We start from the raw sequence: 72,089 nt of genomic DNA, 5'->3' as shown, positions 1-72,089 counted from the left end.
CAAAAATTCTTTTGGAAGTGTTAGGAAGCTCCTGGAGCTGAAGAAGAAACACCTAGACAAAGCTGAGATAGAAGCAGCTAAAGGGGGGGATCAATTGCTGGTAAAATCTCTCCAAAAGGAAATAAATGTCCTGCTTGATAAGGAAAGCCAAATGTGGCAACAGCGCTCTCGTGCGCTTTTTTTGAAATGTGGAGACAGAAATACAGCTTACTTCCACACCAAGGCCTCCCAACGATTTCGGAGAAACCGAATTATTGGGCTAAGAAACAGTCTTAATGTCTGGTGTACTCAAGAGACTCAGATAAAAAACATTGCTCTCGAGTTTTATCAGTCCCTGTTCACATCCTCCTCCCCTACAAATTTTGATGAAGTTCTTCACAAGGTTCAGCCCTCTGTCACGGCAGATATGAATACACTACTACTCCGCCAATTCAATCGGGAAGAGATTGAAATCGCCATGAAACAAATGGCGCCCATCACAGCTCCGGGTCCAGACGGCATGCCTCCTCTCTTCTTCCAGACCTTTTGGAGTACAGTGGGAGACGACGTTTGCTCTGCTGTTCTTGACTGCTTGCAAAATTGTAAGATCCCTACTGATATAAACCGTACTTATATAGCGTTAATTCCAAAAGTTAAATCTCCGGAAAATATTTCTGAATTTCGTCCGATAAGCTTATGTAGTGTGATTTATAAAGTGCTGTCAAAAGTTTTAGCAAACAGGCTCAAAGTAATCCTCCCTTCAGTAATTTCAGAAAACCAGAGCGCGTTTCAGGCAGGTCGAGTGATTACAGACAACATTTTAATGGCTTTCGAAACACTTCACTATATGAAGCACTCGCAATCTGGCCGGTCGGGCTTCATGGCTTTGAAGCTCGACATGAGTAAAGCTTACGACCGCGTTGAATGGAAGTATTTGGAACTCGTGATGAAGCGCATGGGTTTTGCAGACAAATGGGTGGACTTAATGTTGGAATGCATTTCATCGGTAAGCTATTCGATCCTTATCAATGGTGAACCATCAGCACCCTTTTTCCAACCAGGGGCATTAGGCAAGGGGACCCTCTTTCCCCTTACCTATTCCTTTTTGTACAGAGGGCCTTCATAGTCTCCTTCAACATGCGGCGGATTCAGGCCAAATTCGCGGTGTCTCGATATGCAGAAATGGTCCTAGACTGACTCACCTCTTCTTCGCCGACGACAGCCTGCTCTTCTGCAGATCCTCCATTGCGGAGTGTCACAAAATTCAGGACCTTTTGAGCAGCTATGAAAGTGCCTCGGGACAGCAACTAAACAGGTCTAAGACCTCTCTCTTCTTTAGTAAATCAACATCAGCGGACTCCATTGATCAAATCACAACTCTCTTAGGGGTCAGGAGGTTAGGCAGTATGAAAAATACCTAGGCCTCCCTACCCTTGTGGGGAGAAACAAGAAGGCCAGCCTCATGTTCATTAAGGAAAGAGTTTGGGCAAAGTTGCAAGGTTGGAAAGAACAACTTCTTTCCCAAGCTGGGCGCGAGGTGTTGTTAAAGGCGGTAGTGCAGGCTATACCAACCTTCGCCATGAGTTGCTTCAAACTTCCCATCACTTTGTGCAATGACATTGAACAACTAATCCGGAAATTCTGGTGGGGTCATAGAGGGGAGCAAAGGAAAATTCATTGGTCAAAATGGAGCACTCTTTGTCTCCCTAAGGACCTTGGGGGCTTGGGTTTTAAGGAACTCCAGAAATTTAATGACGCCATGTTAGCAAAGCAAAGTTTGCTCCTTACTCTGAGTGGTTTCAAAGGAGATTTAATAATTTTGATAGTTTCCTTGGCACGTCCTTAGAGGGTTTGGAAGATCAAGCAACTAGAATTTTTATTGGCGGTTGAAGTTGAATTAAAGCGGAGGGCTGAGGTGAACACATCATCTTGTAGCTTCAAAAGCCCAGGGATGAAAGGTTTAAGAGAGCTGAAGGGGCTGTTCAGCTCTATTAATTATGGCTCTACCTCTGCTAGCGTAGTGGTTCTAATAGGGCTCGGGTTCTCTCTGTGGCTCAATGAATTTGAAGTTTCTTTCTTGGAATGTCAGAGGGCTGAATGATGTTGTTAAGCGGCTTCAGGTTCGTAATTTGTTGCGTTCCTGGAAGGCTGATATTGTGTGTTTGCAGGAGACCAAACTAGAATGGATTACTAGAGGTACTGTCCGGAGTATTTGGAGTTGCCCTTACGTTGATTGGCTGTACTTGGGTTCTGATGGTGCTTCTGGAGGTATTTTTATTGATGTGGGACAGCCGGGTTGTGGAAAAGGTGGAGGAAGCAGTGGGGCATTTTTCGGTCTCTTGCAAGTTTAAAAATGTTGGCGACCATTTTGAGTGGGCTTTTACTGGTGTTTACGGACCAAATTTTAACAAAAGGCGTAGGTTGATGTGGGAGGAACTAACCGGGCTGATCAGTTGGTGGGATTTGCCTTGGTGCGTAGGAGGAGACTTTAATATCATCCGTTTTCCTTCTGAGCGACTGGGGGCTGCTAGCTTTTCCCGGGCTATGTTTGATTTCTCTGATTTTATCTCTCTTCATGGGCTGATGGATATCCCATGGCAGGGGGCCTTTACACCTGGTCCAATTCTTCTTCAGCTTCTCGTCTTGATCGGTTTCTTTTTTCCCCGCTTTTGGCAGACCACTTCACTCAGTTTTCACAAAAAAGGATGTCCAGAGTTCTTTCTGACCATTTTCCTATTTTGTTGGAGGGAGGGACTCGGCGTAGAGGGAGAATTCCTTTCCGTTTTGAAAATATGTGGTTGAGGGTGGATAATTTTGTCGATAAAGTGAAGACGTGGTGGGCTTCCTATTTGTTCCAAGGTACCCCTAGTTTTATTCTTGCTAAGAAGTTGGCTGCCTTGAAGTTGGATTTAAAAAAGTGGAACGAGACGGAGTTTGGCAATGTAACGTTTAAGAAGCAGGAGCTTTGGAGCAAGTTGAATGTCTTAGATGCTAGAGAGGAGTCCCATGGATTAACAGCTGAAGAGAAGTTAGTTCAAGTTAATCTTCGTACTGAGATTGAAAAGTTGACTCTTTTAGAAGAGATTAGTTGGCGTCAAAAGTCTAGAGTGCTGCATTTGAAGGAAGGGGATGCCAATACCAAATTCTTTCATAGAATGGCTAATTCTAATAGAAAAAATAATGGTATTAGAAGCCTAATGGTGAATGGTACCTTGTCTTCTAACCAGGATATGATTACTGATTACATCTCCCATTTCTTCATGAATTTGTACTCTGAGCCCCAGACTGTTCGGCCTTTGCCAGATGTGTTAAATTTTCCTATGATATCCTTTGCTAATGCGGACTGGTTAGAGAGACCCTTTGAAGAGGCTGAAATCTTTGATGTTGTTCAGAGTTTTAATGGTGATAAATCTCCTGGACCAGATGGATTCCCTATGGCTTTTTTCCAATCTTGCTGGGGGATTATCAAGCCTGATCTTTTGGCTGTTTTTCACCACTTTTTTGCTAATGGTCAGTTTGAGAAAAGCTTAAACGCTACTTTTATCACTCTCATCCCCAAAAAACATGCTGCATGTGAGATTAGGGATTTCCGGCCCATTAGTCTTGTTGGGGGGTCTATAAAATTATTGCCAAAGTCTTGGCTAACCGTCTTCGCATGGTTATGGGGGATATAATCTCAGCTTCTCAGAATGCTTTTGTGAGGAACAGACAGATTCTGGATCCTGTTCTTATTGCTAATGAATGTCTTGATAGTAGATTGAAGTCTGGGGTGCCTGGGTTGATTTGTAAATTGGATGTTGAGAAGGCTTTTGACCATGTAAATTGGAATTTCCTCTTGCATATGCTTGAAAGAAGTGGGTTTTCAGCCAAGTGGAGAAAATGGATTTTCTTTTGCCTATCTACTGTCCGCTTCTCTATCTTGATTAATGGCTCTCCTTGTGGGTTTTTTGGTAGCTCTAGAGGTTTAAGACAAGGTGACCCGTTGTCGCCTTTGTTGTTTGTGTTGGTGATGGAAGCTTTGGGAAGAATGTTGGATAAAGCTGTTCTTGAAGGCCGCTTGTCAGGTTTCTGTGTGGATAACTCAGAGGGTAGATCCTTGGCAGTGTCTCATCTCCTTTTTGCGGATGACACTCTCATTTTTTGTGATGCTGATCTAGATCAGATTTTGATTCTTCGTATGATTCTTATTTGGTTTGAGGCGGTGTCGGGGCTTAAGATTAATTTGGGCAAGTCCGAATTGGTTCCGGTTGGAGTAGTGCCTATTATTGATTTGTTGCTAAATGTCCTTAGCTGCAAACTGGGCTCTCTGCCATTGAAATATCTGGGTCTTCCTTTGGGTGCTAAATTCAAGGATAAGACTATCTGGAATCCGATTCTAGAGAAAATGGAAAGGAAATTGGCGGGTTGGAAACGCTTGTATCTATCCAAGGGTGGTAGAGTCACTCTTATCAAAAGCACCCTTTCTAATTTACCCACTTATTTCCTTTCTCTTTTTCCTATACCTGCTAGTGTGGCTTACCGTATTGAGAAGCTTCAACGGAATTTTTTTGGGGCGGTTTAGGTGATGAACCTAAATTGCATTTGGTTAAATGGGCTACGGTATGCACTCCTATTTCTTCAGGTGGTTTAGGCATAAGGAAGATAAGACTTTTCAATATAGCTCTTCTTGGGAAGTGGTTTTGGAGATTTGGGTCTGAGAAGGATGCCCTTTGGAGGCAAGTGATAGAGTTGAAGTATGGATGTCTTTGGGGGGTTGGTGCACCAGACCTGTTAAGGGTCCCTTCGGAGTTGGGTTATGGAAGTGTATCAGTCAGGGTTGGCCTTCTTTCTCTCGCCATATTCGTATGATATTGGTGATGGGTCTAGGGTGAAGTTTTGGCTTGACCATTGGTGTGGAGAGCATCCTCTTGCTGTTAGCTACCCTGGCCTATTCAGATTTTGCAGGAATAAGGAGGCTAGTGTGGCTGAGCTCATGAAATCCCTCAATGGTGTCCTTTTTTGGGATGTGAGTTTCTTTAGGGGTGTGCATGTTCGAGAATTAGAGGCTTTATCAAGCTTCATGGAAACCATTTATGGTTCTTCTATTAGGGGGTTTGGTGAGGACAAGATGTGTTGGATTCCTAACAAAGCTAAGGGGTTCTTGGTGAAAGACTACTATAGAATTCTTGCTGGTCCTACTATCTTCGGTTTCTCTTAGAGAAGTATTTGGAAGCAGAAGATTCCCTCTAGAGTAGCTTTCTTTGTTTGGTCTGCTGCATTAGGGAAATGCTTGACGATTGATAATTTGCGAAAAAGGAAGGTGTGGATTTTGGATTGGTGCTACATGTGCAAGAGTAATGCTGAATCGGTTGACCATCTGTTCCTCCATTGCCCCGTTGCTATGGATCTCTGGTCTATGGTCTTGGGTTTATTTGGAGTATCTTGGGTTATGCCCCTTACTGTTTTGGGGCTGTTAGGGTGCTGGCAAGGCAGCTTTGGTCGTCATTGAAATGGTTATATATGGTCCATCATTCCTCATGGCTTAATGTGGTGTCTTTGGAGGGAGAGGAATAGTCGTTGTTTCGAAGATTCTGAGAGATCTATTCCAGACCTTAAGCTTTTCTTTTTTAGAACTTTGTTGGATTGGTTGTTTGCTTTGCAAAACAAATCTTTCCCTTCTCTGTTTGTTTTCCTAGATTCTTGCAATTTTTGTGTTTGATCTGTTTGGCTCCTTGTTCACTCCCTGTGTACTAGGGTTTTTCCCTTTTGATATCAATATATCTTATTACTTATCAAAAAAAAAATGTAGCAACCATTCAGGATGTAATTCTCTTTTAAATATATTTTTTGACCTTTTACTTTGATTCTTCAGTCCCCATAAGTTATATCTGTACCATAGCAAAACCTTGTTTTTGAGACCAAAAAAAAAAAAAAAAAAAAAAGAAACAAAAGAAAAGGAAGCAAAACCTTGTTAAAGCACTTTATCATCCTGCTTAATAAGATATGAGGTGGACTCCAATTGTTTATACTTTATAATCACTTTGTTAATTTTCTTTCTTTTCTTTTGGGGATGAGGAGTTGGAGCAAAATTTCTTATTTAGACTCATATAACTGAATTTTAAGAAAAGTACAATAATCTAAGTCTCCAATATGGATGTGATGGAATTTAAACGATTTAATGGTTTTAAGCTAGCAATAAAAAAAATGGTTTGTCAAAATATGTAAAAAAAAGAGAAGAAAAAGAGAAGGGTTTGTAATGTAATCTGGGGATATTATCACATTCACCAAATAACATGGAAATCATTTGACTTTTTAAAATTACTGAAATGTAAGAAGCTATATCAAATACTATGTTAGATAAAATCCAGTCATTTTTTTTATGAGATATATTATAGTCCTTTAGTTTATTAATATTCTTAATGCTTGAAGTATGATAGATATAAATCAGTGTGACATTTGAAAGTTATCTCAGTTGTTTATTGCTCTAGACTCGGAGAGGTAACACAATTTTTTTGCATGTGATTATTGTCAGTAACACTATCTTCAACTCTAAATTAGTGTTTTTCTCCTGAACATTCTAGCGTTTTGTTTTAGTTCTCTTATGAACTTAACATAGCTTGTATAACTTTTTTCAGGCACATGTGTACCATGTAGATATTGACATTGAAGGCCTGAACTTAACTCAGTATAGAAGTGAAAGTAGGTGCTCTGCATTTCTTGCAAACATTGATGAACGTAAAGCAGCTGCTGTAACATTCCTTGGTCAAACATATTATTTACCTCCGTGGTCAGTCAGTATATTACCAGACTGCAGGAACAGTGTGTTCAATACTGCCAAGGTTTGGATTTATTGTAGGACGTTGTATTGAGCAGTGACTGAGGCATTAATACTTGTTGGCCTTACACTCATCTTCTTGTTACCTAAGAAGCACGAATGCTTCATTTGGGGTGTTGTACCCGTGTTGTACCAGTGTCATAAAAACCGTGTCATGTTATAATTTTTCAAAAATTGCTCATGTCACCGTTTTGTACCCATACCTGTACTTGTGTCTGTGCTTCCTAGCTTGTGACCCTACCCTTTAGACTCTCATAAACCATACATTTTTTCTCTCTTTCTTTTTTCCTCTTTGATCATGGAGTATGCTATGGAAGTAATCCTTTATTTGTTGTCTGATTATTTATGATCCATCTACAGATAATTAATTGTTTAAAATTATAGGGTCAGTGTCTTTTGACTTCAGACGAGGATATAACCCTTCAAGGTTCTTCCATGTGCTCTTGCATAATGCACTCATTATGAAACATGCTCTATAAAAGCAAAGTTGTCAATTACGTAACATACAGCTGGTATTATTGTATTGGCTTTACAGTACAAATATCCTTTGAAATGTACCGGATAAAATGCTGGCAATATTGGGGTTTTTTCCAGGTGTTGAAGCTAATATTGACATTTTGGCTGCTACAAGAAGATAAAAGGAAGGAAAGGAGAAACAATTAAAAGGGGTAGTAAAACATGTTATTTGGGCTTATAAAATATGTTGATTTTAAGTTATATATATAGCGGTAACTCCAGAATGATAAACTAGTATTAACCAATACCAAATATTTCATTCCCCTAGCTAAAATGAAACAGTCTATGGTAGATTATTGACAATTTTGCATAAAACACATAAAGGATGACTTTATACAGCCTTTTTCTGTCTTCTCCTGGGAGCTGCAATGTCTGATAACTGTGGTAAAGTTGTTTATGCAGGACAAAGTGGTTGGGGAAATAGGAATAAGGGAAATGAAAAGAAAACAAGACAAATTCTAAGCTTCACCACCTAGAATTTGCCTGAAATACTAGGCTTCACCACCTAACGGTGTTTGGAATCACTGCCAATTTTAGAAAACCATCTCTAACCTGAAATTCTTTATTCAAATTGCAATACTTAAACAATTCCTGGAGCCTCTTTTTAATAGGCTTTAGGGATACATTAAACACACAATTTCATCTGAAGGAATCCTCAATCATAAAAAAATTCAAATTCAAAATTCAAAAATAAAATCTAATATCTCAAAAAAGTCAGAAATACTTTTGGTTGTGCTCCTTGCATCAGTTCTTATTTTATTATAATGTATTATAATGGAATTGTGATACACTTAGTGGTACATATATGAGTCACTTTTTTTACCATTACCTTTGCTAATTAGGTTGTAATAAATATATTAGTCTGCTTTTTTTACCATTGCCTTTGCTTTCTGATGCTCTTTCTTCTGCTTGTTGGATATCATGAAAATGTATGAGATTTAGTATTACAGTGGATGTCTGAGGTCAATTACATGTTCATGCAGGTAGGGGCACAAACTTCAGTTAAAATGGTAGATTTTGATTTGCCTCTTTTCACACATTTTTCTGCACAAAAACAATCCATGATTCATAATGGAGTCCCCTATATCTCAAAATCCTGGATGACTGTAAAAGAGCCAATTGGTGTTTGGAGTGAGAACATTTTTACTGTCCAAGGTATATTGGAGCATTTGAATGTGACAAAGGACCATTCTGATTATCTATGGTATATAACCAGGTAATTACCTAGTCTTGAAGATGGCAATGGTGGGATCAAAAAGTGAGTAGGAGAGCTATTTATGTGGCATGACTATGTTTTAACTTGTACCCAGTATGCTATTATTTTGGCAAGATCCTTGTAGCTTTAATGCCATTGCATGACCTTCTTTATGAAGAGAACCAATGTTTGAATACTCTACCCACTTTTTTTAATAACTGACTTATTAAAAATAATGACACAACCCAAGCCCAAAATTTGTATTTCAACCATGACCAACATGTTAATACCAAGCCTAACTTGATATTAGCACGAATCAACTAACTCTATAAACAAAAATTTTCTATTTTACACTTAAAATTCAGAGATCTAACCCTTTTCTCCAAAGGAATAACAAATTCATCAAATTCTCCAATTACATAAAAGATTACAACGCTCAACAATAAATTCTTAAATACGATATCACTACAAAGTTAAATCGCAAAAAAGTACGAAAATTGAAAGCAACAACTAAAAATAAGTTCCTCCAAAACTGATGCAGGAGATGTGATGGCCTGTTTGTGTATGGTCTAGAAACAATGAAAGGGTTGAGTTACTTAGAACAAATTGATAGGTGGATAAGCATCTCTGCAAGAACACTTAGTTTCAAATAGCACACAAAGGCTAACAATTTATTCATTTACGAAAAACTAATTTACAAAGAGCTTACATTCTCCTACTTATACTAGTTGTTTGGCATTGGCAACCTCTAAATGGTTGACAAGTGTCTAAATCTTATAGGCTAATGCTTAAGAAATCTTCTAACTAACTAATTATTTACAAGTGGATTAGGATATAGGCATATAGTTGCTTGAAATGCCCTGCATCAGGACTCTTTCTCTTAAGAAGCACTTGACCTCAAGTGCTCTCGGTTGCCACAAGATTTGTATGAAGTTATAGGATGATACAGTTGCCTTGTATGATGAGTTTGCTGCTGTTGCAGCACACCAAAGGCTGCTGCTTATGCACAGCCAAGTCCCACACAAATGAAACACCAATGTAGATGCATTTGCATTAAGAGGACTCCCTTTCTTGAAAGAAAACTTGTCCTCAAGTTTGGTTGACTTTTCAATTGTAAAACATGTACACCAAATTGAACATTAAGTTTTTTTCCTTGCTAATGATCAATCATGCATATTTTGACACTACTAGGCTTTATTCTTCACTGGTTAATCAACCTTCTTCTTCATCTTGACCATTGGCTTGGGGCTTGCCTTCCCTTTGGTTGCAAGGAGTGTGGATGCAATAGCTTGTACATGCTGTGTGTGTTGCACCTTCTGCCCACAATAGCTTCATATGATTTTTCACATCTATGTAAAAGATGGAACCCATTCATGGCTACCTCCTCACAAAGAACATAACTTTTATGTTGTCTATCATCCTCCACTTCTTGTTTTATTATGCATTCAGTCAATTCTTGTCCTCCCTCACCAATCTATTCTTCAATGTAGCTATTAAAAACAAGATGTCCAATGTCTTGGTCTTCTAACTCTTTAACTAGAAAGTCTTGATCTTCTATCTCTTCAACAACCAAGGTTTCACCCTTTGACGAAACAGGTTGGTTCTTGGCTGGTACCTTAGAAGCCTTACTTGATTTAGCAACATTTGATCCATTTTCAACCTTCTTGGTGAAGTTGGATGGTGCATCACGACTTCGAGCACTGATTGTGCCCCCTTGACTTGATGATTCTCAATCAGCACTGCCCTATTGAAAGCTTCTGAAACAGTCCAGCCGTTTTGGAGGAAATGGGCATCTTGGATTTGCACTTTGCTTTAAAGGGTGTGGCTGTAGTTGTAAGCCAAGAATTGCTCTCTAAGCTTCTGTTTCATCTTCTCCCAAGTATGAATCTTGGTTTTTCCTTTCCTCAATCTTTGAATCTTCAACTGCTCCCACCAAGATCTTGCCTTGCCTCTCAAATTAGTTGCCGCCAATTTAACTTTCTTGGATTCTAGAATATCATAACAAGCAAAGATCACTTCAACTTGGCTAAGCCAATCCACAAACTCCTCATGATCCAAGCTGCCATCAAATTCAAGGAACGCAATCTCAAATCTTGATTCCCAATTCTGGTTTGGCATCTTTGATTGAACCCTCACAGGATTGTGGCCATACCTCTCGTCTCCTCCTAGGAATATGAACAAAGGTTGTACATAATCCTCATATAAAGCTACACTTCCAGCAGTATCATGCTGGTAGTATTGCTGTTGCATCTTCCTATCTCTTCTCAATTGTTCAGTCAAGGCTTCTAGTTGCCTCCTCAATAATTCCACTTTAGCTTCTAAGCCATTTTGAACCCTTCTACACCTTGGTCCATTGGCTGCAATATCATCTTCCTCTACTGCAAGAACAACTTGCTTCTTGCCTTCATCCTTCCTTGTCTTCTCAAAAACCATGGCTTCTTGCTACTCAAACTAATTGCTAACACATATGAAGGCTTTGGTTTGGTAAGAGAGGTATTTTAGGCTAGGAAAAGCAATCAAGACTGAATCTTGATAGGTTCTTGGACAGAAAATTAAGAAACAAATTGCAAACGAACTTGAATCCTAAGGATCTCAAGCTCTGATACCAATTTGATGCAGGGCATGTGATGGGCTATTTGTGTATGGTTTAGAAACAACGAAAGGGCTGAGTTACTTAGAACAAATTGATACGTGGATAAGTACCTCTGCAAGAACACTTAGTTCCAAATAGCACACAAAGGCTAACAATTTATTCAATTACAAAAAACTAATTTACAAAGAGCTTACATTCTCCTACTTATACTAGTTGTTTGGCATTGGCCTAGAGGCTGCCAAGTGTCTAAATCCTATAGGCTAATGCTTAAGAAATCTTCTAACTAACTAACTAACTAACTAATTAGTTACAAGTGGATTAGGATATAGGCATATAGTTGCTTGAAATGCCCTGCATCAAAAACTCATTAAGGTTCTCGCTTCCACTGCTGTAGATGAAAAAATCTATTGACATGAAGAAATAAGGGTGAGGTACATAGTAAAGTAAGGGTTAGGTTATACAAGAATTTAGTAAGAATGTATGTAACCAAAACATTTCATCATATGAATATGTAGAAAGGAAAACATCTTTCATAAATAATCTTTATGCTACTCTTAAATATAGCTCGTGCAGTTTTCAAAAGGAAAATAAATCATTTTCTTTTCATGAAAGAACAACAAAACATTTCATTCTAAATTTCTTTCATGAGAATTTAATTGTTCCATTCAAAGTATAAATCCATATTTTAATGTAGCCATTTCTCTTATGGTCACAAAAACATAAATCTGATAAATTTGTCTCTTAAGTATAAAGTTCAAGGAGAGATCGATTTGGAATCCTATTCTTGAGAAGATGGAGAGATTGGCATGCTGGAAGAGGATGTATTTGTCAACGGGAGGTAAACTTACTCTAATTAAGAGTACTCTCTCAAATTTGACCACATATTTTCTATCCCTCTTCCCTATCCTAGTGAAGGTGGCTAAACACATTGAAAAATTACAAAGATATTTTTTAAAGGAGTGGTATTGGTGAGGAACACAAGCTTCATCTAGTGAAATGGTACAAGGTATGTCTCCCTTTGCAGCACGGAGGACTGGGGGGTTAGAAATTTGAGAACCTTCAATCAAGCTTTACTAGGAAAATGGTTGTGGAGATATGGGAATGAGAGAGAGATGTATTGGAGGAGGATCATTGAGATTAAGTATGGAAGCAATTTGGGGGGGGGCTGGTGCTCAAAATCTGTCTCCTGCCCCTATGCTCTATGCCTGATTCACTCATTTTGAGGTGGGTGACGACTATAAAGTAATTTGGTTGACTTGTGGTGTGGGGATTCCCCGCTAAAGGAGTTCCCAAAGTTATTTTTGATCAGTCGGGATAGAGATTCTTCCATTGCAGATATACTGCAATTCAACAATGGGGTGAAGCATTGGGATCTTTATTTTTCCAGGTCAGTACAAGACTGGGAGCTGGATTCCTTGGATAGGTTTATGGATTTAATTTATTCATCTTCTGTGTCTGGAAGGGAAGAGGGAAGATGACAAGATGTGTTAGAAACCTAACAGAAGTAGGGGTTTTGAGGTAGGAGGATATTACTGGCTTCTACGTCCCTCTAAATTAGTCCATTTTCCATGGAACTTTATTTGGAGATCTAAGATCCCTCCTAGGCTTGCATTCTTCTCTTGGAGTGTTATGTTGGTGAGGATTTTGACTACGGATAATTTATGGAAGAGTGGTATCAGCATGATTTATTAGCATGTCATGTGTAAACAGAATGGGGAAAATGTGGATCATTTGCAAACATTGTCCTATAGCTCTGAGATGAGGTCCCTGGTTGTTTGTTTGTTTGGGATCCATTGGGTTATGACACTGAGGGTTATGGATCTGCTATCCTCATGGCAAGGAAGTTTTGGTTGGCACCGTAATGCTGCAATTTGGAAGATTGTGCCACATTGTCTAATATGGTGCATTAGGTGGGAGAGGAATGATAGAAGTTTTGAGGGTTGTGAGCAGTCTATCATTGAGCTTAAATATTTTTTCCTTTTACCTTTGCTGGATTGGGTTAAAGCTCTTCAAGCTCTCTCTTGTAATTCTTTCTCAGATTTGTTAGAGCTATGTTTGTTGAGATGTTGATTTTGGTTTTTCTTTGTATAATCCCTGTATACCTGGAAGTTTTGCTGATTTTTTAAAAGAACACAAAAAGGTAAATCTTATAAATTTCCCTGATAAATTTGTCTCTTACTTGGTGAATTGTTGAGCTAACTGATTGTTAGTTAGGAAGTTACATTCGAGCAGCCTAGTTAAACAAGGCTAACTCTTGTTTTGCTAGAATACAAGTTATAAGAAGTTTCTTAAGCTTCTAATTCCTTCTCGTCCCCTATCTCTTTCTCTCTCCTACCTGGAGGATAGGTTCCCTTGAAGAAACCAGCTTACATTTCATTTCCAAATTTCTCTCCAACACCATTATTCTTCTATTACAGTTAAGGTCAAACAGGACCTTAACATTTCTCTTTACCGATTCCAGAAAAATAAAACTTAGTACATAGATCAACATTAAGGACAAGAATACCATTAGTGTGACCAAAATTAGAATGAAGAGCATAGATAAAATGATGCATGCCATAGTTAGCTATTAGAGTTATAGGTATGAGATACCACTACCTATCCAAAAAAAAAGGGTATGAGATACCACCCAAAAAAAAAAGAAAAAGAAAGTATTGATCCAACCTCTTTCAATTCAATCTGGTCAACGTTAAAAAAACCAAATTTATGATGAATAATCAAATGCCTTGTCTTTCATCTTTTATATTATAAAAGAATTGTAAAATGAGAGTTCATGTTATAATATGCGTCTACCTGTGATCCAGTCACTGTTTGAAAGTGAAGAAGAGGATATATTAGTATCAAATTGTGGACTTTCATTATTTTATATATTTTTCTTCAATTTCAAGCATACCAATGAAGTTTTCTTTGTTTAATTATTGAATGTACTTTTACCAATCAAATTACTTATTCTTTGCTGAGAAATTAGATATTTTGATTAGTCATTTTCTAATTTTTATCCATTCTTTCTTAAATGTAGAATATACGTTTCTGATGATGACATTGCATTCTGGGAGGAAAAGGAAGTTAGACCAACACTGACAATTGATAGCATGCGTGATGTGTTGCGTGTTTTCATTAATGGCAAGCTTATAGGTAATTAGGCATTTTCTCACAATATTACTTCCTCTTATCTCAGTCCCCTTTTCTCCGTTGAATTCTTCCTCACCATTCATTTGCACATTGGGTTATATTTTTGTGCTACTTTTTTTTTATATATCTCTGACTTAATTGAGTATTGAGAAATGATGAAATTAATATGTTTGTTGAATGTTGACAATGTCATAATTAGCCAAATGCAGAATTAGTACCCAAGAAGAACAAAAGACTCAAACTACTTAGGTTATATATCAAAACTACTCTCTCTCTCTCTCTCTCTCTTGTCACCTATTTCTAATCTTCCACACTTTACAACTCAACTCCAACTTGGTATCAAAGACTTCCAATCCAAACCTAGAAGCCGTTAAAGAAACCTAGTAGTCATTTGAGTCAAGGTGTGTAGTAGGAGGGAGATAGACAAGAAAATAGGGTTGGGCTTAAGTTATTGAAAAATGCTAGCACCACAAAAACTTACACAACTTTTGCCACAACTCACCATGTGACGAGTTGTGAGTGGTGAGGAAAAAGTGGTGGGTCCATGTGAGTCAACACCTCCATCACTCACAAATCGCCACATGGCGAGTTGTGACAAAAGATGTGTAAGTTTTGTGGTCCTAGCATTGGTTTAATTCATTTCCAGTCTGAATAGAAATCTTGTCAATTACTATTAACTGATTCTGGACTTTATATGTTTTGTATGTGTCACTTCAATAGGCTTTGCTAACTTATACAGTATTTGGTCTTTTGAAAATGAAGGCAGTGTGATTGGTCATTGGGTCAAGGTGGTCCATCCTGTTCAGTTTATCAAAGGATACAATGATTTGTTGTTGTTATCTGAGACAGTGGGTTTGCAGGTAAAATTTAGTTTATTTCAAGCCAATGATTGGATAGACTTCTTATAACTTTTCATTTCTAGAGTTATACTTATCTGCCCTGCCTTCTAGATATAATGGTTAACAGAGGAAAAGGGAGGGGCCAAACAGGTGAGAGATATTCACCATGTGGGCATCTGATTGAAAAAAAAAAAAAAAAAATCTAAGATTCTATCATCTTTAAATTTTATTATTTCTTGGGTCAGTTTGATTCTCTCTCTGTCTCTTTGGATTCTCCTGCCATTTTTATTTTTTGGTGTACACATTCCATTTTTATAAAATATTTTTGATGGACTGATTAGTTTTTGGCCTTCCTTGAACCCCTTTCATATATCTTAGTTTAAGAACTTAAGAAGAAACTTGAATCTGTTAATACAGTTGTGTAGAGTTTCTAAAGCATAAGTGCATGACTGTTGTGATAATTAAGAGTTTTTTAATACACTGTATGACTGTAATATTCAGTTCAAGCAAAACGTACTTTGAGTCATCGATTTCTCTTCCTGCATTCTTTCTTTCAAATTGCATACATCTCTCAACCCTTCCAATCATTAAGATTCTGAAATCTTAATAATCTTATACTTAGTATTGTGACAGGAAGTCTACCATATTGCTATTCTAGCCTTTTTTATTTTTTTAAAAAAAAGGCCTCTCATTGGGCCTGTTTTGTTTGTCTAGCTTGATATTGTTGTCTTGTTGACTTCCCTTCCTTTATGATTACTGATTGTACATGGATGATATAAATTCTTCCTGCATTCTTTAATCTTTCTTCCAAATTTGATAGAACACATCTCTTGACACTTCTAAAATTTATCTGTAAGATTCTGAAATCTTAATATTTTTATTCTTAGTATATGTGGCAGGAATTGTACAATATTGTTATTCTATCCTCACCCCCCCCCCCCCCATGTATGAGAGTGTAAGTCACTTTTTGGTCATCCCTTTGTTACCAATCGAGAGACCACACATCTTGGGCGTTAGTGGAATTGGAGTGAAGATTAAAAGTAGTCCCAAGTGCTTCAATCTTCAGTTTTGAAATTCATCGCTTCAAGGTACACTCTCTTGTTCTCTAATTCTGAAATTTACTTTGTGCATGTTATCAATATTGAATTAAGTAGATCCGTTTTAAAACTTATTTTCCGCTGCATTTATCTTTATATCCATCATTATGTAGCTTAAACTTCTTTCGGTGTGCCCATGGTTAAAATTGGAGTGAGATTTTTCTTTTACATGTTGTTCTAATTTCTCCTTGTAACCCCAAAATTTTAACCAAATTGACCATAACGCTTCCAAGAAGTAAGAAATTGATGAGTGTGTTAAAAATGAATGAACAAGAGGTATGAGTGGCCTAAAATTCATATTTTGAAATTAAAATCTCTATATTTACAATGCTTCTATTCAAATAAATAAAAACATAAAAAAAAACTACTTATTTTTATATTTATGTTTATTTGTCGATTATCCAAATAAAAAAAGTTATAAGGAACTCGAGTTTACCAAACTCGAGTTCCATATTACAAAGAACTTAAGCTTGGTGAGCTCGAGTACCATAGAAAAAAAATAAAGAGCATTTTATTTATAAAGAACTCGAGCGTGGTATGCTCAAGTATTGTGTTGCATGGAACTCAAGTTTACCAAGCCTGAGTACCACATTATTTTTTTAATTGCACAAATTCCAAGTCAGAAGTGCCACGGTGGCAAAACTTCTAGGAACTCGATTTCATAAACTCGAGTACCATTTAGAACTCGAATTTCATAAACTCGAGTACCATTTAGAACTCGAGTTTGTCAAACTCAAGTACTAGAAAAGTGGTAGATCCCCAATAAGTTCCAAAACAGTGCTTTTTTGCTACAAATTTTGTAAAATGGTGGTATTTGGCCATTTTCATCTTCATTTGCTACTCATTTTTTTGTCAAGAAGGAGATAATTACACTAGTACCAAGCTAAAATGGAGATTTGATGTGTGTGTGTCGTATATTTTATACGTAAATGGTTTAGGGATGGAACCAAGATTTGGAGTTAAGAAGAATGGCTCTGATATTGCCTATGTGCAATAGTTTCAACTTTCGGCTCTGCTTAGTCAGCAAAGTTTTCTTTTATTATAATTATTTTTATGTGTGTGTAGTCTTTTGTTGCAGTAAAGACAATTATTTTGTTTAAAGTTTTTTAAAGGGTCAAGTTGTTTTATTTTTGTAAAATTGGTTTATTAGTCTCAATTTTATTTTATTTTTTTATTTTTTTTATTTTTTTTGCTTTTCTATTGGTAATTTTTGTTGTTGGGCTAATATTTTGGGCTTGTATGTTTTGTTTTATATTTTAGATTTATAAATTTTTTTTATAGCCTTTTAAAGGAGGAAAATAGTATATTTACAAACTTTTTTACTAATTGTTGTTATGATGAGTGGTTATTACTATTAACTAGTCACGGATCCATGCGATGCATGAGAATATATGATTATTTTAAGATGTGGTATAATATATAATTTACTCTTTAACTTAATTGTATATAATTTGTTCTTCGAAAATATTAACAATTTCTAAAAATAATTTCTAGCCATCTCTCTATTTTTACAAATATAAAAATTTATCATTTTTGGTGTTTTTGTTTGATATTATCCTTTTGATTGAAGTGATCTATTTTTCTCTAAATATTTTTTGTTTTGAATTATATTTTTCTTAATTCTTTTAGTACAACCAAAATTTTTCAATTAAAAATTTATTATTTAAATTTTTCATTCTCTCAAAGATATTATCATGATAATAAAAAATTATCACATAATTACAATTGACATTATTCAAATAATTGATAGTCACATTTAAATTCATGATAATCATGTAGATTATGTTTTGATATAAACTAAAATTCTCACTTCCAAACTAACTAAGGATTAACTCAAATAAATATCAACCCAAAACTATAAGAGGGATTAAAAAGACTTGAGATGCGATCTCAAAAAACACAACACCAAAACGTATCAAGAGTTGCAAGAAAGAATTATATATATATATATATATATATAGAGAGAGAGAGAGAGAGAGAGAGAGAGAGAGAGAGAGAGAGAGAGAGAGAGAATATCACATTTTTTTGGGGAGAGAATAACAAATATAGAATAAAAGTTAATGATAAGAATATTCAAAATAAAAGATATACTTGTAAAAACCAAATTATTAAACCATGCTATGTATTAGAAAAACATAATATTATTATATAATATATTTACAATAAAATAGGACCACATCTAACAGTCAAAGAAAAAAAAGAAACAACTAAAAAACACAACCAAATTAGATAACTAAAGTAGAGTGTAAGATTGAATTAAAATACACCAAAAGAATATACACACACGCATACAACATAACATAAAGAGAGAGAGAGAGAGAGAGAGAGAGAGAGAGAGAGAGAGAGAGAGAGAGAGAGAGAGAGAGAGTTATCATATTCTGGTGAGCATGTCCCTCTATTTGCTTCAGATTGTAACATCTAGGAGTTATGGAGTAATGGTATTAGGCCATTACACTACCCCACTAAGTCCACTATCCCACTCAATATTAATGGAGTGGTGTGTATATAAACACCAAGAATGGTACCCATTGGACAGGGGATGAATTCTGCATTTCTCATAGTGTTTATAAGTGTTGTGAGGCTCTTAGGTTATGAGTTATGTTTGCATCACTTTAGTAGTGTGCAACACCATCGGAGAAACGTTTTTAGTTTGTGGGTTACACAAACTGGAATTCAAAATGTGTTTGGATAGCTGGTCTGCGTGGAGGCTAGCTCTGGACAGCGTAAAACATCCTCAAAGTTCCTGGGTGATCATCGGTTTAGGCCAAGAGAGGTATGCCGGAAAAAACCAATTATTTAAATTCCGCTGCAAAGTCTCTTTCTCACATTGGTATCAGAGCTTTTATAGGTTGTTCTCGATGCCATAGGCATATATGATTAACTCTTAATGTGTTTTATGCTGTTGTGATATGCTATGAATTCTTTGCACCTCACATGGCCTTCAATGGCAAGTTTTGATTCTGTGTATTTCATGCCTTGAAATTAATATATGTTGTTTATATTACATGTATTAATATCTACCTTAAGTTTCGTAGAAAATCTCTAAGTATGCCATGAGAAAAGGGCAACCTGCACATCACATGGCCTAGAGAGATAGCAAATTTAAAAAAAAAAAAAAAAAAAAAAAAAAAAAAAAAAAAAAAAAAAAAAAAGGTCCCACAATATTTTACTACCTAAATTAAATTGTATTTGCTCAGATACTTTATAGGCCACGTTGATGCCTATAAAGCCTGTTTCACCGTTATTATAAGTAATATATACATTTATATATATATATATATATATGAAAGAAGAAGAAGATGGTGGGACCATAAATTTTCTTGTGGCTTAAAAGGTTTTTGTTGTTTGTTCTGAATTACTCTTATACCTGTAGCATGACACGTGAATAGTATTTTTAGTTTAAATATCATGACAATTCATTATTCTTAAATTTAAAGGTTGTTGCAATTTACTAACAATGGTGCTGCTCTTTATTGGTTGTGTATATATTTTTAAGAAATATTTAATGATATGGAATTAACTAATTATTTAAAAATTTTAATCCGTTATTATTTCTTAGTGAANGTTGCAATATTAAATTCTACGTTTCAGCATTTAGATATATATAGATATAGATTAACTCAATATATTTTTAAAATCCAGATGCCTCTCTTAACACTAAGATTTTTTTTTTTTTTTTTTTAATTTGTCTTGTTTTCTTACTTCTAGGTTTTTATTTAGTTTTTATTTTTACTTATTTTTTTCCCTATAGAAATATATTGGATTTTATGGGAGCTAATACGCAGACCAAGTTTCCCTTGATAAAATTACCCCTTGCATATGGTCCTAAAACTGAAGAAATTCCGAATAATTGTTGATTATTATAACGAAAAATGTCAATAATTTTAATACAATAATTTTGAGTGGGGTGGTTAAAGTTGAAGTTCAAGATGTTAATACCACCAGTGCAAGTGCTGCTTAGGACAGGGATTAGAAACTCAGTTCTACGTTCTACATATGTTATTCTTGTAGATTTATAGTACATGATCTTTGAATTTTGTATGCCTGCTCTCTTATCGCACTTAGCTAATTATATCATCTATTGTTCATTGCTTAGATTGATCTTTGATTCTATACTCACAAATACTTTTTCCTTAATTCAATCAGACTTACTTTAATTCCCCTGATGGCACGGAGCCTGTTGCTCTTGATTTGGGAAGCATGGGAAAGGGGCAAGCATGGGTCAATGGTCACCATATAGGAAGATATTGGACTCTGGTTGCCCCAAAAGATGGATGTCAAAGAATATGTGATTATCGTGGGCCATACAACTCGGATAAGTGTACAACAAACTGTGGGAAGCCTACCCAAAGCTGGTATACTTCTCTCTCGCAATATATGAAATTATAAAGACATGGCTAAAGTTAGTCTTTCTAAATTGCAAAAACTTCAGCACATCATAAATTTGTCTCAAATTTTAAGGCTCTTTCACATTAAACCCTAAATTTCTAGTTCCATTAACATTCATCTGTAGTTTCAAAAACATATAATGTGGTCCCTCAACAAGGCTCCATTAACTAAATGTAATGAAACCTAAAGTGAAGTGCACTTGGAGACCTACATGTGAAAACTAAGTAGCATATTTGTACCCAAACTTGTTTTTCAAAACAGCTTTTCATGAAAATTTATGTTTGCACGAATTAAAGTATTTCCTTGATTTTACTTACCTGCCATAGTAATGTTTGCCCTATGGATTCTCACCATGGGGGAACTCTTATAATTTTATTTTTGGAGGAAGGAGGATCTTGCCAAAAATTTCTTTACAAAACGCTCATTGCTTGTTGCATATCCTCTTTTTCTGCATGGGGGGAGTTCGTAGCTTCTTCATTGAGTCCAAATCCTTTAAATTAGTTTTAGAGGAAGGGGGCCGTTACTTCTTGCTAAGGATCTTTGAGAGGGGCAGATTCTTTATGAGATCAGTTTTCATGGGTAAGAATGCAGCAATATGGCTGATGAATAACATTGAAGACTTTGTTGTTGGGAAGAGTTCCAAGCAGTTTTTCATTTTAGAGATGGGGACACTGCCTTTACTCCAAAGGAGCTTCAACTCTTTTGGTCAGTTCTTGCTACTGACTGAACTCAAAGTGGGTGGATGTAGGAGGTCAGTTATTATCCCTGAAGGTAAAGAGAAGTTTGGTTGGAGGGCCTTTGGCCTTGAACTAAGAAAGCTGCTGAATCCCTCCCATTATGCGTTGGCTGGTTTTGGTCCTCCAAGTTTTTTTCCTCAGGTGCAGAGGTACAACTTGGAAGCCCAAAACTCTAGAACTTTTGCTAAAGTTGTGCAAGGCTTCCATGGAAGAACAGAGGTTAGCAAGCACATTAAGCAGCTGGATGAAAAGAAGGGGGTGACTCTGAGACTTCAAGGTGCCAAAGTGGGGGTTTTTCTGGTGGGTAAGGCTGATAAGATGGAGGTGGTGAGAGGGGACAGGAGGAAGCAGAGCATTAATGTAGAGGTAGAGGTTGGTGAGCAATATCTGGCAGACAGGAGGTTACGTTTCCCAAGCTCCAGTTTAAATTCAAAAGATTGTGAAAAGATGAAGAAGAGTGATGCTAGGAGATATGGCTGGTCAGGAAGAGGTCTTATCGTGGAGGTTGATGTGATAGGGAGGAGGCGGGTTTCCTGGGACAGAAACAAAGTGGGAGAAATGAATTTCAGAGGGGAATCACGTGCACTGGCGTCGGACTGCAATATAAGAGGTACTAAGGCCCTAAAATGGGTTGCAAGGGAAACCAAACAGGCTGAACAAGTCTTGGGCCTTGCCACAGGCCCATTGCTGCCCGACCGAGGTGTGGGTTATTTTAATTGCTCTGGCCCAAGTCAGTTAGAAGAGGGAGAGAGCTCTCGGTCAGGAGAAGAGAGACCAACTCAGAGCCCGATGAAGGAGGCGAGCTCCATGGCTTGTTCCCAGTGCTCCGATCTTGAGCCGGTGGTGCTGGGCTGGGGTTCTCAGCCTCCAACGGTGGCCGGCGGCCCATCTTTTGCTGGAAACAGCTCCGATGAGCCCTCTTTTTCACCGGGTAAGTCTGAGCTGACGTTTTCGAGGTCACCGGTGGATTTTCTCTCTTCTTTTCTCTTCCTCTCTGGCTTCTTTTTGTGCTTTTCGAGGGCTGGGTTTGTGGACACACCCATGAAGGCTATGGGTGATGCCCCTGGGGAGGGAGTTTTGGTGGTGGAAGAATTGGAAAACTCAAAAATGGGTTCGGGTGTGTCTCACACGAAGGCAGTGGGTGAGGTCAGCGGGGAGGGAGCATTGGTGGTGGAAGAGTTAAACAATTATGATTTGGGTTTGGGTGTGATACCCACGAAGGCAGTGGGTGATGCCCCTGGGGAGAGTGCTTTGGTGGTGGAAGAGTTGAATAATTCAGATATGGGTTTGGGAGGAGAGGATAGCTTATCAATCCCTCTGAGGTCTATCACTCCCTTTGGGCTGCCTTTGGCAGCTGAGTTGGACTATGATTATGAGGCATTGGAATGTGTAGATACGTTAGATATTTCTAGTTGGGTGAAGAACAGACTTCCTGGTTTTAGTAAGCTGGTGGGGCTTCCTCTGAGTCGACTTGAGAAGTTATGTATTGCTCTATTACAAAAGATTGAGAAGGAGACGGAGGATGCCAAAGTGTTGAACAGGAAAGCTACAATTCCTAGAAAAGCTCTCATTAAAAAGAATAGAGGGAAGAGAGAGTTGAGGAACTTGCAATCTTCGGTTAACTATGATGGCAAGTAGAGTGTAGGTTGCTGAACTATTTCATCAGTTGGGATTTTCATGTCTTTATGAATTTAAAAATTCTTTCTTGGAATGTTAGGGGTTTGAATGATTGTCGGAAACGGTTAGTTGTGAAAAATTTATTGCGTGAGTGGAAGTGTGATGTAATTTGCCTTCAAGAGACCAAGCTATCGGGCTGGACAGACAAATGGTTGGCAGCCTGTGGAGCTGTCCCTTTGTGGATTGGGTGGCTTTAGATGCTATCCAGACGGCGGGTGGGGTTTTGTTGATGTGGGATAGGAGGGTATTGGAGAGGTTGGACTTACTTCTGGGTTCCTTTTTTGTGTTTGTTCTGTGGAAAGGGGTGGGGGATGGCTTTACCTGGGCGTGTTCTGGGGTTTATGGCCCAATTGATAATAATGCGAGGGGACTCATGTGGGACGAGTTGGTTGGTACTCACCAATATTAGAACGTTCCTTGGTGTTGCATTGGGGATTTTAATATTGTTCGTTTCCCAAGTGAACGGTCGGGTAACTCCCGTCTTACTCCGGCTATGGAACTTTTTTCGGAGTTCATTGAGGATCTTAATTTGATTGATTTGCCTTTAGAGGGAGGGAGTTTTACCTGGTCTAGCGGCTCCGATCAGCCTTCGATGTCTAGGATAGACAGAGTGTTGGTGTCTCACGATTGGGAAGAGCAATACCCAGATGTGATCCAGCGGATTTTACCTCGTCCTGTTTCAGATCATTTCCCAATTCTGGTGGAGGTAGGGGGAATGGCGAGGGGGAAAAGTCCGTTTAGGTTTAAAAATATGTGGTTAAAGACGGACGGGTTCATTGATAGAGTTCACTCTTGGTGGAATCGGCATTCTTTCTCTGGTACTCCTAGCTTTGTGTTTGCCAAAAAATTGAAGGCCTTAAAAGAAGATATCATTCAATGGAACCGGTCGGAGTTTGGTCATGTCGAACGCAAAAAGTCTCAATTATTAGAGGCTTTGAAATTGCTTGATGCCAAGGAATGGGAGTTTGGCCTCTCTGATGCAGAGTTATGCGAGAGAATTGTGATGAGATCCGAAGTAGAGAGTCTTCTCTCTTTGGAAGAAATCTCATGGAGACAGAAATCAAGAATGTTATGGATTAAAGAAGGAGATAATAATTCTAAATTCTTCCATAAGATGGCTAATTTCAGTAGAAGGTTTAACCATCTAAGAATTTTGGAGGTGGATGGGGTGGTGTATGAGGAGTCGTCTGAGGTGGCTGCTCAAGTGGTTCAATTTTATAAAAATTTGTATCAGGAGATAGAGGAGTGGAGGCCTTTTGCGGAAGGTTTGGAGTTCGATCAAATAGATGGGTCGGAGAGGTGCTGGCTTGAAAGGAGGTTTGAGAAGGAGGAGATTCTTCTAGCTGTTAATGAGTTGGCTGGGGATAAAGCCCCAGGTCCAGATGGTTTTTCCATGGCCTTCTTTCACCATTGTTGGAGAGTGGTGGAAAGAGATGTTCTAGCAGTTTTTGAGGAGTTCTATCTCCACAGTAAGTTTGAGAAATCTCTGAACGCTACTTTCATAGCCTTAATTCCTAAGAAGAATGATGCTTCCAATATCCGAGATTTCAGGCCTATTAGCTTGGTGGGGAGCTTGTACAAAATCTTGTCTAAGGTTTTGGCAAATCGCTTGAAGACGGTTTTTGACCAACTGATCTCTGAGTCCTAGAATAGTTTTGTGGGAGGTAGACAAATTTTTGACTCAGTTCTCATTGCTAATAAGTGTGTTGATAGCCGTGTTAAGAGTAAGACTCCAGGGGTTATTTGTAAGCTTGATATCGAGAAAGCTTATGATCACGTGAATTGGGAGGCTTTATTAGATCTCTTGAAGAGAATGGGCTTTGGGAAGAAGTGGTGTAGATGGATCCAGACTTGTATTTCAACTGTTCATTTCCCTATTTTGGTTAATGGAACTCCAGCTGACTTCTTTAGGAGCACGAGGGGTTTGAGACAAGGGGACCCGCTATCTCCTATGTTGTTTTTGGTTATTATGGAGGTTTTAAGCAGAATGCTGAAAAGAGTTGAAGGTGCTGGTTTGATCAGGGGTTTTAAGGCAGATGGTAGACGGGGAAGGGGAATGTGTCTCTCATCTTCTGTTTGCAGATGACACTATTCTTTTTTGTGATGCGGAAGAGGAGCAGATCCTTCACATTCGGATGCTTCTCCTTTGTTTTCAGGCTGTGACAGGTTTGAAGGTTAATGTCCTGAAAAGCGAGATGGTTCCAATAGGAGAGGTTAATAATGTGCATGCCTTGGCAGAGATTCTGGGTTGTAGGATTGGGACTTTGCCTACGACCTATCTAGGTATGCCGCTAGGGGCTCCTCATAAGTCTCCCTCTATTTGGAATCCTATTTTGGAGAAAATTAAGCTGAAGCTGGCTGGGTGGAAGAAGCTGTATTTGTCGAAAGGTGGAAGACTGACGTTATTTAAGAGTACGCTATCTAGCCTTCCTACTTATTATTTGTCTCTTTTTACCATTCCATCTCATGTGGCGAATAAGATTGAGAAGATGCAAAGGGACTTCTTGTGGGGGGATTCGAAGGCTCACTTGGTGGGGTGGGATAAGGTGTGTGCTCCTAAGGCGAACGGTGGTCTGGGTGTTAGGAAAATAACCACTTTCAACAAAGCCTTACTAGGAAAATGGTTATGGCGGTTTGGGGTTGGGGAGACTCGTCTCTGGAGGAGGGTTGTAGTTTCGAAGTTTGGGGAAGAGTGGGGGGGTTGGTCTTCTAAGCTGGGTAGGGGTGCCTATGGGTGCGGTTTATGGAGAAGTATTCGAAAAGGTTGGGAGGTGTTTAGTAAATGCATTCAGTTTGAAGTAGGGGTGGGGGATAGAGTGAAGTTTTGGACAGATAGGTGGTGTGGGGACTTACCACTCTATCGATCCTTCCCATTAGTGTATGGGATTGCTTCTAATAGAGAGGCATCGGTGGCCTTGTCTCTCGAAAGGTTGGGGATGGAGGCTCAGAGAAGCTGGAATGTTCGCTTGTTAAGGGATCCTAATGATTGGGAGATGGGTGAGGTGGATGAATTCCTCCGTACCTTGGGTTCTAATTTGCCACGTTCTGAGCTTGGAGACCGTATGAGGTGGATGTTGACAAAGAAGGGGGATTTTGACATCCGCTCTTTCTACAACAAGCTTCGTTGTCCTTTGCCTATTATCTTTCCTTGGAAAGGTATTTGGAAGGTTAAGGCTCCTCCGCGCATCTCTTTCTTTGTTTGGACTGCAACTTGGGAGAAGATTCTTACAGGAGACATTCTAAGGCGTAGAGGAGTGGCTTTTGTTGACCGGTGCATTATGTGTCATAGTAATGGGGAGACGGTGAATCATCTACTTCTTCATTGTGAAAAAGCTTATCTGCTGTGGAGCTTGGTTTTTAGAACTTTTGGGATCTCTTGGGTTCCGCCAAGATCAGTTGTAGATACGCTTTTTAGTTGGTGGAATTGGTTTGGAAAGCATTCTTCTAGCATTTGGAATTTAGCTCCTTTGTGCCTTATGTGGTGTATCTGGAGGGAGCGGAATTGGAGAACTTTTGAGGATACGGACAAATCCGATGATCAGTTGCTCGCTTTCTTTAGTTGTTCTCTTTTTTATTGGACTAGGGCTTGGGGAATCACCTCTAGTGACTCTCTCCCTTTGTTCCTTAATTCTCTGCTCTGTACTTAGTTCTTATGTTGGCTTTTGTTTGTTTTGTTGTTTTTTCTTGTTGTTTGTTTCCTTCTTTGTACTCCTTGCTCTACCTTTTGTTTTTCATGAGGTAGCTCTTTGAATATACATCTTTTTACTTATCAAAAAAATATTTGTACCCAAAAAAAAAAAAAAAAAAACCCCACAAAACTGTAGCATTTTTTTGGGACATGTAATTGTGTGTTAAGAAAGAAAAATATACTTAGGTACAAAGGCAATGTCCCATGGAACAAAAAATAACACCAGCAAAAGCTCTCAAGTTTGTATGGGAGATTAAATCAAAGAGTAGAGTCTTAGCACCAACTATAGGAAGAAGAAGAAAAAATTCTAGGCAAGTGTTGAATATATTGGGTTTATGTTAATTTTTTTTTTTTTTTTTGATAAGTAATAAGATATATTGATACCAAAAAGGAAGCACCCTCATACACAGGGAGTGAACAAGGGGATAGCAAATCAAATACAAAAATTGCAAGAATCTAGGAAGTCAATAAAAGAAGGGTATGATTGGTTTTGCAAAGCAAACAACCAATCCAATAAAGTTCTAAAAAAGAAAAGCTTAAGGTCCGGAATAGATCTCTCAATATCTTCAAAACAATGGCTATTTCTCTCCCTCCAAAGACACCACATTAAGCCATGAGGAACGATGGACAATAAAACCATTTCGATGACAACCAAAGCTGCCTTGCCAACACCCTAACAGCCCCAAAACAGTATGCGGCATAACCCAAGATACTCCAAATAAACCCAAAACCATAGACCATAGATCCGTAGCAACAGGACAGTGATGGAAGAGATGGTCAATCGATTCACCATTACTCTTGCACATGTAGCGCCAATCCAAAATCCACACCTTCATTTTTTGTAAGTTATCAATCGTCAAGCAATTCCCTAAGGCAACAGTCCATACAAAGAAAGCTACTGTAGAGGGAATCTTTTGCTTCCAAATACTTCTCCAAGGAAAACCAAAGATAGTAGGACCAACTAAAATTCTATAATAATCTTTCACCAAGCACCCCTTATATTTGCTAGGAATCCAACATATCTTATCCTCACTAAACCCCCTTATTGAAGAACCATATATGATTTCCATGAAGCTTGACAAAGCCTCTAATTCCCGAACATGCACACTCTTAAAGAAGCTCACATCCCAAAAAAGGACTCCATTGGGGATTTCATAAGCTCAGCCACGCTAGCCTCCTTATACCTACAGAATCTGAATAGGTCCGGGTAGCTAATTGCAAGAGGTGACTCTCCACACCAACGGTCTTGCCAAAACTTCACCCTAGACCCAACACCAATATCATACCGAATATGGCATGAGAAAGAAGGCCAACCTTAACTGATACTCTTCCATAAACCAACACCGTAAGGACCATTAATAGATCTGGTACACCAGCCCCCCCCCCCCCCCCACACACGTCCATATTTCATCTCTATCACTTGTCTCCAAAGGGCATCCTTCTCAATCCCAAATCTCCTTAACCACTTCCCAAGTAGAGCTATATTGAAAAAACTTATCTTCCTAATCCCTAATCCACTCAAAGAAATAGGAGCACATACAGTAGCCCATTTAACCAAATGAATTTTAGTTACATCACTGAGACTGCCCCATAAGAAATTCCGCTAAAGCTTCTCAATTCGGTTAGCCACACTAGTAGGTATTGGAAATAGAGATATAAAGTAAGTGGGTAAATTTGAAAGGGTGCTTTTGAATTCCGCCTCTCTCACCGCCAAATTGTGATGGTGATTCGAGGCTAGAGAGCTGAGAGAGGTGGAGAGACCGAGAGAGAGCTTAGGGTTTTTTTCTGAAAAAATTTCGGGTCCAAAAGAGGTATATTTATATGAACCCAAACCCGACCTGACATTGACCCCAAACCGAAAACAATCTGATCTTCAAACCCAAAACCCGACCCGAATATTCTTAGACCCTCCCAAACCCCATGGGTCGGGTTGGGTCAGTCGGGTGGGTGGGTGGGTCCCTCAGCCCTACAAGACTCTACTTTGCATAAATGGTATAATCTAAGATTAAAATAACAGCCTAACAACTATTTTTTTGCCAATCTTCAGGTACCATATACCACGGTCATGGCTACAAGCATCAGATAATTTGCTTGTCATCTTTGAAGAAACTGGAGGGAATCCATTTGATGTATCAATCAAGTTACGATCTGCCCACATCATTTGTGGTCAAGTATCAGAGTCTCACTATCCACCTCTCTGGAAGTGGTCCCAATCAGATTTTAATGCAAGTATACTAATTAATGATACAACACCAGAACTTCATTTGCGGTGTGATGATGAGCATGTAATTGCCTCAATAAAATTTGCTAGCTATGGAACTCCTCAAGGTAGCTGTCAAAAGTTTTCTAAAGGAAATTGCCATGCTCCCAGTTCATTCTCTGTAGTCTCTGAGGTATTTTTTAATTTTATGCTTGACAAGTAGTTCTTTGGTTATTACGATTGAAATGCATGTCTTATAGTTTGAATTTATCCTGCTCTGTTCTCACTTATGAGGGATAGTTCACTAAAATCAGTCTCTGAAATCCTTTAGTTTCATGTTTAAGCATGGGAGTTTGGGAACAGTTGCTCTTACTTTCAATAAGTGATTGACTAGTGTAAAATACATGCTTGCTTAAAGAGCTTTATTCAATGTGTCTATTATTTTCATTTGGTGATCAACAAACATGCTCACAAGCACACAAAAAAGCTGGTAATAGATCTTAACCCATTGTTCATAGAATTTTTTCTTGGAGCCTTTTTGATATTGTTAGTTCCTAGAATTGATTGGTCAAGAAAAGACTGATTGGCCCTTGTGAAAGAATCTTTGGGCTTGGAGATTATTGGCATTTATATTCTAAAATCATTGTGATTGCCAAGATTCATCATGGCCCACATCACTGTGCTGCCTAAATGGCATTTCACTATGTGCTGGGTAAAGTAATGGCTGTTCCCCTTGCTCTGATGTGGCTTCTGATTGGTGATGAGTGGCTATTGCAGTGATTGCAATGGACTATAGCTTAGGTGAAGAGGTGGTCTGCCGTTGGACAGCACAAAGGGTGAATTGACGGATTTAGATTGCTGGGATTTACCTAGTAGCAGCTTTGTTGGATTTGGAACGACTAAGCATCACTTCTTAAACCCCAAATGCATGTGTGAATAATGTGACAGCAGCTGCCCAGATGGGAAAAAATAAAAGCTGTAGTTGTTCTATCACACACCACAGCCAATAATAGTCCTACAAGTTTGCTCCTTATTTTGTGATGCCTCTAGGGAACAGCTACTGTCCATAAGGTTGGTGTTGTCTTGTTTTTCAAGCTTTTACGGGTTTGAAGGTCAATGTGGGGAAAAGTGAGATTGTCCCTGTTGGAGAGGTGAATAATCTAGATTCACTGGCTAATATTCTTCAATGTAGAGTGGGCAGTTTGCCTATGAAATATTTGGGGATGCCGTTGGGGACTTCTTTTAAGACAACTTCGATTTGAAATCCTATTTTGGAGAAAATGGAGAAGATGCTATCTGGGTGGAAGCGTCTCTATTTATCCAAGAGTGGTAGGCTCATATTACTCAAGAGTACTCTCTCAAGCCTCCCAACATACTTTTTATCTATTTTTACTATTCCTAAATCTGTGGCTGCTAGATTGGAAAGTAATTAAGTATTCAGAGGAACTTTCTTTGGGGGTATTTTGAGGGGAGTTTCAAATATCCTTTGGTGGCTTGGGAAAAGGTGTATTTACCCGTTGAGATGGGTGGTTGGGGATAAGAAGTGTGGTGTCATTAATCAAGCTTTATTAGGGAAATGGTTGCGGAGATATAGGCATGAAGATTCCCATCTTTGGCCGCGAGTTATCTCCACAACATATGGTGAGGGTCAAGGGGGTGGTGTACTAAAGTGTGCAGGAGGACTCGTGGGTGTGGCCTATGGAGAAGCATTAATGAAGGGTGGGAGAGCTTCTCTAAGCATCTGTCTTTTGTAATGGGTGAAGGTACTCGTATCCGCTTTTGGCATAATAGGTGGATTGGTGATAATACTCTAAAAGATGTTTATCCTAAGCTCTATGTGTGCTCAGCGGTCAAGGATGCTTGTATCTTTGAGGTTCTGTGGATTCCAAAAGGGGGTACGGTTAGAGTATGGGATTTAAGGTTTTATAAAGCTTTTGAGGATTGGGAGCTAGCTGCATCTTATTCCCTATTCCAGCTTATCCAAACTCATATTCCTTGGGGTGATAGGAGTGATACTCTTTGTTGGCAATTAAAAGGTGATGGTAAGTTTGACACCCGATCTTATTACCATGCGATTCGGGGTGCTTCGAATTCTCTGTTTCCTTAGAAGGGTGTTTGGAAATCAAAGATTCCTAGGCGAGTGGCGTTCTTTTGTGGATAGCTGCACATGGTCGGATCCTTACTTTGGACAATCTAATGCTTAGGGGTCGCCCGTCGGCTTCTTGGTGTTGTATGTGTGTTGTGATGGGGACTCAATAGACCACCTTCTTCTTCACTGTCTTGTATCTCATTTCCTATGGACTTTTATGCTTTAGGCCTTTGGTATTCCTTGGGTTATGCCAAGATCAGTGGCGGGTTTGTTATCTTGTTGGCATCAATGGCTTGGGAAACATAATTCAAACATTTGGGGTGCTTAATGTGAATTGTATGGTTGGAACGAAATCATTGTTCTTTTGAGGATAATGAGAAGACGTTGGATGAGTTAAAGGTTTTATGCCAACATGGTCTTTTGGAGTGGTCTCGTTGTTGGGGTTTTACGAATTGTTCTTCTCTCTCTGAGTTTATCTTCCCTTAGCTTTGTTTCCTGATTTCTCGTTTTGTTGTTCTGTTTGTTCTATTATTTCTTGTTGTTGATCATCATGAACAACTTTTACTTTTCCTTTTTTCTCATTAATAATATTTTTCTGATTACCTATAAAAAAAAATAAAAAAAATAAAAAAAAAGATCGGTAAAAGAAATGAAAAGCGTGGGCTCAATAAGTAATCCCTGGCCTTGACTAGCTGGATCAAGTTGTTGGAGATGTAAGGACCCTTGGCATATTTAGTATGTGCCAAATTAATGCTTGGGTATTAAAAGTAGCTTTGGGATGCCGTTTATGTCTTTAATGGTTGTTGCTGCCATGGCCCTCCGCCATCTCTCCTCAGCTTGAGAGGGACATGACCTATGAGTTAAAAAGCATGGAATCTTTCATAAAAATCATGACAAGCTTTTTTGTGTTCTCATCTGTGATCCACGTCCAATTTGAAATTAAAAATTTTAGGACCACAACTTGTTCCACACACTTTGCCACAACTCTTCCATGTGAATCTTTGAGTGGTGAAGAAAAAATAGTAAGTCCATGTGAAAGTGATAGGCAGTCAGTCATAGTTTGCCACATAGGATAGTTGTTGCTAGTTGTCGCGAGGTGTGTAAAATATTTTATGGTCCTAGAATTATTCATTTGAAAGTGGATATCACTTCCATTTTAGAAGATACTTTTGTGATCTACATTGCAATTTGAAAGTGGATATCCCTGTCTTTTTAGAAGATACTTTTGGGCTCCTTATGCCTTTACTACTAAGTTTAAACTAATGGCCTGTTTGGATGTTTAAAAAAGGAGGGGGAGTAAAGTAGAGGGAGAGAGAGTAATCTAATTACTTTGTTTGGAAGTTTTTTAAGGAAGGAGGGGGAGGGTTTTGGAGGGGTTTGGAGGGGTTTCAACTCCCTCTAGCCCCCTATTTTTAATTCCCCCAAATTGGAGAGATTTGGAGGGAGAGTAGAATACATAAACTATTAACCAAGTAAATTACCTAATTTACCCTTATTATATTAACAAAATTACACAAGGGGAAGGGCTAATTACTCCCTTCCCTCTTACTAATTTTAAAAACATCCAAACAATGTGGAGGTGAATCATTTTCCTCTACTCTCCTCCCCACTACTCCCCTCCCCTCTACTCCCCTCTACTCTCCTCCCTCTCTAAACTTCCAAACAAGCCATAAATAAATAAACTCAATAGAACTAAAATAAGACCAGATGGACCATTAGTACAGCCTGTGTAGAAATTGGAAAATTATAAAACTGCACCTTACACTTGAAAATAAATAAAAAGTTAAGAAATCCTACCATAACTATTTAATTCCCAATAACACAATAAAATAAAACTTATAATCTACTAGCAATCATATCAAGCTCCCAAGTATTATACATGTACCAAATGAATGCATGGGTCAAGAGCTTTGTACCTTAGTGGTATAGCATCCTTTATTAGAACCATGGTTCTAATTTTTCCTCCCTCCTCCCCTATTATTGTAAGTATTGAATTATTATAAAATAAGTATTAGAATTAGTTTTGGAACACCTTTTGTATGTCTTTAATAATTGCTGCCTTGGTCCTCCAACATATTGATCTACGTATCTAGCCTAGCTGTGGGTTGCACTAGTGTACTTGTTAACTTTGTAATGTTCTTGCGCCTTTTGATCCTTTCGGTTGTTGTTGCTGTTATTATTATTGTTACTATTATCATTTAAAGCTCCCGTTTAACAGTTTCTTCTATTTATAGGCTTGCTTGGGAAGAAATAGCTGTTACATTGGAATTTCAAACACGGTATTTGGGAGTGATCCATGCCGGGGCATTGTTAAGACTTTGGCTGTTGAGGCAAGATGCGTGTCATCATCAAACAATGTTGGTGCCTTGCAGCTTTGAAGTAACTAGAAGCGGCAACAATGAATGAGTTATTAAGAATCTCGTGAGGCATAACCATATGCATGTCCATTAATCTGATTCTCTTATTTTGGGGCTCCTATATATGTTGAGAACAAGCCTTATCCAATGACCTGTGTGTACAGAAAATAAGAAGCATTACTTTTCATCTTTCTATCTTTACCAATATATAAGTCTATTATTTGGGTGTATTTAATTTATATTATTCCTTTTTGAGATGGTCCATATTCTTTAAAATTATGATATAGTGCCCTATGTTTTTTTTTTTTTTTTTCCCCTTCTTTGTACAGCTAAAATTTTAGTTTAAAATAAGTTATTCAAATTCCTCATTCTCTTAAAAGAGATTATCATGATAATCAAAATTCATAACCAAATTACATTTGATATTAATCAAATAATTGATAGGCACATTCAAATGCATAACCAAGAAGGTGTTTTGATAAATATATAAATTCTCACTCTCAAAATAATTAAGTATTAACTCAAACAAAAATCAAACCAAAGTCATAGGAGAGATAGAGACAACTTCTGATGGAGAACTTAAATACACAAAACCAAAATGTATTAACTCAAAATAGAGTTATTAAACACAATGATTCATCAATTTAAAGTAAAGTTGCACGAGGGGATTGACGGGTCTCTAAAAATTGGCAACCATTAGGCCATAAGAGGATCTTTGGGTCTTTGAAGATTGGCCACCATTAGGCCATGAGAGGATCTTCAAATCTTTGAGGATTGGCAATCTAGGCCACGAGAGGTCTGTGTTCCTTTAAGATTGGCACCCATTAGGTCACGAGATGCCAAATTTCAAAGATAAAATACAGTTACATGTTCCATATAGTTTTGCTATGTTATGCAATAGAATTAGTATGCTTTTCTTCGGAATAGTTTAAGGAACATGTTATGTTTATATATAATGGAATCAAGCTATATGTTCAGAATTCATTAGTAAATAATACACCTTATAGTTTACTAGAATTATGTTCACAAGTACAGTATTATATGTTCCAAAAGTTCATGAAATCCTTTAGTGTGAACTGTTTATAAGCTAGCCATATCCACGAGAAAATATTTTTTTTATCATGCATACCATTAAATGTTCATGTCATGCCTCCCTCATTTAAGCAATTTAAGTACTCAGTTTTGTAGGATGTTCTTTAATGCAGCTAAGAGTCTTAAGCATGGAGAAGCAGTAATTTATAAATGGAGCTAGTCGTAGATAGTTTGATGTATGTAAGATTGAAGGATTGTAAATATATAGATAATCATAAATTTGAACGAAGATGGGCTTGATGAAAACATATAATTTTAATAAATACTAAAAATTTACTTACTTGCAATGAGTGACAATGGCTCCTTCGAAATTTTTTTTTTTCCATTTAGCTTTATTTTTATAATATTCTAATTGTCTAGTTTGCAAATTATTCAGCAAACTAGCATCTCGAGGGTCTAGTTTGCAAATTATTCAGCAAACTAGCATCTCGAGGGTTTAAAACTCGAATTTCAAGATAGAAATCGAGTTTTTAAAACTCGAGTTGTAAGTTGTGGGACCGGATGTGGAAAAGAATCCACATGGAACTCGAGTTCCACTGTTTACACTAAAATTGTCTTTTAGAACACTAGCTCAATGCAAAGTGTCATAAACTAAAATTGTGTCTTGAAAACATGATTTATAAGCAAAATTATGAAGAAAAGAATCGAGTTTTGAAGGATGAGCACATTAAAGGTGCAAAGTTTTGCACAAATTTGAAGTTATTTTATACTAAAATTGTGTTTCCAAAACATAATTTCAAAGCAAATATGTTTATATCAAAATCATATTTCCAGAACATAAATTTAGCATAAAATAACTGAAAACTACAATCATAGTTTTCAAAAACAATTTAAGTTAACTAATAAAATTGTGTTTTCAAAGCCCCATCAGCTCTTGACAGGTCAGCAATATTTTTTTGTTAAATTGTGTATTCTCTCAAATAATTCTAGGGACACCCAATTGTACATTCAATTTCACAACTTGCTAACTTGTTTCACTGCGAGTGGTGAACACTTTCGACCCACTATTGATTATATGGACGCACCTAGTTTCATTGACCATTCACAATCGCACAAGTCTACTGTGAAACAACTAATAGTTAAGCAGTAAACCACCTAATACCAATCACAAAAATATCGGTCACAGAAAATCACGGTCAAAAATTATAACTGAATTCCCAAAAAAATTTCCTTCTGGACCAGTGACATTTTACATATATTTCAACTCAGAAAGTATCTCTAGAAGCTTTCACTTGAGATATCTGACCTTCTTTGTACCATCTAAAATTCTTTGGCTCATCTCTGGATGTTTGAACTTCAACAGTTTCCCAAGCTTTAAAGCAGCTTCAGGGAAGCAACCTTCCCCAATACAGGACTCCGAACGAAGAGCAAAAAGAACTTCATTGACTTCTTCCTCAAGCTGAAGGCAAAAGAGATGGCTAAAGACCTAATAATAAACATTAACAGTTACAAATTAGAATTAATGCCATATTTCAGAGGCCGGTCTACACAAATACCACCAGGCATCATATAACATGGATAATCTAATACGGCAACAGACAAAGTCTGATAAATAACTTTGGCATAAAAATTCCAGAATGCATTCTAGCCAATTTAAAAGTTCAAGCAAGCAAGCATGAACATATAGAATGTATGTACACATGGAAATATAGTTATTAAGACGATAGTTCAAAAGAGCAAATTCATTATAAATAACCCTTCATTATCTTACACAAAAAATTCCACAGGCCATTGTGCAAACATTCATTCCATTCTAAACTGATTGTTATGAAAGCAAGGATCCCATTGTAGTCATAAGATTATCTGTTAATCAACCATGGCCCCAATATAATATAATATAATATATATCTCATGCTACAGCCCCCCATCCCATCATATCTCAAAGTAGGGCTATAAAACCAGTCGAGCTGCTCATAAACAGCTCAATTTCAGCTTATCAAAATGCTCATTTGGGCACATTCATTTACTAAATTAACCATGCTTGAGCTCAAGTATGAAGTTTGACTGAATGAACCAAACAAGCTCAGCCTTGAGATATTCATTAACACGATTATTCTACGATTAATATATTGAAACTTTGAAAAATAAATGCCAAAAAATGTTTTTTGTTTCGCATTTTATAAAAAATACCACTCTAGAAGTGTAAATGAATCAATTTGTAACTTTTACAACAGTTTTGCAGCTAATATGCATTTACAAGAGATATTAATATAAGTTCCTTAAGTAAAAATATATCAAGTGAATTTATGTGACCGACTCAACAAAATTCATGAACAAGCTTGAGCTCAATGGGAGATTAATGAGCCAGGCTTGAACATAAAAATCAAGCTCATTCTACAGCTCAAGATCAACTTGAACATGTTAACAAGTAATAAAACTAAGCTTCAACACCTTAGTACTCGACTAGTTTACAGCCCTAATCCATAGCCCTGAAATCCTGGGTCTACCCCTAGTGAAAGTCTTTCTTAAATGAGTAATAAAAGACATATTCTCCAATCTCACCGCTTTCATCCTTGAAACAACCATGTCTTTAATGGCCGAGGAACGTGAGACCAAATTAATGACAAAGAGACCTTGCTCAGAAAGGGAATCTTTCACAATCTGAAGGAAAGACTCTTCCACAAAATCTGCAGCAGGGCAGGTCAGTCCAGAGCTGTACGAACAAACAATAATCAATAAATATAATTAATTAATTAAATTACTAAACCTCACATCATTAAAAAAAAAAAAATGCATTTTCTCAACAATGATACGTTCAGTTACAACATGTATTTAGTACATTTACCTAGAGTCTGATGAGTCCACATCAATAATCACTATGTCAACCTTCGTAGTCCCTCTGCCTTCTGCATGATATGCCATACAATTTTCATTTGGTGGGTAATTTGAAGTGCAGGAAGTATCCCCATTTCCATGAAAAGCAGATACTTCATTAGCTTCTACAGAATTTGCAATCTCTCTAACATACTGGATCCCATCAGCAATATGCACCTGAAATGTCAAACAAATATTTAAAGAGACAAATAAAGTATAAACACAAAAGAATATAAGATAGAAAGGATGCCAAAAGTAGAGATACACGGTCACTTTTTACTACATACTAATTAAAACTCTACATGAGTTAGCTAGACCTCTATCCAGTCTCTCCCAAATCGAATGCCTATCCCTGAAATGATTTTGCCATGTAAATTGAGAACCTAAATAGCCCAAGTCCATGAATCCACATGTATCAATAGCAACCCTAAAGATTTGCATTTGAGCATGATCTCTATTACTACCTCCTTTCTTCTCTGTACTTCTAGCAATTTCATTAAAGTCACCAGCACACAACCAAGGTAGATTGAAACGACTTCTAAGTTGGCAAAGAATGTCCCAAGATTCGTGTCTTTTCTGCGCGTTACGCTCCCCATAAAAACCAGTGAATCTCCATGCACTCTCAGTCCCCTTCCCAACAATTGAGTCTGTGATTTTTGGAGGAAGTTTCAATCGATACGTTGACTGAATTTTTCCAATACATCACAAGACCCCCTCCTTTGTGAATTCTTGGAACTAAGAGCATGCCATCAAAGAGAAGATTCGTTTTATTTCCTTTAGCCTTGCTTCATCTACCCATGTTTTAGCTATAAACACAATGAAGTTATTTTTTTGCTCAGACTAAATCACCAAGATCCTTCCCTATAGGTTCCCAAGCCCACAACAGTTCCAAACTAAAAAACTCATTGATCATGGCGGGGCTGTTTAACAGCCTCCACCATTGCGTTGGATGTCTCTTCGTCACCTTTCAAAACCTGCAATTTCTTGCAAGGTAAATCCAAGTGTTCTTCCTCCCTCAACCTACTACTTCTTTTACCCGAGCTATGAACCTGCATGATTAATTCTTTCCCATGTTTTCCCCTCACTAAGCCCCCATTTGGAAAGAGGGAATGGAACGGAATAGAAATGAATGAAAAAAATAATTTTAGAATATTCTTCTCTTCCCTTGTTTGGGAGTTTTAATGGAGGGAATGAAAAATTCATTTCCTTGTTTGAAAGTTTAAGTGAAAGGGAATGGAATGAATAGGAAGGAACACTCATTCCATTCTATTCCCTTAAAACCTCAAATTTTCATTCCCTCCGAAATTGGAAGGAAAGGGAGAGAATAGAATTAGATTTAATGAATTTTTTATTGAAACTTCCAAAAATACCCCTATATACTTAATCCTTTATTTAAAACAAGAGTCTAATAGTAATATTGTCATAAAATGATTTCATTTCATTCTCTCTATGTTACTCTCAAACAAGATTACTTACATTCCATTCATTTTCATTCTTTTCCATTTATTTATTTTAAAACATCCAATCAAGGTTACTTAATTCTATTTCGTTCCATTCTTTTTCATTCCTTTCCCTTACTTAAATACATTTCATTTCATTCCATTCCTCTTCATTCCCTTATGATCATTCCATTATAAACTCCCAAACGAAGCCTAAGCGTTTCCTTGATCTCAGATTAGACGAGTTATCCACATCGCTTGATTTCACCAATTCAGCCAAGATTTCAGCTTTAGATACCAGTGGGATATGCATAGCTGGAATATTAGAGTAATCCTCTCCCATAATAATGGTATTATTTTCAAGAAGAGAGGAAATAGAAGAATTCAAGGTTGACCCACCTTTATTGGAAATATCCTCCTTGTCAAATTTAGTCAAACTTTTTTCTATCTCTTGAAGTACATTTTCAAAAGATTTCTGGGAATTATGGGAAGCTAAAATTTCAGAATCTGGGGTTACCATAATATTGGGATTAAAATTATTTGAAACGGGGGGATTTACAGAGATATGCTCCACCAAATCTGAAATTTCCTTAACCATCAAATTATTTGAAATTCCTCGATCAACTTGAGTAACTCCTCCAGAAACGGTGGTTCAAGAGGTGGTTGATGGAGGAAACTCTTTAGCCGCGGACACAGTGAAAACTTCGTCTTCCTCCTCTTCAAAACCCTAGACTGAAACCAGTCTTCTTGACTGGTTTAAACAATGGAGCATGAAGCCATCTTCCATACTCTTGAGTATCTATGGCCAGCATGCCTTTACCAGTAATCCATTTTCCAGTCTTTATCATCATGAGAAATTAATCCACACCAATAACGAAAGTCTAGAATTTTCTCATACTTAAAAGGACACCGAGCCCTCATTATCTTCTCCCAAAAGAACTCGATGACCTCTACAGAGTTGTCTCGATATATCAATGTTGACTCCAATCCTCATGAAATCATAGCTCATTAAATCCTCCTTAAACTGGGAATGTATAGCAGTGCCCACAATATTCCCAAGATTTTCAGCCGTCTCTTCATTCAGTTTGTTCACTGGTAAGTCATGTATTTGTAACCAGAAAGGAGCATGAGAAAACCGCAGACCATGGATAGCTCTTCCACTTTAATACCTCTGAAACCAAACTAGGTGCTTGTCAAATCTCCATGGTTCATTCATTAGAACTCATTTTGCATCATTATCTGTCTCAAAAACAAAAATGATCACATGGTTCCCGACATCTTGTGCTTTCCATAAAGGCTTAAAAGTTTGGCCAGTGGCCTTGATGTTGAGCACTTGTTTAGTCAGGAATTTTGCTGCAAAGGCAAACTTTGACCTATTATTGTCTTTGGTGAGGTTGACATGAGGAACCTCTTTTTCTGTGAGAGAGAAACGATTCCAATCATTGAGAAAAGAATCCATAGAAGACGAAGAACAGACAGAAAAGGTTTCCCCACCCCAAAAAGAAAGCCCCACAAGAAGTACATACTCATACCAAATATACAACTATGCTTTTTCAGTTATGAAAAAATGTTATTAGAAACATAGAGCCAAACACAACTTTGCATTATGAGTACTTTAAAAACACATGTTTTCACAACACTTTTTAAAATTTAAACCACAGTTTTTGCATCATTTTGGAAAATTTTGTTTGAAATCACATACCCAACAGGCCCTAATTTTGTGATGTCTCATTTTACTCTATGGTCTTTTGTTTACTCACCTACCCCTAGATTGGCAAACTCCTTTACCCATAATTTTGCTGCTTGTGCAGTTTGTAACTCAGCCCTAGGGTCCATCTCCATCTCTTCCAGCTTGGATTTTCACCCAGCAAGTTTGAGATAGTTAGTCATTGGAGCTTTTTGTGTACTGTTGTTGTTTGTCTTCTTTAAAAGGTCATTATTCAGCCAAAAAACACTAGGTACATGTAACTATATAATGCAAACAATAAACAAGGTGCATCTAACTATATAATGCAAACAAGAAACAAGGTACATGGTCCCTAAGGTCCAAATGAAAATTGTAATGCTAACTAATTTCTTTGAAAGAAATGGAAAAACTTAGGTATAGTTCCTTGGGTGCAGTATATTAGGTTCCCCAATAAAATTCAAACACAATTATATTGACCAATGAAGAACAAACAATATTATCTTTTCCATTAACAATTAAATTCAAAAACAAAGACCAACCTTAAGGAACTATACCTAAGTTTTCCCCTTAAGAAAAGGAGCCAATAAGAAATAACACACTATTACCACAACGTACAGATCCATAGTCCCAACACAAAATATATCAACATAACTGGGCATTAAAAATCTCATGAGCTTCACACTACTTGACATTGAGTGCTTCCCCAACCAAACCATTCAGCTTGATAAAACAGCGTTAGTATTTACAGCAACTGCCATTTTTGAAACCCAAAGAATTACAAAGTGTATCTTTTGAAGCATGATAATCCCCTATTATATATTCAAGAGAACATGAGAGAAATTCTGGAAAGCATGGACACAGCAGTTGGGCTGCTGTGCCCGTGTCCGACACGGCGGAGACACAGGACACGCATTGGACACAGTGGCATGTGTGTCCCAGCCCTTTTTTTTTTTTTTTTATTAAAAAAAAAAAAATGAAGGACACGGCCATGTGAGAGGAAAAAAAAGGCAACATGACTCAGGTACACTGAATGTTTACTTGACTAATTCTCGATCCATACCCTATTTTGAATTGAGTAAATCTCAAGAACTTGGTCCACCCATTCCTGATATGCATCCACAAACTCACTCAATATACTGGGATCTATAGATATCAGAACACCATCCACCACAAGACACCCTATATTTGTAATCATTTCTCTTCCTCCAAAGAACACCATCCACCCCAAGACACCCTATATACCATCACAACCACTTCTCAGGTAGTACTCAATTGAAAAAACAACTTCTTCTTTTTATAGGTAAGAAAGAAGTTGGTTTTTGATTGAATACCAACTTCTTCCTAATCCTAAACCTCCTGAAGAAAAAGGATTACAGATCACATTCCAATTTACAAGATGGGATTCTTGCTCCTCACTCATATCACAATATTTGCCACACCAACTGGCAAAGGAAACAGGGATAGGTAATAAGTTGGAAGCAAGAATGCAAACTTTTAACAAGAGTTTATATTGCTCCCATTGAAAACATGAGAAATTGGTTACTGGCTGAAAACTGGGTAAGAACCCTCTGCTTTGAAGGAGGGGATTATTATATCAAGGATTAAAAGGAATCGGAGTCCAAGAAAGCAATAAAGGTATCAAATATGGGAAAATAAAATAAAAAAATAAAAAAGCTTGAGAGGAGAATGTATATACTTGTGAATCATGATATACAATCAAAGACTGAAAGATGGAAGAACTTCTTCCAGTTAGTCATCATCTTAGACATGTTTCTTTACTATCAAGCTGAAATCGTATGACTTTTTCTTTTTTGATAAAAAGTGATGTTGTATGTAGGGACAAACATCAGGACTTTTTTTATGAACAATAAAAACAGAAGGAAATATTTTGCATTTAAAAAAAATAAAAAGAAGATAACAAGAGTATAATAAACTACCTTCAAACCTTTATCTTCAGTAAAACCAAAGTAGTCCCTTGCAAGATTGAGAATCACAGGATCTAACTCCACCATCTGTAAATATGATAGTCTTCAATTAGTCCAACTAAGTGACAACTAAATCATATCCTTTCTATTTTTGGAGGAGGAGGAGGAGGATATTTGCAAGCTTAAAATTACCTCAATATGTAAAAAGCGTATACATTCATGAAGGAACATAGGAAGCAAGCCAGCTCCAAGTCCTATAATAAGTGTTTTAACCTGAGAAAGATAACTTTGTAAATTACAAAAACAAAACAAAGCAACCTCAATATCTAGAAAAGGGCAAAAGTGAAAAAGAACAATATACGTATGAGATGGATTTAAGTTAGAGTTACAACTTTTTTACACTGTAGAATTCTAAAAAATCTAACAATTTTAAAATACTACCGTCCATATATCATTAAATATTTATTACTTTCCAACTCACCTAATTAATAACACCATTTTTTCTCTCTTATTTATTAGATTCACAACAATCTTAACATTTAGAATTTACAGAGAATAAAAAAACTGCAAAATGTACAAGCATGGGTCAATAAGGAAATCTTTTTGATAACCAAACGCTCCTTCGTTCCTATGAATATTGCTTTGATAAGTTGTTTTGATTACCAAGTGATAATAAAAGGAAAGAAAATAACGTAAAATCTCGTTCTTACCGTATAGAAAACCATAAGAAAAGACATGCCTAAGTTAAAGATAAGAAAGGAAAAATATTTCATAGATAAGACCATTAAGAACATTTGATCAAACTAATACCATCTAAACTGTAAAACCTATAATCAATTTTCCATGTTTAACCTTTGTTGGGAAAAAAAAAATCCATGTTTATATAGATACAAAGAGAGAGAGAGGAGAAGCAAATCAAGTGGCTTACTCTTACTTTCTTTTTAAAACCTATAATCAATTTTCATTTTATGTTTTGAATTTTTGTTTTTATTGAAATAAATAAAATCATAGTGGTGATTCTGGTGAAGGCAGAAGTGAGGATTATTTCCCCAGTTAATTGGCGTTGAGCATCTTTGACACTGGTTCTACCCAAAGGTCCCAAATTGGTGACCAATCACCACTATGATGGTTTATCATTTCTTTTTTGTTTTTGATAGGTTAATCACCACTATGATGNCACGGCCATGTGAGAGGAAAAAAAAGGCAGGAGTACAGAAAACGAGTATAGGTGAGAAAGAATAATGAATGTTTAGGAGAGAAGTGAGATAGAAATTTAGATATGAAATACAATGAGTAGGTGAGAACTAAATTGCTCTCACGTGGGTGGGCTTGGGGAATGGGAAAGTAGTTAAGGAAAAGGAAACTTCAGGGAAGTTTACTTATTTACAATTACCCAAAAAGGTTGGTTTTATTTTTAAAATAAAACATAAATGATTGTTTTTTAATAACCATCTACTCACTTTATTTGATATTTATTTTAAAACAATTATATAATAGTACTAATAATATTAGTAATTTTTGAAAATAAATAATATTTTTGTTATAAAACAAATTTTGTAGGCTTTGAAAATATATATATATATATATAATTATTTAATTAATTAATATATGTATCCCTGCTGTACCTGTGTCTTAATTTTTCAAAAATTGCCATGTTGCTGTACCATATCTGAACTCATACCCACACCCATATCCATGCAGGTGGTTCCTAGGAGAAATTCTACCCCAAAAATAATAAATAAATAAAATAAAATTTAACTGTGGTCTTAACATTAAACCAACTGCTTCCTTATATATCCAAGCCACTAGTAAACCCATAAATAGACACTGTCTGCTCAAGAATCATACGTTTTACACTAGGAGCTCTAAATACCACACAAAACACTGGAATCACCTTCCTAATATCAATTCCCTAATGTTTACTGAACCTTACTTTCCAACACTCCAAGAGACCGATTGCAGTATGCAGCAGCACCCAACTATTCCCAAACAAACAGAACACTAAGCTCTATAGTTCATGAGCAAAGATACAATGCAGAAGTAAATGATCCACTGATTGCCCATCCACCTTACACATACTACATCAGTCCACAATCTTTATACCCCTTCTATGCAAGTTATCCAGTGAAAGGGTCGTACCAATAACCACTGTACATACAAAAAAAGCCACCCTTGCTGGAACTTTTACCCTCCCAATGCTTTGCCAAGTTCTTTGGTGCCTCCATTTCAAAGCTTTATAATAAGTTTAACTTGGAAACCCTGACTTATTGATGAAAACCAAATCATCTTGTCATCTTTCAAGGGATCAATGCACACAGCAAAAAGGTACTCTAAGCATGTAGTCATAAGCTCTAATTCCCAACTAGAATAGGGTTCCAATGAAAGTGGTCAGCCCATTGTAATAATCTGCTACCTTCACAATTCACATCTCTGTCCCCTGTTATGGTGTAGAATTCAGGATTCACATCCTTAAGCAAGTTGTCCTCACACCAACGATCCTAACCATAACAAGGATATTTACTTGACTAAATCTCACATCCCACCCCAACATGACTCAGGTACACTGAATGTTTACTTGACTAATTCTCGATCCATACCCTATTTTGAATTGAGTAAATCTCAAGAACTTGGTCCACCCATTCCTGATATGCATCCACAAACTCACTCAATATACTGGGATCTATAGATATCAGAACACCATCCACCACAAGACACCCTATATTTGTAATCATTTCTCTTCCTCCAAAGAACACCATCCACCCCAAGACACCCTATATACCATCACAACCACTTCTCAGGTAGTACTCAATTGAAAAAACAACTTCTTCTTTTTATAGGTAAGAAAGAAGTTGGTTTTTGATTGAATACCAACTTCTTCCTAATCCTAAACCTCCTGAAGAAAAAGGATTACAGATCACATTCCAATTTACAAGATGGGATTCTTGCTCCTCACTCATATCACAATATTTGCCACACCAACTGGCAAAGGAAACAGGGATAGGTAATATTTTTTTTTTTTTTTTTTTTTTTTTGATAGGTTAATCACCACTATGATGTTATTGGATAACATCCTTGATAGTTGATAGTATTGGGTAATATTTGGGTAATATCAAGGTCCCAAACTGGTGAAAATATATTTCCAAAGAGATCCTTGATAGTAATGGATAATATCCTGCCACTGTTTGATTCTCAGAAAATAAAAATAAAAAAAAAAATAAAATAATCTTACTGCTGTCCCAAGTTTTTTAAGAATTTAGATTCTATGTGGGAGCTCGCCAAGCAATTCAAAGATACAAACCAAGGAGAGAACTTAGGATTTGGGAGTGCTATACCAATATATGTTTTCGACTAATATTTGGTGTTTACCAATTGCTATGGAGATCAGGTGAGGTGGGAGATATACGATTCTTTTGTGCATAATGAATTACAGGAAAATGAAAATATTGTGGTGTGAAAATTTAGAGTAAAGAAAATAAAATTCAAGCGTAATAAATTTTTTACAAGGGTAAAAAACATTTAATGACATAGTTGGAGATAATTAAAGCAATTAGATCACTTATTTATAGAAGGTTGATAACATGGCCATCAAAGTGTTTCTACCGTTAGATTTATTATGGCTTATAAAAGGTAGAACTCTTACATCAGTTGTAACTTGAACCCAACTCTATACATATATATATATATATATAAACAATGTTAAACTAATTTCTAAATCATATAGATCAATACAGACAATATGTAGGGTTGATGTTTATACTTATTTTACTAGGTCAAACAATAATCAGGAACAACAGTTTTCCTTATTGAATTAAAACCAAAAAAGAAATAAATTTCAAGAATACAAACATGACAAGCTGCTTTTTCTTTCGCTTCTTAATAAGTAAAGCATATTTCGGAAATGGCTAACATCAGAAAATGAGCAGTACTTACAGTTTTTCCTGTTGACACCACACTTTCCATATAAGAAGAAATCAACACAAACCCAGAAATAATTCCTGTATGATAAGCACTAGCCAAATAGCTATGATAGACCTTCAGCTGGTTGCTCAGTTCTGTCAGATTAAGAATATATTAAATTAACACAACAGGAAACAAGCAGCAAAATAGGATGCACTTTTCTGAGAATGGCACTTGCAAGTCTTTCCACAACAAGTTTTTTCCTCAAGTTGAGATGGCATCCAACAAGACACATCAAATGTCATACAGCCTCACCACCCGCATGCAAAAATGTGCAACTAGTGGCTGCCACATCCTTGTTCACGAAACTAATGCAAAAAGAAAAAACTTGAATTTTATTAGTAAGGATGAAATGCTGTAAAACTATGAATTGGAACACACTGAACTACAAACTCAAAAGTTCAAAAAAAAAAAAAAAAATGGTGTAGAAAACCAAAATTAACATGAAAATATTAAAATTTAGTTATGTTCAGAAATTCACTTTTCAATTTTACTTTTTTTCATAAATAATGTGGTTAATAAGACCATCATGAAGCCAAACAGAGCCATTCCTGATAACATTGAAATTATGTCAATGTCAATTAGCAATGTTTTGGCACAAACAGTAACAACTGGCTTATGCCAGGAATCATAATGGTTCTAACAGAATCATAATAATTTTATGCTAGTCACTACCCACTAACTTGTGCAACACATGGAAAAGTTCAGTGAAAGTATTTATTTATTTAATGGCATGGAACCTCACCAAGCAGGCCCTTTGGACCCACCCCTGGGTAGTAAACCACAAATACACGACCCCATCCACTAGAGCAATGTATCAAGTAATCTAGGGGTACTCTTACTAGGGATTGAACGCAGGATGTCTAGGTCTATAGTCTCCAACCATTAGGCTACACCCTGACAGGTCAATGAAAATATTTATATATGATAGATTTAATTAATAAGTTTTAATAAATATATAAAACAAACAAAAAAAAAACTATAAAAAAATATCAGAAGTACTTTAATTAGGATTTGCTTACAGAAATTAAACATAATATAATTATAATTTTTTGTGTTGGGTTGCTTTAGTCCAATAGAACCATTAGTTCCAATTGATTTCAACTCATAAAAGTATAACAATTCAGCACTCTGTATAAGTTATTACACTGAAAATTAAAAAAACCATATATATACAAACTACATGCTAATGTGGGAAAATATGAGCTTTTCAGAAGCTTATGGCAGAATTGCAGGGAGTAAAAAAAAAAAAAAAAAGAGGAACAATTTCATTATTATATAGATAAATCAAGAGTTTCAGTATGGGAAAAAATTACAAATAAATCATGAAAAATGCTATGATATCTTTCCCTTTTTTTGTTTGATAAGTAATAAAAATATATAAATCAGAAAAAATAGAGTCATTCAAGTATACAGGAAGTATATTGGGGTAAACAATCAGTTACAAAAATTGCATAAATCTAATAAATCAACAATAGAAAATAAGCAAAGGTTCCCCAAGGCTGACAGCCAATCCAACAAAGCTCTATAAAAGAGCTAATTGAGATTAGACATAGAACTTTCAGTATCTTCATAACTCTTACTATTCCTTTCCCTCCAGATGCACCGCATCAAGCAATGGGAGATTACCATCCAAATGTGACCATTCCAATGACGACCAAACCAACCTTGCCAGCAAACTAAAAGCTCAACAACATATTTTGGCATCACCCAATAAACTCCAAAAAAACCCAATATCATGGACCATAAGTCTGAAGCAATAGGGCAACATAGCAAAAAGTGATGAACAAATTCACCATTACATTTGCACATATAACACCAATCTGTAATCCTTATCTTTCTCTTCCTCAAATTGTCAATTGTAAGAATTTTACCCAAAGCTGCAGTCCATACAAAGAAGGCTACTCTCGGAGGAGCCTCTGGACTCCAAATTATTTTCCAAGGGAAAGGATGATCACTGGTACTACATCGGCACCTACAAAGAAACATTCTCTCTTATTTTCTTCACTTTCTTTCTTCTCCATCCATAGTTCCTATCCATTATATATGTAATAACCTATCTCTCATATCCCCCCATGTCTGTGTGCGCATGCATGTGAGAGACACAGGGAGAGGGAGAGAGAACAAAAAAAAATACATCTATGCACACCAATTGTAGTAGCTTAACACAGGAGTAACATTTCTCAAATTATATTGAAAATGGAAAAATAAATTTGAAAGAAATTCATGTACCACACAATGTCAAGTAAAAAACAAATAATATATATGGAAAGATGTACGATTCAAGCAAAACCATGCTGCAAAAGAGTGACTAGATTAATAAGAATCACATCAAAGGCATGGATCAATACCAATTATTTTTTTAGGTCCTCTTCTCTTGGATTTGGAAGATGAGCTAGTTTTCTTCCTCTCAATCTGATTAATTTTCTCAGATCCTTCCTTTGCTAGCAAAGCTTCTGACTGCACCAGACTTCCAGTTCTTTCAAAAATCAGGCGACGAAATATCAAATCTCCAGATGGCAAAAGGCAAACATCAACATCAACATTTTCATAAACCACATCTTCAACAATTACTGGTCCACTCAATGGAGATGTAACCTAGAAGGACAGATAATTAAGGATACTGTGAAAATTGTTTTCATTTTCTGAAATTTCGTAGACAATAAATAGCCAGTGAGATTCACTTAACAGTCAAAGTTCATAATGGTAAAAAGGACAATTGACAGAATAGGAAGCCAAATTGCTGAGAGGAGGCTAAGAAACCACTATAGTTCTTTTCAACAACAAACATTTCAATTTTTTTTTTTTTTTTTTATAAGTTAAAAAAGTTTTATTGAAAAGGCGAAGAGGGCAGAGCCAGGTACACAAAGAAGTCGAGCAAAATAAAGAACCTAGGTTTAAAGATAGATAGATTTAAAAATTGAAAAAGAGTAGAAGCAAAACCGCCAATAACCCTCAATCAATCAAATAGTGACATTTAAGAATAAAAATCTCAATTAGAGCAATGAGGAATCAAAACATGATATTTCCTTTATTTATTCCAATTTCAACACTTCCTTCAAGACATTTTTTATAAGTTCCAATGTGATTTTTTATAAGAGGACTTAAGATTCTAGTCAGTGTATGATGAGGGCTACCAGCAATATAACAACGCCTTTTTACAAAAATCTGACACTAAAGATGCATTCCAGCATCCAAAGAAACTTTGCTCTTAAAATCTTCTAAATTAGACCCAAGAGTGATAGAAAACATGAACAATCAAATACATTCTAGGATCTCTACGGCTTCTTTTTCCCCTTTTTTTTTTTTTCCTTTTTAGGAACTTACACACTTAGGAAATTTTCTCAATTTTTATTTGATGATACGGAAACCAACCAAGGCAAGGCCCTTTGGACCCATCCTTGGGGAGTAAACCCTAGATAGTTGGGCCCACCAGTCAAAACCGTGTATCAAGTAATCCAAGTGAACTCCTGATGTCTAGGTCTACAGCTCATCCAAGTCTCCCACCACTAGGTGGCACCTTGACAGGGTAGGCGTATATAAAATAACCTTTAATAATACAGAAATGTTGGACATTGAACATTTGAACCAAAACTCAATCACTACCTAAAGTTTCAGTGTATTGAGGGAGGGAGCTAAAAGGTGAGGACAGTTCCAAGCTGCCATACGATGAATACTTGAAATCAGGCCTCAAGTCCAACCACCACCATCTCTAACAGCTAATAACAATTCATCAAAGTTTGCTAAAACTGGAAATAATGTGAAACTACATAAATTGTAGAAGTACTTCAGACTTCAATATTATGTCTAGTTCAGGGAAAAAGAGTAGAGAGATTAATAATAAGCATTTACTGTATATTTATTTATTTATGATAAATAACAAAAACTTTATTGAAACCAAAAAAACCAAGTAAACTGAGGTGTACTATGGAAGCAATACAATCAATCTCTCAAATTACAATGCTCAAACATATCAATAGGATTAACAAATGAAAAGACTGTAAAGTTATACTCCAATCAAGCAAAAGTATGAAAGAAAGAAAACTTAATCTTGAGAATAGACCATGGTGTTTTGTTTGTTTGACTTAGGGGTGTCAATATTCGACCCAACCCGCGAACACGACACGAACCCAACACGGGTTTTTTCGGGTTACGGTTGGGCCTTAATGGGTTTGGGTCATAAATGGATCGACCCGAAAGCGACACGATAAAAAACGTGTCATAAGCGGGTCAACCCGCGTAACCCGTAATAAACACGTTTGACACGCCAATTTATTTGTGTCAACCCAAAATAATCCACTTAAAACAATCCGTTTAATTCGTATAACAAATAAATATTTATTTTATTTTACATTTGTCAAATACCTTTTATATCCAACATATATTTTAAATTTAAAAAGAAAAGTGAGTAATTACAAAAATTTACAAGGGATATAATTAGAAATTGAAACTTTACAGACCCTAGAACTACTAATACTTTTTTTTTTTTGAGCATAGAACTTGCACAAATGAAATTGGATGAACTTGTGGAAGATATTATGAATTTGGACATCAACAAAAAATCTATCGATGATAATCATGGTCATATTCAGGATTAGTCTACTGCTTGCTCAAATTCTTTCAATATTGATACTTAACATCTGGCGAGTTCCAAAGATATTATATTTTGTTGAACTATATTATTTTATTTTTGTTAGACTTTGTTATTTTGAATTTGGGTTGAAGTGTACGCACTTCTTTTGGAGTGTAAAGAACTTATTTTCTAGATGAATGTTATATTTTTTTTGAACTATATTATTTTGAATATGGGTTGAAGACTTGAAGTGTATGCACTGTTTTTTTTGAAGTTAAAAAGTTATTTCTAGATGGATGTTATATTTAATATTATGCAAGTTGAAATGGGTTGTGTTGCATTCATGTCAACCCAACACGACTCATTTATTAAGCGTGTCAAATGGGTTGGGTCAGGTCAACCCGCCTTATTAACAGGTCGGGTTAGGGTTGAAGGATCATGACACGATTATTAAATGGGTCGGGTTAGGGTTGAGCCATTTAGTCGAATACTCCTACCTCGACACGACACGAACCCGACACGCTAACCCGAATTGACACCCCTAGTTTGACTAGGTCATGCCCCGTGGGGTTCTAGATTTGTTTGCTTCCAAATAGCAATATTTCGATGCCAACCAAAATTGCCCTACCAGGAAGCAAACAAATCTAGAACCTGGAAAGCACGGACGCAGCGCCAGAGGCGCTGCACCCGCGTCGGACGCCGCTGACCGCGCGTCCGTGCCGCGTCGAGCCGCGTCAGGCCACGTGGCAAAGCCGACGCGCGCCGACGCGGCTCGAATCGGCCCGATTCGGGCCACGTGGCAAGCCGACGCGGCTCGAATCGGCCAGATTCGGGCCATATCGGCTGTATCGGCCGTTTCGGCCGAAACCGCCTAAACGGCCGGTTCAGGCCGAAATTAAAAAAAAAAAAAAAGTTGCAAAACGCTCTTTCTCCATCGCTCTTTCGTGCAAAACTCCAAAACAGGTGCAAAACTCCCTCACACTTCGTCCAGAGACTCCAAAACAGCCTCCTCACTCCAACTCTATCGCTCTTTCTCTCTTCTTTGTGCTGTCTGGGCTGCGCTTCACTGAACCAGCCACTCAGTCCTGCATTCCAGCCACTCTAGAGTCTGGGTTGTATTTAATTTATGAACATCATGTTTTAGTTATTAAATTTGGTATATGTTTATATAATGTGAAAAAGTATCGTATATGTTTATATACTTAGCAATATATTAAAAATATAAATAAAAATATTTTTAATAATTTTTTAATCGCCGAGTCCCGCCGCACCCGCACCCACCTTTTTCAAAAATTGCCGAGTCCCGCACCCGCACCCGAGTCCCGACGCACCCGTGCTTCTTAGTCTAGAACCCCTTGTGGCATGACCCAGTGAACTCCAAACACCATGGTCCACAACTCATAAGCAATAGGAAAATGAAGAAGAATATGGTCCACTGACTTCCCACGTCGCTAACACATACAGCACCAATCTAAAACAATAATTACTCTCTTCTGTAGATTAACTATTAACAAGATCTTCCATAAGGCAGCAGTCCATGAAAAGAATGCTATCCTAGGAAGAACCTTCGATCTTCACACAATTTTCCAACATTCCATTAGATGAAGATAGGGAACAATAATTCCCTCCAACCTCAAAACCTTGACACTTCGCTGGCCACCAACATAGTTGATCAACTCCATCTCCTCTCATAGTTGTAGAATGATTTAAGTCCATAAAAACGGCCAATGGCCCCATTTCCCAATATTGAACCAATTGAGAGAATTGAACATCCCAATGAATCCTCTCATTAGAGAATTGCATAAGGTCTGCTACGGAAGCCTCCCTATCACAACTAATATCATACAACTCCAAAAAGGATTCTTTAAAAGGACAATTGCCACACCACAAATCATGCCAAAACTTCACCCTAGTACCATTACCCATGTCAATACTCGAGAAATTGAGAAGAGGTTAAGCACCCCCTTCTTTATGGATTTCTAAAGACTAACACCATAAGGACCCAACACATCTTTAGTACACCAGCCCCCAAATCACTCCCATACTTCACCTCCATGTCCCTCCTCCAAAGCAACTCTCTCTTGGTCCCAAATCGCCAAAAGCATTTCCCTAACAATGCTTGATTAAATCTTCTCAGATTCCTAATTCCCAACCTCACAAATTTAAGACAATTAACAAGATGAAATTTGGGATCTTCACCAACCTCACTCCATAAAAAAATCCCTTTGTAACTCCTTAAAAAAATTAGCCATATCCACCAGAATAGGAAAGAGAGAAACAAAATAATTAGGCAAATTTGAAAGAGTACTTTAAATCAACGATACCTTAAACCCCTTCAATAAATACGACGGCTTCCACCCAGCCAATCTCCACTCCAATTTCTCAAGAATAGGATTTCAAACTATCCTCTTCTTGAATTTAGCACCCAATGGTAGACCCAAATATTTCATCGAAAGTGTTAAAGACGAGAATAAATTAATATAGAGAAGCAGAAGAGAATATATTAATATAGAGAAGTAGAGCAAGAAAGAGAGAAAAACACAGAGGATTACATGGTTCAACCAAACAGCCTACATCCATAGAATTAAGCCCTAGCGATCACATCTTTACTGTATACTCAAGTCAACAATTATAGTGAACCTTTAACAAGGTGTATATATATAGAGTCTAGAAGCTAGGGTTAGCCCAATAAGGGCTTACAACATAATTGGGCCTTTTGGGCCATTTCATCATCATGAACCCAATTCTTTAACAAGCATTGACTGTTTACATCCCAACATAGCCACTAATTCCCCCATGCTGCTCAAAACGACTACTAGTACCAACTTTGACTTGCCTAAGTTAATCTTTAATGCCAACACAGAATCAAACCAAGAGAGAGTTTCACCAATTTTGCTATTTAACTAGAGTCAGCATCACAAAATATTGACGTATCTACAAACAAAAGATGAGACACCATCATCAAGTTATTCACTGAGGTGACTATGGAGAATCCCGAAATACGGCCATCATTGACGGGTGCATCCAACATACAGCTCAAAGACCATAAGAATAACAAATAACAATGGGGAAAGAGGATCTCCTTAGCGTAGCCCCCTAAAACTCCCAAAAAAACCACTTAGACTACCATTTATCAAAATAGAAAAAAAAAATGGATAGGTAATAGAATTTTTATTGAAAAAATGAACATTGTGTTCATGATGATGAACACTCTGGGCATAAAAAAAAATACAAAAAGCTCAAGAGCTAAAGCTAATAGCTAACAAATTGCAGAAAGCAAGAATTGAAATATGAGCCCACTGAAATAAAGTACCAAAAAGAAGATGTTTTAAAAGATCTAAAGATCTCTCATTATCTTCAAAGATATGGTTATTTCATTTCTGCCAAACTAACCACAATATCATATTCCAGATAGTTGACTAATGCTTCCCAAACCAATGCTTCTAAGCAAAAAGAAGAGAATTAACCGTCTTCAGCATTACCAAATGGACTCCAAACACATGAAAAACATCGCACCACAAAGCATAAGCCAACTTACGGTGAAGTAAGAGATGGTCCACGGATTCTCCATCACACCAACACATGCAACATCAATCAATATGGGATTGACCTCTCTTAACAAGATTATCAATGGTAAGTATCCCATCCCTGGTTGTTGTCCATAAAAAGAATGACACCCTTTTTTAGAACCTTTACAAACCAAATGCTCTTCCAAGGAAAAAAAAATAGTAAAATCACCAGACAAAAAAGGAGCGCACTTCAAACACACCATTCGGAGTCAACTTCCAAGACAGCTTATCCTCCCTTCACCTCTCGGCATACAAGAGTAAAGAAGCTCAAAAAAAGAATCAACGGCCTCCAACTCCCAATCATGAGGAGCTCTCCTAAATTGTAAATTCCAACTCCTCTCCCCGTTCGAATGCAGAAATAATCATGTCATAAATCCAAGCTTCTTTGGACCAAGAACAATCATACCGATCAGGAAAAAGGTTCTTTATAGGTATATGTCCACTCCATAGGTCATGCTAGAAACGAATACAGTGCCCCCGCCGCCGCCCTACAACTTACACTATCAATCCAAAAAATCTCTCTGCACTTGTTCCAATACCCTTCCACATTTTGAGATCCTTTTACACCTCTAGTACACCAACCTCCTCTAGCCGCTCCATATTTCATTGCTATAACTTGACGCCATAAATAGTAACTTTCCTTCCCAAAGCGCCACAACCACTTTCCAAGCTTTAAACAGCCCAATCCTCCAGGTCCTCAACCCATTTACCTCCATTGGCTTACAAACTTCTTCCCAAGCCACTAAAGGATATTTAAAAACTTCCTCAGAAGCCCCCTAAAGAAAATTCCTCTAAATCTGATGCAATTCATTTTTAAAGCTAGTCATATACTAGTGCTTATGTTGTATGATAAGTAGATCCTTTCACTTGTTAGTTGATAGATTGTTAGTGATAAGTGCAATAGCCAATTAGTTAGTTAGAGATGTTTGTTAGGCTATGGCCAAATCACATGGTAGCCACATGGTAGGTTCTTGTAACTAACTTTCTAGCAACAGCTTGACTATGTATTTATAAATAAGCAAGGCTTACCTCATTGTAATTAGTTGAATTTGAATCCTAGTATTATACCTATGAGGTATTATTCCAAGAGTTTCTCTTGAAAAGCTAGTTCATTCTTTCTTTTCTCTAAGCAACATAGGGGGTGTTTGGTACATGTTTTCAAACAATAATTTTCAGTTTTTAAACAACATTACATGTATTTTCATACACTTTTTCACTCACACGTATTTCTACACATGTTTTTAAACAACAATTTCAATTTTTAAATGCATGTACCAAACACCCCCTTAGTTTTTCTAAAACATCTTTCCTTTTCACCAGTTTTTCCTCCATCAGAATCCTTTCTAGTCTAGCTGCCACCACAGCTTGAGGAATAGTGAAAAAGATAGAAAATAGGTAGGAGGGCTCAATAGACTACTTTTTAAAAGAGTGAGCCTACCTCCCTTTCCCTTTGACAAATAAATACATTTCCAACCAGACAGTCTCCTCTTCATTTTCTCTATAATAGGATTCCATATTGATGAATCCTTATAATGGGCCCCAAGAGGCATACCCAAGTAAATCATTTGCAAGCTACCCACCTTACAACATAAAACACAAGCCAAAGCATTCAGATTCCTTACCTCACCTACTAGAACAATCTCACTCTTCCCAACATTAACTTTCAAGCCTACAATAGCTAGAAAATCAACACCATCCATATGTATAAAAGTTGTTCCCTAGAAGCATCACAAAATAAGATAGTTTCATCAGCAAAAAGATGGTAAGAAATATTTATACCCCCTTCCACTCTTCCCACTTGAAAACCACAAAGAAAACCACCCTTTTCCATTCTCTTCTCTTCAACAAACTGCTCAGCACCTCTATAACCAAAAGGAATAAGAATGGAGACAAGGGATTCCTTTGATGGAGACCACGAAAACTACCAAAAAAAACTTGTAGTGGAACCATTAACAAGAGGAGAAAACCGAACTGCAGTAATACATGCCTTCATCCATCTCCCCCACTTCACCCCAAAACCCATCCTCTCCATAAGATAAAATAAGGCTACTTTCATTGTAACTAGTTGAATTTGAATCCAAGAAATCTACCTATGAGGTATTATTCCAAGAGTGTGTCTCTTGAAGAGCTAGTTCATTCTTTCTTTTCTCTAAGCAACTTAGCTTTCTAAAACATCTTTCCTTTTCACCATTTTTTTCCTCCATCAAATCCCCAATCGTGCGAATGGCATCCAAAACTATCCAGTCTACATAAGGGCTGCCCCAAAGACTTTTGACAATAGTAGAACTAGTATTGTGAGGTTTGGTTTCTTGAAGACAGACAACATCACATTTCCACCCCTTAAGTAAATTCCTCACAACAAGCAACTTCTTGTTTTTCCCAAGCACACTCAATTTTTTGGAAGAAAGCAATGCACGGACTCTCACAACAAGCAATCGGAAACCCCCCACATATGAACCAAAACCTTTGATCATTGCTCTCATCTATTCTGAAGCCTTCAAATCATCCTCCAAAGAAAATCCATCAATAACACTCACCTCAGTACCAAAATCTAAACCTCCATTAGGATCCCACAAAGCCAAAGGTGCAACAACCAAAGAACAAATACCTGACCCCTTCTCTATCAATAAAGGATCTTCCTAAAACTGCCTAGGTGCAACAGCATCGTTTGAGTCAAAACCCAACTCAGATAGAGGACAGAAGCAATTAGAACCCAATAGTTGTTGCCTCTAGAGAATTTCAAATAACTCCAAGACTGGAAAAGACGACAAAAGACCCACACCTGGTGGAGTGAACACAGAACCACCATCAGAGACATCGTTAGCAAGCAGATTAGCCTCAAAAGTTAGACCCACACTAGTATCGGGTCTCAGAATCACTTCTGATGCTTCTCTGCTTCGTGGATGCCCGAGTCACATAAACCAACAGAAATAACCTTGAAAAATAAGACCTACACCATCGCCGAAGCTTGAAAGCACTACCTCTAACCTCGCTTCAGCTTCGTGCAACAGTTTGGCCAAGCCATCAAACCCACACACCCTTCACGCAAGAGACACACTATTTCCTCTGTTTGGCTTTTATGTTTCCGAGGACCCAAACTCACAAAGGATATTGAGATGGGCTTTAAGAAGCCCAGCCACTATATTTAAGGGAGGAACAACTATAGTGGGTTGTTTAATATTAGCCCACGCAATAGTCCGATTGCCTTCACCCAATAAAGAAGTTGAAATTTTAAACCCAAAGTGGGCCTAGGTCCATTTCACACTAGTTTGACGTAAAGGTCTACCATATTTTAAATGAGTCATAAAATTTGAGTAAACTAATCAAATCCCCAAATCTCTCATGCTGTTTAACATGGCCAGAAATTTTAGGGAACTAATCAAATCCTAAATTCTCATGATCTTTTAAAACTTTCCAAACCTGAGAATTTTGATTGCTAACGGATTTTTCAAATCCACCACCTCTTTCCCCGGCCTAGAAGCTTTTTTCCCCAAGAAGAACTCATGTAGTCTCATTTCAAGTACTTTCCAAACACCCTTCTTTGACTCCCAATGGAGCCTAAAGACAACCATATCTTACACCATTGTGATACTCAGAGACTTCCACACAAAAAACTACCCAAATTTGATCAACTAGTTATCTCCAAGATTTTTTAATACTCACACATTCTTTTGAATCCTAAAATTCCAACAAGATAATTATGCTAAACAAGCAATGATCCAATCCAAACCTAACCTTCCAACCAAATAAAGCCATGGTACTCACCCCGACATTCATGAATAGCACAGGAATTTATTCTACCACCAACAAAATCTAAAGAAAAAACCTTAGAATCGATACAAAAGAAAATAGAGTTCCTCTCTATCTCCCTAGTTTGAGGGTTAGGCTTGGGTTGGGAGGAAGGAGGAGAGGGAATTAGGTTAATTTGTGGGGGAGACATGTTTGGTGGAGCTTTGTGTGGGGGAGGCTTGCTTTGTGGAGGAAGTGATAGCAGTATTGAAAGCGGAGTAGGATGGGATGGTTGGAGAACCTGACCAAGATGATTAGGCAAGTAAAAAGGCTTTGGTAAAAATACATTATGTGGAAAGAAAGGTGGTTGTGTTGGGTAGGGTAGAAAGCAGGAGGGACCAAAGGGTAAAGACGGTGGAAAGGAATGGATAGGTGGAGGTAGTGGGGGTTGTGTATATGGAGGAGAGTGTGAAGGTGGTGGTGGATAAGGCTGTGTATGCAGTGGTGTTGGTATTGAAGATTAACTTAGGCAAGTCAAAGTTGGTACTAGTGGTTGTTTTGAGCAGCATAGGGGAATTGGTGGTTATGTAGGGATGTCAACAGCCAATTCTTGTTAAAGAATTGGGTTTATGTTGATATAATGGCCTAAGAGGCCCAATTATGTTGTAAGCCCTTATTGGGCTAACCCTAGTTTCTAGGCTCCATATATACCCTGTCAAGGGTTCACTATAATTGCTGTCTTGAGTATACAATAAAGATGTGACTGCTAAGGCTTTATTTTATGGATGTAAGCCGTTTGGCTGAACCATGTATTCCCTTGTTTTTCTCTCTTTCTTGCTTCTGCTTTTCTATATTAATTTATTCTCATCTTTTACCCTTCCAATGAAATATTTGGGTCTCCCCTTGGCTGCTAAATTCAAGTAGAGGATAATTTGGAATCCTATTCTTGAGAAATTGGAGTAGAGATTGACGGGGTGGAAGCTTTCGTATTTATCAAAGGGGGTATTTATCAAAGGGGGTAAGGTAACATTGATTAAAAGTACTCTTTCAAAACATAATCCACTTACCCACACAGCCGAAGCATAAAAATAAGGAAATCCCAACTAACATGATCGTAAACTTTCTCCACATCTAACTTACACAACACCCCTGGAAACCCTACCTTTAGTCTACTATCTAAACAATTCATTAGCAATTAAGATGGAATCCAAAAATCTGCCTACCTTTCACAAAAGAATTATGAGACTAGGAAATAATTCCGAAGCATCATCCTCAACCAATTAGCCAACACCTTAGAAATAATTTTGTGAACACCTTAGAAATAATTGTTATATATTTCAACTGACTCTTGAGGATATATAAAAGTAATATCATCAACTTTATCTTCAGAGCTTGCTGAAGAGTGAAGACAGTAAATAAATCAACATCATAGGAAGAGTTTTCACCTGGTGAATAATATTCCGTTGCTTGATCCCATCACCAGCCATCATGAACCTGTAGAAAACAAGACAATGACAGCATCTATGAAAAAAGCTGCAAATAATAAAGCAACTGCTTTTTTTTTTTTTTTTTTTGATAAGTTAATGGAGCAACTGCATAAATCATATCCAAACCAGAAATAGAACCATGAATGCCCTTGAAGAAAACAGATGATTGCTTACAGCATTGCAATGTAATGCATAACAGTGCAGTGAAAGTATACATGATGTCATGTGAATGATGTGATAAGAGAATCATTCCAGGGTTAGGTATTTGCACAATCCCAAGGTATTAACTTCTTTTTGGATAACATTGATGTCGTAAAGCCTTTTCAAGCTCTCTCCCTCACAATCTATATATCAGAACAAGTCTAACTGTTACCAAATAGGTTGTACCCAATGCACAAAGCATATTTAACAAAGATCATTACCATAATTTTCTTGGTCATAGCAAGCATATATATCACAAAAATAATAAAAGGAGTTGGAATTCCAAAGAACTTCTATAACAAGCTTCAAAGCACTATAGTTGCAGTATTGCCATGAGTAAGTTGCATCAACAACTGGTCTGTAAGCTATTTCATTGATTGGCACATCAAAACCAATTAGAAGTTTTAGAATCAACTCTAAACAATTAGTATCACTATGATTAAACAAGTGTCAAGATGATATAATGGCAAAGATTAAAACCAAATGATGTAAGAAACCTACGGAATTTGAGCTCCATTATCTTCTTTTCCAGGTGCCAATTGTTCCACCAGTGGAGATAAATCCTTCTGGAGAGATGCCAAAACTTAGATTTTAGAAAATAAATGCAGCCAATGGATGTTGCAAATATAATCCATGTCCTTTTTGGATTTTTTGATAAGTATGAAAATAGCACATTAATTTTCATTTTGCAATCACGTCTTTTTTACAAATTGAAAGAACATATTACCTGAATATCATCCATGCTAGCATTATTGTGGCAGGTGTCTAATAAAACCTTCATTTCACACATAAAGTTTCATTTAGGCATTGTTAAAATAGGAAAAAAAAAATGGATCTCCAAAATACAATTGCTAAGCAGAAGGTACCATTATGAGACGAGCAGCCTTTGAGCTTTCAACTACCATCCATTGTCCTTCTTCTGAAGAGAATAGCCATTCACGAGCCCGTCTCTGAAATCTAACATACCGTTACACTTCAAGCAGAAGAACAAAATGATAATGAGTGCAAAAAAACCCAAGAGGGTACGCAGGTAGTCTACTAAAATCAAAAGGTCAAGACAATGATGCATGGTAAGTACAACCAAGAAGTAAATCAAATAAAGAAGCATAAGTAGAAAAAACCCAAAGCATTATCCCCTCAAATAAAGTAAGGAGGAATGAAGTCTTCAATTCATGAATCTATCTCTCACTCCCTTAAAAAGTCTGAGCATTCCTCTCCCACCAAATACCACATGAGACAGTGGGACATCATGCTCCAAATAACCACAATTTCTGTTTTTGCTTAACTTACCCAACTAGCTAGATAGGAAGTACACAACACTTCTTGGCATAACCCACTGAACCCCAAAAAGTGAAAATATTATATTTCACACAGGCAATGTAAAAACAGATGATCAATAGTCTCCCCATCCCTCTTACACATGCAACACCAGTGAAGCACAACTATCAGATGCCTCCACAAATTATCAGTAGTTAAAATCAGGTAAATAAGAGCTCATATTAGGTTCTGCTGAATATTGTCACTTTTTACTAAAAATATTAGGTAAAAAAAATTTGGTTCAACTTAACAATGAACATAACCAATTCTGATGTGCCATCTTATGACATGATGCATAAACGGAACTAACAAATATTAAATTTTTTAAAACCTGTAATTCTTCATTGGTATTTTGAAGAAATTCAATGGTTTTATAGGAGGGGAGGTGGGGGGGCACAACAGGCATAAGAATGACCTCAGCCAATTTCCTTGAACTTGATAACTTATAAGAAATGCTTCTTTTTACCTAGATAAATGAGGATGTCAGCTTCCAATCAAACCATAATTGGACAAACAGATTCTATCCAATTTCTGTAGCACAACAAAAGCAAAAACATAGTAATAAAATAAAATTATGTGTTGTACTATCCCACAAGTGTTTGGATCTAATAGATATGCTAACACAGACCTTAGGCACGATAAAAACCCCACAATGGTACATGAATGAACCAGAATGCCGCTGAGCATCAAGAAGTATGGCTCTATAACTGAAAAGAGAGCCCCCTTGTCCACCCAAAGTAAGCTGGAACCGACGACCTTGGCAAAGCTTTGTGAGATCCCCTTTCGCTCCAAGTTGCAGGTCTTCAAGTGAGTACAATATATGAGAACCATTGAAGTATCCTCTTCGAATTTGGTTCTCATTTTCAAGAGCTTCATTGATTCCACAAGCCTAAAAAAAAATCAATCAGATTCAATTAAAGCTTTAAAAAAATTAGAATTCCCAATTTTGATTAACTAAGTTTACGCTAAAAGAGGAAATTTATTCAAAAATAGCTACTCCCTACTAACTTGATGTTTAAAAAAGTCTTAACACAAACCTAAACATGTTGGAGTGCTGTTATGTTTGATTGTGTAAAATAATTTTGAGCATATGTCATACATTGCTAATGAAAAAGTTTTATTATCGTCCAGAAAAGAATGCAAGCCAGTTATTGTACCTGAACTCCAGTACAATCAAGAGAATCATTATTGAACAATGCTGTTATCTCGTACAACGTACTAGACATCTCTTTCTCAGCAACTACCATAAATGTTTGAAGGCTAGGCTTACTGGATGGTTTCTGAGTCTGAGGTATGGCCTCAATAGTCATTTTCCACCCGAATCTCAACTTAGAGAAGAGCAAACCTGAAAAGAATGGAATAAGTAAAGCAAGAGTAACCATCTAATATTATTTTAGGGAATAGGTAGGAAGGAAGAAGCGAGTGATAAAATATTTGGTACGAATGCAATGAATTAATGACTGATACATTGGAAAATAGAATAGATGTGAACTAAAATGAGAAAGCAAGGTAAAAGAAAAGAACAAAGAGTACCTAAAACATGAGACTCAGCCAAGGTAAGGCAAATAAATTTTCCCCCAGATTTCAGAATTCTCATAACCTCAGATAAATATTGAATCCCGAGCTTAGGGCCAAGTTGTGGCTCCATCAAAGCATCGAGTCCACCTTTATCAATAACAGCATCGAAAGTCTCATCCATGAACTGTTAAGTGAGTAAATTATATTAAAAAAAAAAAAATCACTTTTTAGATCAAAATTATTATTGTTATTAGACAGACCTGCATTGTCGTGATGTCCATAACGCGCCACCGCATTTCAGGGCGTTGACGGACGTTGCGGCGCAACATGTCGGAAATGACAACCTTGGAGAAGTCGATGTTGGTGATGGCCTTAAGGGCGGCATCATCGTACAGGTGCTCGGAGAGACGAGAGTTACCACAAGCAGGAACCAGTATCTGTATATTCGGCTGATGTTGTTGGAGGTGGGACAATAGTGGGCCTCTGAGCTCGGCCCACTCCGCGTACCACTCGAAGGAGTCATCGCTGCCTCGGATACTGAAGAACCTGTCCCAGTTCTCCTTGCTCGTGAAGTCCCCTAGAGTTTCCAAAAGCTCCTCCCCTTGCTTTTTTTTTTCCATCTTGCCCTTTTCACTCTCCCAACTTCACCTACTTCTTCTTCCGGCTTCTCTTTCTAGGGCTTTCGATTTGTTATGTGAGTACGTGTTTCGCAACTCTAATTTTTTCTTTTAATAATTGTCGAAGATCTTTTGTTCAAATCCTACCACTCACTGCAATTTTTAGCTGTCATTTTTATTTTATAAAACATTATGGCCGTGAGAGAGAGTAATGTGAAAATAGGGTAGGTTAAAAAGTATTGTGAAAATACGTGTTCAAACATTAAAAATTATTTTTTACCAAACGAGTCCTATGCAGGTTATATTGTATGGGAGAGACTTGACAAAGCCATGGCTACTAATGATTCGTTTTCAATTTTTTCAGGAACAAAAATCCATCACTTGTATGTCACAACATCAGATCATAAAGCTTTGTGGGTAGTGCCTAGAGGTGTGAAGTGTAGTTTTCAAAAACCTTTCGGTTTGAGCAAATGTGGATGACAGATAAAGGCTGCAGCGACAAAGTAGAAGCTATTTGGAGGAAAGATGTGGAATGTGGATGAGTCTTGGGATACAAAAATCATTACTAAGATTGATAACTGTGGTAGAGAGCTTACACATTGGAGTAGGCAGGTTTTTGGTAATGTGAAGCGTGAAAACAACTTATCCAAGTAGAAAAAATAGCAATCAGTGGGGGGCATTCAAGTCTCATGAAACGGTTGGAAAGTGAAATAAACTTGCTGCTAGATAAGGAAGCTATTATGTGGCAGTAAAGATCAAAAGTTATGTGGTTAAAAGATGGAGATAAAAACACTAAGTTTTTTCACAATAAAGCTTCTCAAAGACGACTAAGAAACTATATTACTAGACTTTATGATGCTTCCGACAACTGGTGTACTCATCAACAATAGATAAATAATACCATTGTGAACTTTTATACAAACTTGTTCACCACTAGCAGACCCAAAAATTTTGAGGAAGTAATTGACGTTATTCCTGATGTGGTAATAGCTGAGATGAATGCAATCCTCACTTGTGATTTTACAGCTATGGAAGTGGAGATAGCTTTGAAAAAAAATGGCCTTGTTAAAGGCTCCTGGACCTAGTGGTATGCCTCCCTTATTCTATCAAAATTATTGGTCTTTACTTGACAATGATGTACACATCTGTTTTGCACTATTTAAATTTAGGTTCTTTACCTGCTACCCTTGGTCATTCTTTTGTTACTTTAATTCCTAAAGTGAAAACCCCATAATCTACGTCATAGTTTAGACCAATCAGCTTGAGTAACATTTTGTAAAGAGTTTTTTCTAAAGTCTTGGCTAATGGACTGAAGAAAATAGTGCCTCAGCTTATCTTAGAACACCAAAGTGTGTTTCTATCTAATCGATTGATCTCGGATAATATCATGGTAATGTTTGAAACCCTGCATTACATGAGGAACCATAGTGCTGGTAAGATAGGGTACATAGCCTTAAAGTTGGACATGAGTAAGGCCTATGATGGGTTGAATGGCAATTTATGGAGAAAGTTATGAGGAAGATGGGTTTTGATATAAGTGGGTGAATCTTATGATGGAGTGTATTACCACTACCTCCTAGTCCATTCTAATTAATGGAAAGCCTCATGGAGATATCAAGGCAAGCAAAGGCTTGAGACAAGGGGACTCACACTTCCCATACTTGTTCCTCATGTGTACTAAAGGACTTCATGGTCTCATAAAAAAGGCAGCGAGCAATGGTGATATTAGGGGAGTCTCTTTATGCCGGAATGGACCCAAACTAACACATCTACTTTTTGTAGGTAATAGTTTGATTTTTTGCAAGGCTGAAAAAGATGATCGTTAAAGTTGCTAGATGTTTTGGCGATCTATTTGAGAGCCTTGGGGCAACAAATACATAGAGCAAAAACAACACCTTTTTTTTCAACAAATCAACCACACCAGATATACAAGAAGTGATTAAAAAGGCTCTTGGGGTACATGTGATTCAACAATATGAAAAGTATTTGGGTCTTTCTTCCCTTGTTAATAGGAGAATAAAGGAAAGTTTTGCTCATCTAAAGCTACGGATATGGAAGAAATAGCAGGGGTGGGAAGTTAAACTCTTATCACAAGCAGGATGAGAAGTTTTGATCAAAGCAGTTGTATAAGCACTCCCTACATATACAATGTCTTGCTTCAAGTTGCCAGTAACTCTATGTCATGAGATTGAAACTTTGATCTGAAGAATTTTTTTGGGGACAATGTGGGGATGTTAGGAAGATACATTGGGTGAAGTGGCAGGATATGTGTAAGCCAAAGTCACAAGGTGGAATGGGCTTCAAGGATCTCTCACGGTTCAATGATGCACTTTTGGCGAAACACACTTGGAGACTCCTTCATGATCACCAATCTTTATTTTATTGAGTTTTCAAAGCCAATTTTTTTCCAGATTGTAGTGTTATGGAAACAAAGGAACCAAGTTGTGATGCCCCAATTTGATTGATTGTGTGATGTGTGTAGGTATGTGATGAGTCTCACATCGAGCATATACTAGGTTGAACTGGGCTTTATTAACAACTACAAGGAGCTTCAATTATGACTGGTCATTTTGAGGTATAGCACAAATGTGGCTAGCGCTTTTCCTTATGTTGTTACATATGGTATCAAAGCCAACCTGATAACCCTATGTGGACTTAAAAACACTACTCCACAAATTAGGCCATAACGAGAACGTTAGGGATTTAAGTGGGGGAAATTGTTATACCCTAATTTGATTGATTGTGTAATGTGTGTAGGTGTGTGATGAGTTCTAAATCGGGCATATACTGAGTTGAACTGAGCTTTATTAACAACTACAAAGAGCCTCAATTGTGACTAGTCCTTTTGAGATATAGTGCAGATGTGGCTAACGCTTTTCCTTAGGTTATTACACAAGTGCAACATATGCATGGAAAAGTATCTTAAGGGGTGGGGAAGTGCAACAATAAAATCATCTCACCTTCTCTTGATAGGGAAGACACTGCCATGGTTAACTCCCTAATAGATCAAACCAACCAGGTGTGGAAAGCAGATCTCATTGATTCATTTTTTTTTTTTTTTTGAATGGGAAGATAGAATTATAAAAAAAACATACCACTTTGTTGATCTATACAGGATGATGTTTTGATTTGGCCATTTAGCCCGAATGGAGAGTACACAATCCAGATTGCCTACAAGTTTCTACAAAATTTGTACCAAGCTAGTGAACCAAGCCTCTCTACCGCCACCAACTTGCAACCACTGTGGAAGAAAATATGGAGTTTGAAAGTCCTTGGGAAAGTTAAAAATCCGGTCTGGCATACTGGTAAAAATTCATTGCCCACTAAGACAAATTTGGTTAAACACTAAATTGTTACTACTGGTTTGTGTGAGATATGCAAGCTTTATCCTGAAGACACTGCTCATGCTTTATATCACTGCCTAAAACTAGAGAAATTCTAGAAAAATATTATTCCTCTGTGGAATCACGACATCATCAGACAAAGCACCAGTTTTTTAGATATAATGTTTGTTATTTGTGCAGAAAACAGGGACCCAAAGCTGTGTTCCTCGGTAGTTTGAGCGTTGTGGAGTTGACAAAACAACCTACGACTCGGGAAGCCTTTAATCCCACTAGATTAGCTTCTAAAACGAGCTAAAGACCTAAAGATAGGGTGTCTGCCTTGTCCCATCTTGACACCAGCAACTCTGGACAGACTTGCATGTCTTTAACACTTCATCTTGAAACACAGTTTCTTGAAATATTAAACATATCCTAGATCTACCAAAATAAAAGTAAAGTGCGTTTTGTCAAAGGATTAGTCAATTACATAAATAGTGACATATGTTCCTAACAAGTGAATCATATATGTCCTAACATATTTAAAAAGTTCAAAAAACTAAATAAGACATTCTAGCATCATTTCAAGCAAACTGGGCCAGGACAGACCGAAAAAGAGAAAAAAACAAAATTATTACAGGTACCATTTTTGCCCGTCCCGTGCTGGAGCATTCCAAAAAAAATAAAAAAAATAAAAATCGTTCTAGGTTCCTTTTTTGCTCGACTAAAGTTGGAGAATTACCACCAAAAAAAAATGTAAAAAATTCATTTACAATTAAAAAAGTAAAAAAAAAAAAAGTAAAATTAAAATTCATTTCTAGCCAAACCGGGCCAGGACAGGCCGTAAAAGAGAGAAAGAAAAAAAAGTTCGTTCCAGGTACCGTTTCCGATTGACACGTGTGGGAGCATTCTAAAAAAATTTAATAAAAATAGTAGAAAAATTCAAAAATTTAAAAAACATCATACTGGCTATATTTCTAGCCAAATCGGGTTGGGACAGGCCAAAAAAGAGAAAAAAAAATTCATTTCGGGTACCGTTTCTGCTCAACCTTGGTTGGAGCATCCCTAAAAATTCAAAAAATAGTACATTTTTTTTTTAAAGTTAGAAAACCTCATTTTGGCTTTATTTCTAGTCAATCCATGCTAGGACATGTCGAAAAGAGAAAAAAAATTCATTTCGGGTACCATTTCTACCCCACCCGGGCTGGAGCATTCCCAAAAAAAAAAAAAAAGTTAAAACATCCATAAAAAATAACATTCTGGCTTCATTTCTAGCCAAGTCGGGCATGGATAGGCTAAAAAAAATTTGTTCAAGTATCGTTTCTACTCGACTCTTGTTAGAGAATTCCTAAAAAATTCAAAAAACTAGAAAACATTATTCTGGCTCCATTACTAGTCAAATCGAGCCTAAACAGGCCGAAAAAGGAGAAAAAATTGTTCTAGGTACCGTTTCAGCTCGACTTGAGCTAGTGCATTCCCAAAAAAATTTAAAAAAAAAATAGTAGCAAAATTTAAAAAATTCAAAAAGGTCATTCTAGCTTCATTTCTAGCCAAACCAGGCTAGGACAGGCTGAAAAAGGAAAAATAAATTTGTTCAGGGTACCGTTTCTACCAGACACGAGTTGGAGCATTCCAAATAAAATTGAAAAAAAAATAGTAAAAAAATTCAAACAATTGAAAAGCATCATTTTGGCTTCATTTCTAGCCAAACCAGGCAAGGATAGGCTAAAAAAAAAGAAATAAAAAAATTCGGTCTTGATCCTGGTATCGTTTCTGCCGTGATAGGCTGAAAAGCATCATTCTGGCTTCATTTCTATCCAAACTGGGGCAGGATAAGCTGAAAAAAGAAAAAAAAATTCATTCCAAGTACTATTTTTGCCCGACCGAGGCTAGAGCATTCTCAAAAAAATTCAAAAAAAAAACTAAAAAATTAAAAAATAAAAAATAAAAAATGCCATTCTGACTTCATTTCTAACCAAATCGTTCCACGATAAGCTAGAAAGGACAAAAAAAATTGTTCCAGGTACCATTTCTGCTTGACCAGGGTTGGAGCATTCCAAAAAAAATTTAAAAAAAAAAGCTAAAAAATTTAAAAAAAATTAAAAGAAGTCATTCTGATTCATTTCTTGCCAAACCGGGCCAAGATAGGCCGAAAAAGAGAAAAAAAAATCGTTCTAGTACTGTTTATGCCCAACTTGGACTGAAGCATTACCAAAAAAATAAAAATAAAAAAGAGTAAAAAAATTCAAATAATAATAATAATAAAATCATTCTGGGTTCATTTCTAGCCAAAACAGGCTGGGAAAGGCCGAAAAGGAAAAAAATAAAATAAAATTTCGTTTCGGGTACCGTTTCTACCCGACTAGGCTGGAGCATTCCAAAAAAAGATTAAAAAAAATAGTTAAAAAATTTAGGGAATTAAAAAAGTCATTCTGGCTTCATTTCCAGCGAACTAGGCTGAGACAAGCTGAAATAGAGAAAAAAAATTTCATTCTACATACCGTTTCTACTAGACCTTGGCTAGAACATTCCTAAAAAATTTCAAAAAAATATTAGAGAAATTCAAAAAATTAAATAACATCATTCTGGATTCATTTCTAGCCAAACCGGTCCGAGATTAGTTGAAAAAAGAAAAAGAATTTCGTTCCAGGTACCGTTTCTACTCGAACTAGGCTAGAGCATTACAAAAAAATTCAAGAAAAAATAGTAAAAAGGATTTTTGGTGTGGATACATCCCCAAAACCCTTTGGTACCATCTCTCGTCCGAAGGAGACTCCTCATCCTTTCGAGACTCCTGGTCGTCCGGCTTCGGTTGAGCGTCCAAGAGCGCTTGGTCGAGGAAAGGGTCCTCTTACTCCTCCCAAACCTCCCTTGCTCGTTGATGATGCTACATATGCTGTGGAGCAAGTCATGTCCATTATCAAGGATGAGGACATTGATGACTGTGACGAGTATGCTCCTGTAGCTATTAGGGAGTCTGGGCTGCATGACCTTGCTAAGGTATTCCCACTTCATCCTTCCTTTTTTATTTTATTTTTTTAACTTTAGTTGCTCGTCCCCTTTATACTCGTTCCTTACTTATTCATCTCCTCACTCATCTTCTTCTTACTCATCTATTCGTCTGTTTTTCAGACTATGGTGAGAATGAAGACTCTTGAGTTAAGGTGTGGGGACTACAAGGACTAGATGGTCAACATTTGGAAGCATGTGAAAAGTAATAATGAAGTCATTAAAGAGCTGGAGGGGTCTGTTACCCCCTTGATGAAAAAGTTGTTTTTTTAAAGTGAAGGAGCTCGAGGAGTGATGCTCTTCTCAGGCTGACCTCTTCGTTACTGCCAAGGAGGAAAAGATATGTCTCTCTAAGGAGTTAGAAAAACTTCGAGGGGAGTTGAGCAACACTGAATCAAATGCCATTGCCAAATATTCTTCTTCACAATAGTACCTTAATGATTTGGGCATTCAGTATGTACGAAGGTTTGAACACTTCCGAGCTCAAGCTTTTGCAACCTTTAAGGACTTAGATTTTTCCAAGATTGAAATCTATGCTGAAAAGGGTTCTACTGCTACTATGATGAGTGATGGTGTTGACCAAGAAGTTGATGGTGCTGCTGAAGAGGACAAAAGAGATAGCCATGCTGGCTAGTAGACTTAATTTATTTTCTGGCATTTTCATTTTCATACCTTCATGTATTCATCTTTGATGGTCGCCACCTTTTGGTGGTGACTAAGAGCAAGTCCTTTTACTCTTCATCTTTGCTGGACGTCACCTTTTGGTAGTGACTAAGAGCAAGTCTTTTTACTCTTCAGCTTTGCTGATCGTTTGTCCACCCGTAGGCAACTTTGTGTAGACTGTCTACCAGTAGGCAACTTTGGTCGTCCATCTACCTATAGGCGACTTATTGTAGACCGTCCATCCACAGGCGACTTTGGTCGTCTGTCTAACCGTAGGCGACTTAATGTTAACCGTCCACCCGTAGGCGACTTTGGTCATCTGTCCACCCGTAGTCGACTTAATATAGACCATCCACCAATAGGCAACTTTGGTCGTCCACTTTCATACATTATGAGGGGTCAAAAATAATTTGATAATACTTCCTTAGATGCTCAGCATTCCATGGGTGAGGTAGTTTCCACCCGTCCAATATCTTTAGGTGGTAAGTGCCTCTCCTGAAACAGTTGAAGACTTTATAAGGTCCTTCCTAATTTGGGCTCAGCTTTCCTTGCGCTAGGTCTTTAGTGGTGAGGGTTACTCTTCTCAAGACTAGTTCTCCTTTACTGATCGTTCTCCTTTAATTAAGGTGTGGGGACTACAAGGACTAGATGGTCAACATTTGGAAGCATGTGAAAAGTAATAATGAAGTCATTAAAGAGCTGGAGGGGTCTGTTACCCCCTTGATGAAAAAGTTGTTTTTTTAAAGTGAAGGAGCTCGAGGAGTGATGCTCTTCTCAGGCTGACCTCTTCGTTACTGCCGAGGAGGAAAAGATATGTCTCTCTAAGGAGTTAGAAAAACTTCGAGGAGAGTTGAGCAACACTGAATCAAATGCCATTGCCAAGTATTCTTCTTCACAATAGTACCTTAATGATTTGGGCATTCAGTATGTACGAAGGTTTGAACACTTCCGAGCTCAAGCTTTTGCAACCTTTAAGGACTTAGATTTTTCCAAGATTGAAATCTATGCTGAAAAGGGTTCTACTGCTACTATGATGAGTGATGGTGTTGACCAAGAAGTTGATGGTGCTGCTGAAGAGGACAAAAGAGATAGCCATGCTGGCTAGTAGACTTAATTTATTTTCTGGCATTTTCATTTTCATACCTTCATGTTGGATACTTTTACTTGAGACAATGGGTCCTTAATTTTTGGACATGTTTAACATTATTGAATGTATGAACTTTCATTAATTTTTCAAGTTGCTTCTTCTTGTCTTTACTCTTCATCTTTGATGGTCGCCACCTTTTGGTGGTGACTAAGAGCAAGTCCTTTTACTCTTCATCTTTGCTGGACGTCACCTTTTGGTAGTGACTAAGAGCAAGTCTTTTTACTCTTCAGCTTTGCTGATCGTTTGTCCACCCGTAGGCAACTTTGTGTAGACTGTCTACCAGTAGGCAACTTTGGTCGTCCATCTACCTATAGGCGACTTATTGTAGACCGTCCATCCACAGGCGACTTTGGTCGTCTGTCTAACCGTAGGCGACTTAATGTTAACCGTCCACCCGTAGGCGACTTTGGTCATCTGTCCACCCGTAGTCGACTTAATATAGACCATCCACCAATAGGCAACTTTGGTCGTCCACTTTCATACATTATGAGGGGTCAAAAATAATTTGATAATACTTCCTTAGATGCTCAGCATTCCATGGGTGAGGTAGCTTCCACCCGTCCAATATCTTTAGGTGGTAAGTGCCTCTCCTGAAACAGTTGAAGACTTTATAAGGTCCTTCCTAATTTGGGCTCAGCTTTCCTTGCGCCAGGTCTTTAGTGGTGAGGGTTACTCTTCTCAAGACTAGTTCTCCTTTAATGAAGTGTCTGGGCTTTACCCTCT

At 37.2% G+C, this 72,089-nt stretch overlaps 1 protein-coding gene across 2 annotated transcripts; it reads right to left on the bottom strand.

The window, feature by feature from the left end:
* Positions 1–35,242: 35,242 nt before the first annotated feature.
* LOC112028421 (uncharacterized) lies at positions 35,243–63,377 on the bottom strand. Of its 2 annotated transcripts, XM_065781506.1 has the most exons (16): positions 62,871–63,377; positions 62,626–62,794; positions 62,250–62,437; positions 61,721–61,981; positions 61,424–61,558; positions 60,642–60,725; positions 60,503–60,550; positions 60,277–60,341; positions 59,533–59,581; positions 48,568–48,814; positions 46,190–46,311; positions 42,452–42,532; positions 42,272–42,346; positions 37,180–37,385; positions 36,897–37,047; positions 35,243–35,820 (listed from the first exon to the last, which is right to left on the bottom strand). In XM_065781506.1, exons 1-16 carry the CDS (start codon positions 63,228–63,230, stop codon positions 35,623–35,625), a joined length of 2,439 nt encoding a protein of 812 aa, XP_065637578.1. In that variant the 5' UTR covers positions 63,231–63,377; the 3' UTR covers positions 35,243–35,622. The 2 variants fall into 2 exon arrangements, with proteins under 2 accessions (XP_065637578.1, XP_023916875.1); XM_024061107.2 differs by lacking the exon at positions 61,424–61,558 and having other exon boundaries at positions 62,871–63,375.
* Between the last annotated feature and the right edge of the window lie 8,712 nt (positions 63,378–72,089).

The sequence above is a fragment of the Quercus suber genome, unplaced genomic scaffold (genome assembly GCF_002906115.3).
Source record: "Quercus suber isolate HL8 unplaced genomic scaffold, Cork oak 2.0 scaffold_269, whole genome shotgun sequence".
NCBI classification, from domain to species: domain Eukaryota; kingdom Viridiplantae; phylum Streptophyta; class Magnoliopsida; order Fagales; family Fagaceae; genus Quercus; species Quercus suber.
The sequence above is the reverse complement of the archived record's forward strand: the minus strand, read 5'-3'. Positions and strand labels throughout refer to the sequence as shown.

Coding starts and splice junctions, on each gene's coding strand:
- LOC112028421 (XM_065781506.1), bottom strand. CDS start 63,230: ATGGAAAAAAAAAAGCAAGGGGAGGAGCTTTTGGAAACTCTAGGGGAC. Junction 60,551..60,641: donor AGGCTGCTCGTCTCATAATG/GTACCTTCTGCT, acceptor TGTGAAATGAAG/GTTTTATTAGACACCTGCCA. Junction 42,533..46,189: donor TGGTGTCAACAGGAAAAACT/GTAAGTACTGCT, acceptor TATCTTTCTCAG/GTTAAAACACTTATTATAGG.